Source organism: Lactuca virosa, chromosome 4 (genome assembly GCF_052849685.1).
Source record: "Lactuca virosa cultivar CGN04683 chromosome 4, Lactuca_virosa_CGN04683_v6, whole genome shotgun sequence".
Lineage (NCBI taxonomy): Eukaryota > Viridiplantae > Streptophyta > Magnoliopsida > Asterales > Asteraceae > Lactuca > Lactuca virosa.
In genome coordinates, this window is record NC_136429.1 from 229,491,102 (window position 1) to 229,563,190 (window position 72,089).

Consider the following 72,089-nt stretch of genomic DNA (forward strand, 5'->3'; position numbering starts at 1 on the left):
ATATATTGGTTTATACTTTGCTTTTCTAGGAAAATGTATTTTTATGTCTAGGACCGTAAACAGATTGGTGTTTACGGCTATATATGTGTTTATGGTTGTGTGTACGGCCAACTATCTCATATATATAGGGTGAGGAGTGTGAGTGAGGCTAGAGAAGGTGAGAGCATATTGTAGAGAGAGAAAGTTAGAGAGAAGAGAGGAGCTTAAGTGTGTGTAAGTTGTGTGAGAATCTTGTATTTTGGATCTTCATTCTAATCAAATCATACAAGATTCATCATCTTCCTCTTCTCCTTCTTCTTCATTAGATCTGGCATCATCCGTTTGATTGGGATTCCGCACCATCAAACGGATCCGATTGATACTCAAGCATATTGGGGACTTACAATAATGTATGGAAATACTTATATAATTAAATCTAGTAAAATCATATCATATAGGTTATCCAACATGCATTGCAAGAAATAAACACATATAGCATGTAATTATCTAAATACTTCACATATATATGTAAAATCAAAGTAACTATGAATTCACTTGTTGAAAGTGGATGGCTGGTTTATTTTGGCAGAGTTTCGCCTAACACGTTCGCTTTTCCCTTGATGTGAGCTAAGTACACATCCCTAAGTCTTAGTCTTATATTCCTAGCGACTAATGATAGTATAGATTCCTCACGAATCCCAATGTCTACATCAAGATCTGTCAAGTAACGAATAACCAGGTAGGATCATATCGGAGATAGGGTCCATTTGGTATACAATGTATACTATTTGGAAATCCGACTTTAAACACCTCACTAAATCCAGCGTAGATATCATCCCCGTAAGTACATCAATCAGTAATGAGTTGGAATTACTGATAAATCTTATTTATAGTTTCATAATAACAACTTTGAACATAAATATAAGTTACCGTAAAAGCAATATAGGTGTAGCTTAACTTATAGAGATTTTCCCGATAGATGTTCCAGAAGTTATACTGGCAGAACTCCAACTCGATAACATCTAATTACCGGGATTTTAGGGACCTCACAGCTACGCCAAAATATCCTAAGCACTAAGATTTCAATGGCTAATTGCAGATAATTATATATATATATATATATATATATATATATATATATATATATATATATATAGAGAGAGAGAGAGAGAGATGAAGTTGTATAGGGAAATGAATGGGAGCTGCAAGGTAATTATAGGTTGAGAAATCGAGATGTGCAACAAGCGGAGACCAAGTGTGTGCCGCACACTGCCTTGGTTGGCATGGGTTACTCTCAGAACGTGACAAGTGTCAGGCATTGGTTGGTCCGACGTGACATGTTCTAGAATGTGCGCTCCTAACACTCTCAAACGCGCATAAAGTTTTTTGGGTTTTCAAAAATTCGTATCTTTTTCATACGAACTCCTTTTCGATGTTCTTTATATTCACACGTAGTTATCGACGAGATCTACAACCTTCGTTTGGACTCCGTCAGCTAACTCTCTCATCCTATCTCCATCCTCTACTATCTATATATTGACGGATTCCTATTAATGAGTTCTTCAATTATCATTTATATTGTTCGGCTAAAAATCAATTGATCTAATATTCAATTTTTGTGTTAATATATTTGCATTGTACCTTTGAAAAATCATAACTTTCTCAAATTTTGGCAGATTATAGAGTTCTTTGTATTTACAGAATCCTTGTAACGTACACTATAACTTTTGTTAAGGTTATTTATCCTAAATAACCTTCTATAAAAATGTCGTTTTTATCACTTATTATATGTTAAAAGTTTTGCCAGAATCTGCGAGCGTTACATTGTCCTCTTTGTAGTTGTATATGATCCATGATTTGCAAAAATAACAAGAAAAACATAACAAAAGTATTCCATGTTTCAGTTGAAACAAATTCAAAATAGATCAGGTCCGTTTGAACACTACACCCTGCTTAGAGAGCTACGCCCCACGTAGTTGGCATAAAAGCATTTCGTTCAGTTTTCTACTTCAGATCCAGTTTATCACATATTTATAAGTTAAACATTGTATTTATCAGTAGAAACCTTGTCCAAAGAGTGATTCAATATTGTTTGTCGAATAACAGAACAGATACAAAATATACGAAAAATAAAATGAAATCTCGTCGTTATAAATGATTAAAAGGTTTAATCGGGTCGTAATCACAATCATCTCGGTGCGAATATGTGCCTAAAGATACTTTTTGCAAGTTTACGATTTTCAGACCACAACAACTTTCAAAACCAAATGTATCATCAAATGTGGAAAACAAAGAACGAGTTGTTAAGAACACTATTACTCAAAAAATTTCAAATGATTCAAAGCAAAAATTTGAGTCGAAAGTAAAGAGTGTTGTCACTTTGAAACTAGAATTTCAACTGACAATGTCATTCCTACAACTCCAAAAATTGTTGGTCTGAGAAAAGTTGTTCCCAAACAACATGTTGTTGAATATGATTTCTGGATGAATGAAAAAACCATGACATTTTGATTCTTTCCAAAAGTATCTCGGAACAAACCCTCCGAGACATCCGTTGCTTAAAAGTCAAAACCCAAGTCCAAAGGCCGTGCCAATGTCCCAAAACCTAGCTCGGAGCCTAAAAACTGCAAAATTCAATGATTTTGCAGGCACTCTGTTCTTCGGAACAAGATACAATATGGTATATTGATAGTGCTTGTTCCATGCACATGACGGGGCAGAAAGTCTTTCTACGTGATCTCAAACTCGCTCCCAACGTTGGCTATGTGATGTATGGTAACAACTCCAATTCTTAGATCCGAGGTTATGGCATCCTCATCAATGGAAACTTCTATGTCTCAAACGTTGCGAATGTAGCTGACCTGAAGCACAAACTAATCAGTATAGCTCGGCTCACTGACTCCAACCGAAGATTTGAGTTCTGCAAAAAGCATAGCTACATCATGACAGAAGATCGGAAAGAATGTCTAATCAATTCAAATTGCAACAAAAACGTGTACCCGTTAGTTGGTTATGGCATCGAAGGCTTGCTCATCTAAACTCTTGATATATGAATGATCTTGTTTCCGGTGAAATGGTCAGAGGTCTGCCACTCTTTAAGTTCGAAAATAATCACTTATGTTCTGCATGTGAATGTGGGAAGCAATCCAAGAAAGGTCATCTTGTTATAATTGTAAAATCATTTTTGGAACCATTAGAAATTCTACATATTAATCTTTGTGGACCCTCCACTATAGAAAGTATGCATCAGAAAAATTACATTCTTGTGATTGTTGATGATTTTACAAGGTTCACATGGGTCTTCTTCCTCAGGCTGAAACTTGAGACAGCCTCGGAACTCATCAACTTTATCAAAGGAATTGAAGTTCTCGTCAAACTACCTGTAAGACAGATCTGAAGTGATAATGGCTCGGAATTCACCAATGTCGCCATTGAAAAATTCATCTACGATAAAGGCATCGACCATAATTTCTCTGCTCTCTACACTTTTCAACAAAATGTTGTGGTTGAAAGAAGAAACAGAACTCTCGTTGAAGCTAGTCGATCGATGCTCAACTTTTCAAATCTTTCACTTTATCTCTGGGCTGAAGTTGTGTCCACCGCCTGCTTCACTCAAAATAGAATCATCATCAATCGACGCCTCAACATGACACCGTATGAAGACATGAATGGTCTCAAGTCGATTATATCATTCCTACATGTCTTTGGTTGCATGTGCTTTATTAAAAGGAACCATGATCAACTCATGAAGTTTCAACCCAAATCCCATGAAGCGATCTTCTTGGGATACTCAACACAATCCAAAGCCTACCGAGTTCTCAATCGTCAGACTCGTGTTCTAGAAGAAAGCTTTGATATTACCTTCGATGACAAGTATGTTCGGAATTTTGGCCCAACCCATGTCACAACCCACATTATGGAGTCCGATGCTCCATCTCCAGGATGTCCGAATTTTCAAATTATCTATGAAGTTGGCTTTGAAACCCTGCTCGGTCTGTTAGAAACAACTTTTGATTCGGAATCTCGATCAAGACCGTCTTTATCAACTGCACCCAAAATGTTTCTGGTCCGAATCCCAATTTTCCTCCATTTGATTCCGATACATTTTAACCTTCTCAGTTTGAGGGGGAGAATGGTCATCCCTCTCTTGAATCAAATGTTAAAGGACTCCAAAATACAGTAGATCAATTTGCTGAATTTGATCCCACTCTGATCAACAACGAAGACGATGCCCACTACTTTGACTTTCCGAAGAACATCGATGTAGACATATCTGGTTAAGAAGTACAGGGGGAGCATCATCCTCAAATTCAAACTATTCAGGTGGAGCAGCACAACCCCATTGTTGATGTCGTATCATCCGCTGGACAAGAGCTTCCGAGATTACATATTGGATCAAGGATCATTATTTAAATCAGGTCATCGGAAATCTCAATGTTGGTGTTCAAACTCATTCTACTACTAACATCAAAAACGAATGTCATTTCTCGACATTAATATCAATGGTTGAACCAAAATCCATCAAGGAAGCATTAGAAAATGTTGATTGGATTACAGCCATGCAAGAAGAGTTGACCGAATTTGATAGAAATGAAGTGTGGACTCTCGTCCCTTGTCCTCAGGATCACCCTATTGTTGGTACGAGATGGGTCTTCCAAAACAATCTAGACGATGCTAGAGTTATTATCCGAAACAAAGCAAGATTGGTGGCTAAAGGATTCACTCAGATTGAAGGGCTTGATTATGACGAGACCTTTGCTCCTGTTGCTCGTCTTGAAGCCATTAGAATCATTCTTGCTTATGTTGCTCACAAAGGCTTTATGGTTTACCAAATGGACGTTCAAATTTCCTTTCTTAATGGTGAACTAGATACCGAAGTGTATCTCCAACAACCCTTAGTTTTGTCAATCATTCTTATCCGAACTATTGCTACAAACTCCGAAAAGTTGTTTATGGCCTCAAGGAAGCTCCTTGCACCTGGTACGAGACTCTCACCGATTTTCTCAAGCGTTCCGGTTTTCAAAGAGGAATTCTCGATCCTACCCTATTCCAAAGATCAAATGGAAACAACCTCATGTTAGTCCAAATCTACGTTGATGATATCATTTTTGGATCCACAGATTCATCAATGGTTGCTGATTTTGCCAAGTTAATGGTTAGTCGATTCCAAATGAGCATGAATCGTGAATTAAGTTTCTTCCTCGAACTCCAAGTCAACCAAACCAACAGAAGAATAGTTATCACCAAGAAAAATACATTTCCGACCTTCTCAAGAAATATTCAATGGTTACCTATGCCTCTGCAAAGGTTCCTATGGTTTTCAGACACAAGATCTTCTCGGACCCATCAGCTGTTACTGTTGATCAAAAGAAGTACAGAGGAATGATTGGATCGCTACTCTACCTAACAACAAGTCGTTCGGACATAATGTTCTCCACATGCCTGTATGCCAGATTTTAGGTCAATCCAAATATGTCTCATCTTTTGGCCGTTAAACAAATATTCTGATACCTCAAAGTTACAAAGAGCCTCGGAATTTGGTATGCAACAAATGAGAGTTTCCTCCTTCAAGCACACTCCGATTCAAACTATCGTGGTCTTCAATTGGACATGAAAATCACCTTAGGAGGTTGTCAATTTTTGGGTGGGAGATTGGTTAGTTGGTCATCTAAGAAACATAATTGCATTGGTCTTTCGACAGCCGAAGCGGAATACATTGTTGTTGCTAACTGTACTTCTCCAGTTCTTTGGATGAAATCTCAGCTTTTGGACTATGGCTATCAATTTCAACAAATTCTTATCTATTGTGATTCTCAAAATTCCATTGCGATTTCTCACAATCCAATTCAGCGCTCAATGACGAAGCACATCGGTATTCGGTACCATTTTATTAAAGATCATGTTTCAAAAGGAAATATTGAACTTATTTTTGTTCTATCTGACGATGAAATTGCTGATGTCTTTACTAAGGCCTTAGAAGAACCCAAATTCAACGGGTTTCTGAACAAAATGGGTATGATGTTGCCTGATCCTCAAGTCTTCCAAGAGGCTTTTAATCTCTGAAGGAAACATCACAAAGTGAAATAATTCTGAAGTCGAATCAATTTCATCTCAAAATCATTTCCTCTCGGAATAAATAGGATCATTTTACATGTCTTTTTGTCTAACCTCTTCTTCTAGTTTTAAGTTGTACAACTTTCCTCATCTTTTGAAGTTCATGACCAATATAGTCACATTGGTATTTTGATTTTATCTCGCCTCAGAATCTATCTCAAAAGTGTGTTATGAAGTTCACCTCAAAATTCAAGTCCGAATTGGTAATGTGTATTCACCTCTTACCATAGTCCGAGATCTGACTCTTCGTGTCTCGGAATCTCAAATCTGTTAAAAAAAAGACCTCTAAGATCTTTATATATTTTACCTCTTATATTCAGTCTAAGACTGTGGAATCTCGAACTCTATATCTTGTACAAGTGTTGTGTTCATTCTTGTCACATCCCAAACCAGAATGGCGGAAACATTCGGGGGCGGATGACTTCACGTAGTATCATAACAGTTGAATATTTGTAAATAAAGTAAACCCAACCATCATAAATACAATAAAAAGTTACATTGTTGCATGTAATACATGTTTCAAAAGAATATTACAAATATGATGATTTAAAATGTTTTGATAACAGACGCCTTAGCGTTCCTTCTAACAGTTGATGTTTACCTGTATTACTGATTCCCCGAGAAATAAAAGTAGTTTCGAAAAGTGTCAACAATTAAGTTGGTGAGTTCATAAGCGTTTTTGTACTGAATTTTGTATGTCTTTTGGTAAAAATAATTGAACGTGTTTTCTAGAAAATCCAATATTTTCTATGTATGTGTGATAGTTTGAAAACATTCCAAAGGCTAGAATGCAATAGTATCTTTCATGCTAAAACGGTGAAAGTGGATTTATACATATATAATGTAATTACTGAATGCATTTAAGAATCTCGTAAATCAAAATATTTCGATACTCTATTTGAGTTTTATAACCATGCTATTGACCCAGATTGCCTGTAACAACGTTCTTCAGGCGTTGCAGTGTTATGACGTTTGTCACCCCAGACCTGCCGGTCTAACTATAGCTAACAGTTTAGCTGCGGGATTGTCAATCCCGTAGAGATCTATACACAAGTATCACACACTCCCTACAAGAGATTATGGTTTATAATACATGACTTGAAATGCGTACTTGAGAGTACGTTGAAGTGGAATGTCTCACAAAACTCAGTATCAATAGATTTACGGAATGAAAAGTCTACATTTCTTGTAAATGAAAGTGCTTCCTTTTTACAGTGTTTTTGTAAAGATGTCATGAATAACTTGTAAACTATACCCATTATAGTTTTTCAAAAATGTTCCATTTGGTGATAAAAATTTGGTGTAATACCAACTTTTCATGTAAGATGTAACGTTGGTAGTAATGTTGTTTAACATTTATAAACAAAACGTAGGTAAAGTATTTGAAACGATGCGTATTTAAAACATAAGTTTTTCTCGTGTTTCACTTGTATTTCCCCCCCTTAAAACATGAGAAGACATGAGAATGTAGGGGTTATGAACTCACCTGAAAAGTGTGGTGATTTGAAGAAAACGAGATTTTCTCGGGCAGCACCTCGACCGGGAAGTGGTATATTCCTCGGGAATCTCGGAGCTTCGGACCTTCGTCCGGACTCGGGTACGTAACCGGGGCGCCGGGATAGTTTCGGGAGGCTTGAGGGGAGAGAATATGCGAGAAAAGGTGTGAAATGGCAAAAGAAAATGGAACCCTCGCATCCTATTTATAGGGGTGGAAGCTGGCCTCGTACGTTCGACGTACTCCGAAGTACGCGGGGCGTACCTCGTACGCTGGGCGTTCCCTCGTACGCGGGGCGTACGTCGGCGATGACGTCACCGGTCGCTGGTCTTCGGATGGGACGGAAGTACAGGGTGTAGGGGCGACGTGGTCGATCCGAGGCCGTGCATTGGGTATGCTGGGCATACTCTGAAGTATGCGGGGCGTAACCCTTCGGATAAGCCTCAAAGTGTGTGCCCAAAACTTTGAAAATTCGTAACTTTCGCACACGAGCTCCGTTTTCGACGTTATTTATATCCACGCGTAGGTGAGAATATACTCTACAACTTTTGTTTAGACTCCGTCGGCTAATTTTGAATTAAATTTTTAATATTATATTTTAAATAGGCTGGGACAGGATAAATCCGTTAAAAATTCATAACTTCTTCATCCGATGTCCGTTTTCGTCTGTATTTTTACCGTTATACTAAAAATTGCTCGATCTCTATTTCGAGTTTTTTAGCTGTCTACTACTATATCCGAAACATAGAAAAATCATAACTTCCTCATACGAAGTCAGATTTGGGCGTTCTTTTTATACACGCTCACGGTTTAACATAATCTACTACTTTCATTTAGATACCTAAGGCTAAAAAGAATTTTATTGAAATTTCACTTTTTACGCTTAACAGTGTTTTACCGGTTGTGTCGCAGATTTTCGATTGGTCATAACTTCTTTGTTATAATTCGGATTTGAGTGTTCTTTATATTTCTGAAAACCTTGACACAATATCTAAAATTTTATATATCCCAATTGAGACTTTAGAACACTTCATTTTTGATGCTATTTTATTATATCAAAAATAGGTTACAATGCTTGACTTTAGAACATTACATTGACTTGGAATATCGGGTTGTTACATCATCCCCCTGTTAGAGGGAATTTCGTCCCGGAATTAATCCTAAATTAAGTATTTTATGGACTAGGGAAAAGATGTGGATATTTTTGTTGCTTTTGATCTTTGCGCTCCCAAGTGTATTCAGGTCCTCGCTTGGCATTCCAACGGACCTTCACAATGGGTATGCGACTTTGTTTAGTTCTTTTAATTTCCCAATCCATGATTTCTACAGGCTCTTCTACGAAGTGGAGACTCTCGTTGATTTCAATTTCGTCCAGAGGGATGACGAGGGTCTCATCGGATAAGCACTTCTTTAGGTTCGACACGTGAAAGGTAGGGTGTACGTTATTGAGTTCCTGCGGTAATCGAAGTTTGTATGCCACCGGGCCGATCCTGGCAAGGATCTTGAAGGGTCCGATATACCTTGGGTTTAGTTTCCCACGCTTTCCGAAACGTATTAATCCCTTCCAGGGTGAGACTTTCAATAGCACCCGGTCCCCAACCTGGAATTCCAAGGGTTTTCGTCTTTTATCCGCATAACTCTTTTGTCTGTCTCTTGAAGCCTTTAGTCGTTCTCGAATTTGGATAATCTTCTCGGTAGTTTCCCTTATGATTTCCGGGCCAGTTAGATGCTGTCAGGTACTTGACCTCTAGCAAGTTGCGTGTCACCCACTTTAGCCCACCACAGAGGTGATCTGTACTTGCGGCCATAGAGGGCTTCGAATGGGGCAACCTTGATGCTAGTGTGGTAGCTATTGTTTTACGAGAACTCGACCAATGGTAAATGGGTATCCCAAGCTTTACCAAAATCGATCACACAAGCTCTTAGCATATCTTCCAAGGTTCGAATGGGACAACATCTGTGAATCCGCCAAACTTCGGCGTCCAGATCTGATTCATGAACTAACGAACTCCGTTATCCTTGACTTCAAGATTCTTATCCATTCCACTTAAGGCTTCACTCGCCACATTTTCGGATTTCAAGGATTCTATTTGAGCTTCCTTGATTTGTGTGGACAGGTGTGAATGGATCGTCATGGTTAAGGATTTCACTCGGCGGCCCGAGTATTCCTTTCGGCTGAGGGCATCAGCTACTACATTTTCTTTTCCGGGATGATAACGAATTTTGCATTCATAATCGTTTAGTAGTTCTACCCACTGCCTTTGTCTCATGTTGAGTTCCTTTTGATTGAGGATGTGTTGAAGACTCTTATGATCGGTGAAGATTGTACATTTCGTGTCGTAGAGATAGTGCCTCCAGATCTTTAGAGCGAAAACGACTGCTCCTAGTTCGAGATCGTGCGTGGTATAGTTGACCTTGTGCGTATTGAGTTGTCTCGAGGCGTATGCGATGACCTTCCCTCGTTGCATTAGGACACATCCAAGTCCCTGGTTTGACGCATCACAGTAGACCACAAAGTCTTCTATTCCTTCTGGCAAAGATAATATAGGTGCGCTGCATAGAGCTCGCTTCAGTGTTTGGAAGGTCGCGTCTTGTTTTTCTCCCCAGCTGAAGGTTACACGCTTCTGAGTCAGGGTGGTAAGTGGCTTAGCAATCTTCAAGAAGTTTTGTATGAACCTTCGGTAATACCCAGCGAGGCCCAAGAATTGTCGGATTTCCGTTGGAGTCCTTGGAGTTGACCAGTTCTCGATTGCCTTGATTTTGGAAGGGTCCACGTGTATCCCCTCCCTAATAACCACGTGACCTAGGAAATCTAATTTCCGAATACAAAATTCGCACTTTGAGAATTTCAAATATAGCTTCTCTGTCCTTAATGTTTCAAAGACCTGTCGGAGGTGTTGGCTATGCTCCTCTTTACTCCTTGAATAGATGAGTATGTCATCAATGAACACGATCACAAATTTGTCCAGGAAAGGATGACATACTCGGTTCATCAAGTCCACGAACACCGCCGGTGCATTTGTCAATCCAAAGGGCATCACTACAAACTCGTAGTGACCATAGCGAGTTCGGAATGCCGTTTTGGGAACGTCTCCTTCCAGGACTCGCAGCTGGTGATACCCAGATCTTAAACCGATCTTTGAGAAGTAGCTCGCTCCTTGCAGTTGGTCGAACAGATCGTCTATACGCGGTAAGGGATATCGGTTCTTGATTGTGAGTTTGTTCAATTCCCGGTAATCGATGCACATGCGAAAAGATCCGTCCTTCTTCTTTACGAATAGAACCGGTTCTCCCCAAGGTGAGAAGCACGGTCTGATGAATCCTTTGCTTAGAAGCTCGTTCAGATGGCTGGATAATTCCTGCATTTCTGTCGGTGCTAGACGGTATGGCGATTTTGCTACTGGGGTAGCCCCGGGAATCAAGTCGATTCTGAACTCGACTTAACGTTCTGGTGGAACTCCTGGAAGATCTTCAGGGAAAATGTCGGGGAAATTGCAGACTTCCGGAATGTCTTTAATGTCTTTCACTTCTCGTTTCTTGTCTACCACGTGGGCTAGGAAGGCATGATATTCTTTGCGCAGGTTTTTTCGGGCTTTGACGCAAGAGATGATTTGTAAATTGGTACCGGTTTGTAACCATAAATGACAAGAGTTTCGCCACTTGGGAGATTTAGGTGAACAACCCTTTCGTGACACAGAATATCGGCAGGGTGAAGGCTTAACCAGTCCATACCGATGATGACATCAAAGCTTCTTATGGTGATCGGCATTAGATCGATTTGGAAAAAGTGTTCATTTAGAGCTAGTGTGCAGCCTACATACAAATCCTTTGTGCTTTCTGTTTTACCGTTTGCCATTTCTACTGTAAATATCTTATTGAGTGCTTGGGGTTTTTGATTAAGTAAGTGTTTGAATTTATGACTCACAAAACTTCTCTCTGCACCACAGTCAAAGAGTATGCATGCATAAATGTTGTTGAGGAGAAACGTACCCGTAACTACTGTGGGATCAGCTATTGCCTCGTTCTGCCCTATTGTCAGCACTCTTCCTACGCCGCCAACATTATTTGCCTTAGGGCAATCCCTCTTGTAGTGCCCATTTTCCCCACACCCATAACATGCCTGGCTGACTCCACCACCAGGAACTTGGGTGATTGGTCGCGCCGGTGCCTTACAGAAACGGGCAGTGTGCCCTTTCCTGTCGCAGTTTTTACAGTACACCTCCCGGCAATTTCCGTTGTGATGGTAATTGTATTTGTTGCACTTTGGTAGGTTCCCAGCATATTGTTTTACCGGCGTAGGGGTAACAGGGACAGCAGTGGGGGCAGTAGCGGCATGGACTGCCATTATTTTTTCTTTGAAGGTTCTTGCGAAGTTTGACCTTTCCTCTTGTTCCAAAACTTCTTCTTGTTGTTGTTGTTGGCATTGCTGTTACTGTTGTTGCTTCCTTTGGTTGGTTCGGGGACAATGCTCGTGACATCTTGGCAGACCCCATGATCAACGAGGGACTATGCCAGTTGTTTGGCAATGTCGAATGTCGTGGGTTTTGAAGCTATCACACATCCTCGAAGCTAGGGCGACAGCCCCCAGATATACCTTTCCACCTTCTTGCTTTCTAGGGCCATTATCCCTGGGCAAAGTATTGTCAAATCACTGAACCTATTCCTATAGGTTGTGATGTCCGAGCCCACCATAGTCAATCCCCAAAGCTCCTGTTCAAGCTTCTGGATCTCGCCCCTTGGGCAGTACTCTCGCAGTAGCATTTGCTTCAGGTTCTCCTAACCCATGCAGTTTGCCACCACTCGAGTTAGTGACTTGACGTGGCCATTCCACCACGTTAGGGCTCGTTCGGAGAAAGTACAGGCGGCAAATTTTACTTTGCTCTCTTCGGGGCATGAGCATATCTCGAACACGGCTTCCATTTTCTCTATCCATTAGGATAGAGCCATTACTCCCCCAGTTCCATTAAAGGGGATGGGTTTGCTGTTGGAGAAGTCCTTGTAAGTACATTCCCCGGAACAACCCTGGTTTTGGCCATTAGTAGAGCTATTTATTCCACCTCCTGATCTGTGTTACTCATTTGTGCCATTGTTGCGGTTGCGGCAGCTGTTACCGCAGCCTGAAAGGTAGCAGCATCCATCGATGGAGGTGGTGGTGGAGGTGGTGTTGGTGCTCCTGTAGTATAGAAGCGTCAAGGATTCCTTCTTGGCGGCATGATTCTGCCATAAGTTAAGAGACGAATTCTTGATAAGTCTTTAGAAATGATTATGGAAAGTCTTAGTATTATATGTTTTGTGTTCCGAACATTACCGAGTTTAATGGAAACTTTCAATAATAAATGTATGATTTCCTTAGTATTTTAAGAGCTTAATGGAATACTCAAAGAAATAATAAATGCGTGTCAATCTCATGGATATTAATATTTGATACAATGATCAGGAAAATTTGACCTTACATGGGTCTAGGGTACATCAATGAAAATGGGAAAATTTGACAGCATTCCGACCCCCGAACTGTGTACTCACAATCCGTCGGGTTTACATTTGAAAAGAAAGAGTAACACCAACACTTAGTCGATAAGTATATATACATAGCGCCAGAAGTATGCGCTCTACTCCGAGCAGGTAGCACGCTGCGGACCATGGTATGTGGTTGTGGAAGTCTGAGCTCGGCCTACTTGACGTTCAGCCTCGATGATGCGCCTCTCCATTGTGGCTTGGCTTTTACGGAACTCCCTTACTTCGGCTCTAGCAGCAGTAATGTCCTTCTGAAGGGAAAAGGTGTGCTCTATTGTTCGCTCATGTTTTTCGTCCAGACGACGAAGACGTACCGCAGTGACAGCAGCGGTGGCCCCAATGTCCAAGAGTTGGCTGGCATTCACTCTTGCTTGCTCGCCTTGGTTGGCAATGCGACGAACCATGACAAGGAGTGCCCTATCAGCCGAACCCCCATTGCTGAGGTTATAAAACCCTCGTCCCATGCCGTAAGGTGGTCGTTGTCCTTGTTCCTTGCTCCATCGTTTCAGGTCCACAGCCCAGCGGGGCGTCGGGCCCTGAAAGTTCCTTCGGGGAATTCCTGCTTCTCGGGGAGGATTGTAGATCTCGGGTTCCGAGTCGGTGCTCCCACCATCTCCTTCCTCTTCTGAATCTCCGTGTGGGTCTTCCTGGGGATCCTCTTCGGAATCCTTTTCTGGCTCTTCCTTAGGAATCTCTTCGGGATCTTCCTCTGGGTCTTCCTCAATCCAGCCTCCATTACCCTGGTTAGGGTAATAGGGATCCCCGGGAATGTGAAATCCTGCCATTTCGTCTGACCGAGAATAGAGGTACGAGAATTATATATATAGACCTTGGGAGTAAAAAGGTAATTTTTTTATAAGTAAAATTTTTATTTATTTGACGATTCCTAATTTTTAGCTGAATATCGAGGTTCGCACGATTTTTATAGTTCTTATGGTTTTATAAAAATACTCCTATAGTATTTCAAATTTGTAAGTTTGATTCTAGTATTTTCTTTGGTAAGTTTTTGACTTGTTGCTCACTACAACCATTCATCGACATACGTTGGTCACATCCAGGATAAATATAGTTGATCAGGCTATATTTATTCTTGATTTGATTACATACTCCGAGGCCTAATCGTAGCGTCGCAACTTGCCTTAATACTTTTGTATAGTTTTGATCACGATACTAGACCGATGCATGCATGTACTTATACTTTTATAAATAAAATAAAAATATATATCATTTTAATTTATTAAAAGTATAGTTTGTGAAAACGTTTTGTCAGAGGGTTTTAGTCCCTTTACATTTATAGTTTGTATATCTTATGTGGTTCGGTATACTTAGTTCACTATAAACAATGCTCTGATACCAATCTGTCACACCCCCAAACCAGAATGGCGGAAACATTCGGGGGCGGATGACTTCACGTAGTATCATAACAGTTGAATATTTGTAAAGAAAGTAAATCCAACCATCATAAATATAATAAAAAGTTACATTGCTGCATGTAATACATGTTTTAGAAGAATATTACAAATATGATGATTTAAAATGTTTTGATAACAGACGCCTTAGCGTTCCTTCTCCAAAAGCTGATGTTTACCTGTATTACTGATTCCCTGAGAAATACAAGTAGTTTCGAAAAGTGTCAACAATTAAGTTGGTGAGTTCATAAGCGTTTTTGTACTAAAATTTGTATGTCTTTTGGTAAAAATAACTCAACGTGTTTTCCAGAAAATCCAATAATTTCTATGTATGTGTGATAGTTTGAAAACGTTCCAAAGGCTGGAATGCAATAGTATCTTTCATGCTACAATGGTGAAAGTGGATTTATACATATATAATGTAATTAATGAATGCATTTAAGAGTCTCGTAAATCAAAATATTTCGATACTCTATGTGAGTTTTATAACCATGCTATTGACCCAGACTGCCTGTAACAACGTTCTTCAGGCGTTGCAGTGTTATGACGTTCGTCACCCCAGACCTGCCGGTCTAACTGTAGCTAACAGTTTAGGTGCAGGATTGTCAATCCCGTATAGATCTATACACATGTATCATGCTCTCCCTACAAGAGATTATGGTTTATAATACAAGACTTGAAATGCGTACTTGAGAGTACGTTGAAGTCGAATGTCTCACAAAACTCAGTATCAATAGATTTACGGAATGAAAAGTCTACATTTCATGTAAATGAAAGTGCTTCCTTTTTATAGTGTTTATGTAAAGATGTCATGAATAACTTGTAAACTATACCCATTATAGTTTTTCAAAAGTGTGTTCGATTTGGTGATAAAAAATTGGTGTAATACCAACTTTGCATGTAAGATGTAACGTTGGTAGTAATGTTGTTTAACATTTATAAACAAAACGTAGGTAAAGTATTTGAAACGATGTGTATTTAAATTGTATTTCCTCCCCTTAAAACATGAAAATACATGAAAATGTAGGGGTATGAACTCACCTGGAAAGTGTGGTGATTTGAAGAAAACGAGATTTTCTCGGGCAGCACCTCGACCGGGAAGTGGTATATTCCTTGGGAATCTCGGAGCTTCGGACCTTCGTCGGGACTCGGGTACGTAACCGGGGCATCAGGATAGTTTCGGGAGGCTCGAGAGGGAGAGAATATGGGAGAAAAGGTGTGAAATGGCAAAAGAAACCGGAATCCTCGCATCCTATTTATAGGGGTGGAAGCTGGCCTCGTACGCTGGGCGTACTCCGAAGTACGCGGGGCGTACCTCGTACGCTGGGCGTACCCTCGTACGTAGGGCATACATCAGCGATGACGTCACCGGTCGCTGGTCTTCGGATGGGATGGAAGTAGAGGGTGTAGGGGCGATGTGGCCGATCTGAGGCTGTGCATTGGGTACGATGGGCATACTCCGAAGTACGCGGGGCGTAACCCTTCGGATAAGCCTCGAAGTGTGTGCCCAAAACATTGAAAATTCGTAACTTTCGCATACGAGCTCCGTTTTCGATGTTCTTTATATCCACGCGTAGGTGAGAATATACTCTACAACTTTCGTTTAGACTCCGTCGGCTAATTTTGATTTAACGTTTTAATATTATATTTTAAATAAGCCGGGACAGGATAATTCCGTTAAAAATTCATAACTTCTTCATCTGATGTCCGTTTCGTCTCTCTTTTTACCGTTGTACTACTATTGTCGAGATCTTCAATTCTTGTTTAGGTTGCATCGGCTAAAAATCGCTCGTTGTACTACTATTGTCGAGATCTTCAAGAAGAAGTTTTGGGCGTTCTTTTTATACACGCTCACGGTTTAACATAATCTACGACTTTCGTTTAGATACCTAAGGCTAAAAAGCATTTTATTGAAATTTCACTTTTTACGCTTAATAATGTTTTACCGGTTGTGTCGCGGGTTTTCGATTGGTCATAACTTCTTTGTTATAACTCGGATTTGAGTGTTCTTTATATTTCTGAAAAACCTTGACACAATATCTAACATTTTATGTATCCCAATTGAGACTTTAGACCACTTCATTTTTGACGCTATTTTATTATATCAAAAATAGGTTACAATTCTTGACTTTAGAACATTACATTGACTTGGAATATCGGGTTGTTACAATTCTCTCCTCGAAGCATCTTATGACACTCAATCTTCGAGTTTCTTTATTCAGAGATCATTTGTTTCAAGTGAGGTTCAAAGGTTTTTCATTAATTTTTTTTCCGAAACATTTTTCTTAATTGAATTAATGGTTATTTTTTTTAATGATTATCCTTAAATCTTAAATAATCGCGCTTTTGCACACGTCTCGATAAAGTGCACATCAACTCATCTGAAAAATCAGTTTTCATTTTTGCATGTATTGCCATCGCATCTTTCGTCCTTGCAGTTTAATCGCATGCCAATTTTGGCAACACATTTAACGCAACCCATTTACCAATCGGGTGTAATCATTATGCTTTTTCCTAACCCGACCCAAATATCCAAACTATATAAAGATTTCAAACTCCAACTGTTTCCTTTTACGCTCTATACGCCTTCTCCAATATTGTCTGTACAACCAGTTCTTCAAGCTTCATACGTGCAACAATGGTTTCTTCACAAAATGCCCTAGAAATCCCAAAAACAGTCTCAAAGAATAAATCCTCGAAAGGTCCCGCTTCATCTTCATCAACAGAACCAATCCTTCCCGAAACCACTCCAATTTTCTCACTCGATCCTATGGATTATGAAGAATACATTCGAGTGATGATCGAGTTCATATTACATCATCCCATCTCCATTGTCCTCACTAAAACCCCGAACCCCCAAATACCTCTACGAATCCTTCACACTGCCTTCGACAGTATCAAGATTGAAGACGGGGTTTTAGAAACAAAAATGGCTAGTGATCTTATTCTTCCTGTCTCGAAGCAAACCTTCCTCAATGCCATTGGAATTCCAAAAAACCCCAAGGGTTTTAAAGTGCAAGAACCTACGACTAAAGAGTTCCAGACGTTGCTCAATGATATTGGGTATACTGAAGAGTTTAAGGATAAAAAGTTCAGGAAATCAGCATTTTATGGGCTATGGACTGTACTCATGCACCTCATTCTTCGAGGCCTTTCTGGCAAGTATGGCGATATTGATACAATGAGCAAAGATTGGCTTTATGTGGTTTACAATATCTACTCAGGGAGGACCAATGTCGTTGACCTAACCGAGCTCCTACAGAAAGACTTTCAGAAGTTCGCCATTAAGAGAAAGCCACATGAAATTTCAAGTTCAAGGTTCGAGGATCTTACACTTCAACAACTCTACCGAGAGAAAAAAGATTCAATTTCGATCAACATAGAACCGAAGAGGTATTTCTCTCTTTTAAAGCTATTAAGACGTATAGACTTCCGAACCAATCGTCTTTCGGACCCAATCGTAGACCGCCACAACCCATGTTGGCCACTATTCCATCCGATTCTCGTTTCATGAAATATCACTTAGAGACTTCGAGTGCGTATGACCCAACACAGTCTTACCCTGTCGCTGTTGCACAGCCCCCAGATGTGGTCAAACCAGTTTCGACTGGTGGAAAAAAGAAGAAGACAGCCAAACGCAAAACATCTCCCACCAAACCTAAAATCAAAAATAGGGCCAAAGTCAATGCTTCCTCTCAACAGGAATCACACGATGACATTCTGACTGGCTCTGGTCATCCGATTACCCCTCCAGGCCACTCTTCCGAAGTACCTTCGGGGCTTCATAAACCACTTGCACACTCATACGGGGAGTCACCACATGATCCACCCTCACCTTCCCAAAGAGGTGATGTCGGTGTTGAACAAATTTTCTTGCACCCTCCTAGAACAAACCGACGTATCATCTCGGAAATCCCCTTTTCTTCAACACAAGCACGATCAAGGGCCCCTGCCTCGCTTTCTAAGCTCTCTGAAGTTAGAGTTGTCCCTCCAACTTCTAGGGCCTTAACTGGTCTGATACCTGGCTCAGGTAAAGGACGGCCATGTTCTAACGATGCATATAGGATTGATTTTGTCAACAGGGCCACCACAAGATATCCTGAGCTCAATCGTTCTCAAGTTGAATCAACTCTCATTTCCATAAGAAAGAATGCAATCCATAGCAACCTGCCATTTATTGCTCCCACAGACGATGTCACTGATCAAGAATTCACATTTGGAGAAACTCATCAAACCATAATCATCTTGGATGATCCTCGGGAGTCTCCTCATCATGATGTCTTTCAACCTCAACCAAACGAAGAACACTCAACAGATTTTATCTTCAATGATGACAGTGCTTCTGTTGGCGCTCCACTACTACTCTCTTCATTATATTCACTACAAAAGCCTTCCTCATCAAGGCATGTTTACCATTTCGGACCGACGTCATCTTCATTGGAGGAGGTTGATGAAAAATCCAAATAGATAACCAAGTCCAGGAAACTCTTGGAGGTGAAATTGAATCAAATCCTCCCAAAGAAAATCAAACATCAGACAATCCAACTCCTTTCGAACCTCAGGTCAACAAAAGTGTTGATAAAGACAAGTCTGAGAGTTCCACCTCGGACACTGTATCATCAGATGAAAACATAACTGATCCAAGGTCGACACACTTGAAAAATCTATGGCGAAGTTAGACTCAACAATTGATGAAAGGGTCTCCAGCCTCGATTCAAAGATCGAAGTCATTCTAAAGTCTCTCCGAGATGAATCAAATTGGGCCCTCTGAAGTAGAAAGGGCAGATCAAGTCGATCAGCTTACGTCCCTACGTTTCAAGAACAACTTGGAAGAAGTTGAGAAGAAATACAACTTCAGCATTGATCACCACATCGACACCACCTCTACCATGCTCAAAATTCATGAAGATATGATCAGTGCCACCAACGAAATGATCAAGCAAACACATGTACGCCATGAGAAGCAGATCTAGAGGTTGGAGAGAGAAATAAAAAAAAAGATGAACTTAATATCATCATGCAGCAGGTCCTGATCAAATTAATCTGAGCTTGTTGGAACATCGTCGACGTTCCGAACAACAAGTTCGACGAAATTCTCTCCATTCTTGCCTCCTTGTTTGATCATCTAAAAGCACAAGCTGCCACAGCTGAAGCCTATGATGCCCTTATCATGAAAATTAACATGAGCTTCCAGAAGGTATTCGAAAGGTTGTCCGAAGTCCAAGATACAACTTTACTTCCCCCGGAAGCAGGGCTACCCGAAGAAAGAGGGGGAGAAGGACCTAGCGGGAAGGGTCGAACTATTCAATGGAAAGCTACCTCAGAGTTCAGCCTCCGAGATAAATCTGATGGCGATGACATATAGGTTTTATCCATGGATCCTCCATCCAAAGATGATGATGAAGAGAATGAAAAAGAAGTTGAGTATATCACCAATGTTGTTGTAGGAATTCAAGCTTCTCGGAAATTACTAGCTAAAGTTATTTTAGAGGAAGAGAAAAGGATATAGTCCACTGGTACTTGCCCATCATCCTTGGCAGAAGTTCTACAAAGAAGCCGTGAAATAGCTAAAGTCAAGACTAAGCTCACCATTGATCCATTCCGAGCTACCAATTCTATGATGCCTCCTATTCCCTCTCCAATAATTGATCATATTGATGAATGTTCTCCTCTTTGAAAACCTGACGACATTCTGAAAGAGTCTCTGATTCCTCCTCCTCCAGAGTTCACCATCACTGAAAAAATTCAAAAAGTCATCTCTGACTTAAGCAAGACACATCATGACAAAGGAAAGAACATTGCCTCGGAACCTCACAGTCCTCCTAGAACCTTTAGAAAGTACGAAGCATGGTCACAAGCTTAAATCGATCAAGTACTTGAAGAGAGCTTTCGGATCCAAGATTTAAAAGACAACCCCAATCTAATGTTGGGCATATCCATACTCTTCTGAGAAGGGATAATTCACGACCTAGACATTGTGCCCTTCATGTACTTTGATCCACCCACACAAGATTCAAACCAAATCGATCTCCCAATCTCTCCCTTTGGAAAGTATTACATCCACTTTGCTCCACTCCATCCAGATGATAATCATCAAATAATCATCAGAACTGAGCGAGAGAGATTCAATACATTCTACTCCGTCAACACACGTCCTCAAAAGGAAGTGTGACCTCGGAAGAGGATTACCAAAATTGTTGGGTTGCGAAGAAAGTTTCAAATAAAGTTCGACATGAACTGCATGTTGTACAGGTAGTACATCCATCAGAACAAACAAACCACCATCACCATCACGGATGCAAATTTCCCTTCCATCAATCCGAATGATATTCTCACGATTGTCGCTCACTTTCGAAGTCGCCAAAATGATCAAATGAGCATCCCAGCGTACAGTTCTGCAATGAACTTCCTGAAAGATTATGTAGCTGAGTTTTGCATATTTGATTTTGAAATTGCGCATATGTTCGGAATTGAAAAAGCTTTGGCAAAGATCAACTATGAACTGCCTGAATCTTAAAGTATGGCAGAGGGACCGATTGAGGAACCAAAGCTCGGATATGTCTACTTGCAAAAGGAGACCAACGGTAAAGATTTCTTTCGAGCTCTTGAAAAACAACTCGTTCCTTCAGAGATCCTCTAAAAATTCATTGCCAATTCAGCAAAGCCTGATGCTCCGAAGCACGTGAAAAACAAATTCATTAACCATCTCAAGTGGTACCTGGAAGTCCGAAATTGGCTTTACGGAGCTTACATGTTTATGAACGAAGTAGCCAATTAAGATGACAAGATTGCTAAGTTCACTTAGGGGAGATTGTTGAAACATTAAAAGTGATCCTCTAACAATCTCAAGCAATCAAGTTCCGATGTTAGCAGAATCTGAGATATGGTGAAGTTTCGAGATTGTAATCAAGTCCGAGATTAATATGTTCTGAGATCCGAAGTCTGTTCTGTAACACTCGGTTTCAGATTTGCCTTGTTACTTGTGGCGGCTGCCCAATCATCAGTTGTCATGGAGTTTAGGGCTTCGGGAAAGGAAGGATTTAGCCCATTTAGGATTTACTTGTCATGGTTTAAGTGATCCATGTATTCGATTGTGTCTTCGGAAGGCAAGGGTATAACTGTAAATTGATATCTCGGTCTTTTATGAATTTTAATTTTAGTTCTAATGGTTTTCAAGCTAAATAAAGTGGATAAAAGTGCATGGCTTCTCGTCACCTTTTCGTGGATATAAAGAACGTCAAAATAGGAGTTATAACAAAGAAGTTATAGCCATTTGAAGTTACAAGGGTTTTGGTCGAACCGGGTACGCAGGGCGTACGAGATATGAGCGCATGACGTACTTGGGTGTTATGGATGCGGGTGCATATGGGAACGCCTTGCCTTCCCCAAGCGAATGCGCTGCGTTTGTCTGAGCAGACTAAACACTAATTTTCGGGTCTTGAAGCCTATTTATACACCTTAGCTCACCTACAACCCTCATTTCCTTCAGCCTCCATCCTATCTAACCCTAAGAACGAAACCCTAAGCCTCTTGCATGCATTTTGAGCTTACCTTGAGCATTTTGGTGTTATTTGGTTGGTTTTGAAGAAGAGGGTATTTAGAGAAGAAGCAAGGGATTGAAGATAACTTGTAGATCCAGAGGTTTTACATCATTTCCAGCCTATTGAAGGTATAAAGTTCTCATCTTACTACTTCTACACCATAGAACTAGGTTCTCATGGATATTGTCCCTTTTTGGTCCTATAGTTGAGACCTTGTAGTTATGATCATTACTGAGGTTTTGAGTTTCTCCTCTTGGCATTTTTTAGGGTGTAGATTCATAAAGTTTGCATCTTTAGAATTGTGTAAGCCCCATGCATGAGATTAAGCCCTCTTATGAGAGTGGAATGCTATATTGTGAAGTTGGAACCTTTTGGGGCATGCAAAGTCACAAGTCAGTGACTTTATGGTCCTACATGCTCTTTAGAACGCGGATCCATGTTTGTTCGAGTGGCTTTAAGCATTAAGTGCTTAATAAGCCTTTTTTGGAATCAGCATACGAACGCGACGCGTGGGGTCGAGGAACGCCCTGCGTTCCGATTTGGGTCCGCGATCTGAGTCGGTGGCGAACGCCCAACGCTCCACCAGGGAACGCCGTACGTTCGGGGCATTAGTGGGACTTCTGACCTTTTTGCCTTGGACTTGGTTTTGGGGTTTGGGCTTTCTGGTTTGGGCCATTTTCTTGGACTTTGCTACTATGGGCCTTAGTGGATCATCATTTTGGGCTTTATTGGACTATATATTATTTTGGGTTTAGAGTAAGTCCCATTAGAGGGGTGGGGCCAATTTAGAAAATTGGGCCAATGGTGGGCCATTAATGGGATTTTATGGATTTTAAAGTTTTAGGCTTGATTGGTTTTGGACTTGGGCCTTAGTTATGAAGCTTTTTGGGCCAGGGGTAAATTAGTAATTTTACCCCAAGTATGGATTATGGATCATGGTTTGGAACCCAATTACTAATTGGGTGAGATTTTGGTATTGATAGCTCGAGGAGTTTCCAGGACAATAGCTAAGGATTTCTTACAATGGACTTCAGCAGTGTGAGGTGAGTTACCTTCCTGTAGAAATGGCTCGAAGGCACCAATGTCGGCCCACTAGTAGTCATTTATAGTAGAGATGATTGTCTTTGTGATAAATGTCTTGTATTCCCCTATCTGTAGAGATTTATGTTCTTGTATGCTATGTTATTATGTGGTAGTGGTAGGAGGGTGGGATAAACGCTGTAACCAGTTGAGATAAACCGGAGGGTAGGTCGGGCACCTAGATATGCCTGACAGTATGTTTATGAAATATTATTATGTGGTAGTGGTATGGGTGAAATAGTCCCCGTAACCGTTTGAAATACACCGGAGGGTGGGTTGGGCACCCAGATATACCTGGCAGGGTAGGTCGGGCACCCATATATGCTTGACAGGGTAGGTCGGGCACCCAGATATGCCTGACAAGGTAGGTCGGGCACCCAGATGCCTAGCAGTATGTGTTTATGTAGTGTGACGGGGGAACTCACTAAGCTTCGTGCTTACGGTTTTTCAGTTTTGGTTTCAGGTACTTCTTCTTCAAAAGGAAAAGAGTCGACATGATCGCAGCACATCACACTATGATTTCCGCACTATGAGATCTTTGGTAGTTGTACTATGATATTAGTTTTCTATGACATGTTTTGGTTATTTGAAATACTGGTTTTTGATTATGAAATGAGTTGACACTATTGATGTTTCAGACTATTGGTTTTTATAATTACTTATTTAAAAATGAAATTTTTGGCTCTAAATTTTGGGATGTTACATGTTCATGAATTTAATGCATTTTGTCTTATCTTTGATGTAACAGATCATAGGACTTATTTGTGTGTATCTTTTAGATGTCAGTTTGTCAAACACTGATTATTATCCAGTTCTTAAGATGTTTTCAGGTTTGTACGATATTCATCCTTCACTATATAAGGAGTGAATGTTTCACCAATTTAATAGATGTGAACGATTCAAAGTGTTGATCCAACAATAGCAAATATTCTCTTCACATCACTTTCACTTTTCTTCAAGTCAAAGTTCTTTCATTACAGTCTTCTGGTTCTTTAAATATCTTTGCATTGGTTATACTCAAGTTTACTTCAATTATTACTTGAATACTTTGTTGAATATTTATCAAGTCCTAACTCGTTTACCAGATTCGACTGGAACCTTATATTAAGAGCACACTTTGATCTTAAAGATTATCTCAAGGTTTGATTTTTCAAACCATGTCCTTGCGCATTGATTATTATTCTCACAAGATCTTGCATCTCTATACCTTTTGGATCTTGGAGAGGTATAAATTTCATATCTTTATTACTTATTGGTTGTTTATTCATGCTTTAAAGACCATGTTTGGGCATTTGAGGAAGGTTCTTAGAGTTTAAGGAACCCTAAAACCAATGTCTAATTTCTAAGGGATTTCTGGACCTTTTGGGCATGTATAGTTGCTAGTTTGTCACTCTTTTCTAGCAACACATGAATCTTTGTTCATTTTGGACATTTAGAGTGTTAGAGTTTTAGCTATCATAAAACTAGACTTTGGAAATGGATAAAGTTGGAAACTTTATCCATGCATAGCTTTGGAAGAATCAAATCTGATCTTTTAAGCTCTGGACATTAAGGAATAAAACATACCCGTTTCAATTGAAACAGACATGATGGGTTGAAACATACCTGTTTTGGTTGAAACATATCTATTTGGTAGAAACATGCACGTTTGGTTGAAACATGCCTATTCGGTTAAAACATACCTGGTATTGTTATTTGTGGTTATATGTGTTCTATGTGATATTTTAGGGAACTCATTAAGCATTGTGCTTATAGTTGTAGATTAAAATTTTTTAGGTACTTTTTAGATCGTGGGAAAGCGAAAGTGTGACTATACATACACACACACACATCAGTTGTTTTATGATTTGCGATTCCTCAATGTTTTATTTATAAATCTAATTTTGGATTTTACTTTATAAACAAATAGTTTTATCTTGATTACAATTTTATGAAATTAAGTATTTATCTTTTTGTTTAAAAATAAAAAATTTATTGTCAAAATTGGGTTGTTACAACAAGTCCCTGTAAAAATAATGCACATGTCTCTGGAATCCATGACCTTGACACTCTTAACTTCACATACAAACTCCGAAAAGCTGTTTACGGCCTCAAGAAACCTCCTCGCGCCTGGTACGAGACTCTCACCTATTTTCTCAAGCGTTCTGGTTTTCAAAGAGGAATTCTCGATCCTACCCTATTCCAAAGATCAAATGGAAACAACCTCATGTTAGTCCAAATCTACGTTGATGATATCATTTTTTGGATCCACGGATTCATCAATGGTTACTGATTTTGCTAAGTTAATGGCTAGTCGATTCTAAGTGAGCATCAATCATGAATTGGGTATAGTGAAGAGTTTAAGCCAAAAAAGTTCATGAAATCAGTAGTTCCTGAGCTATGGTTGTACTCATGCACCTCATTATTCGAGGTCTTTCAGGCAAGCATGGCGGTACTAATACAATGAGAAATGACTGGTTCTATGTGGTTTAGATTATCTACTCAGGGAGGACCAATGTCGTTGACCTAACCGAGGTCCTATGGAAAGACTTTCGGAAGTTCGCCATTAAAAGAAAGCCACATGAAATTTCAAGTTCAAGGTTCTGGGATCTTACACTTCAACAACTCTACCGAGCGATAGAATAGCCAATTCCGATCAACACAGAACTGAAAGAGGTATTTCTCTCTTTTAAAGATATTAATACATATAGACTTCCGAACCAATTGTCTTTCAGAACCAATCGTAGACTACCACAACACATGTTGGCCACTATTCCATCCAATTCTCGTTTCTTGAAATATCATTTAGAGACTTTGACTGTGTATGACCCCACACAGTCTGCCCCAGTCTCTGTTGCACAGCCCCAAGATGTGGTCAAACCAGTTTCAACTAGTGGAAAGAAGAAGAAAGCAGCCAAACGAAAAACATCTCCCACTTAACCTAAAACCAAAAAGAGGGCCAAAGTCAATGCTTCCTCTCAACAGGAATCACACGATGAAATTCTGACTGACTCTGGTCATCCGATTACCCCTTCAGGTGACTCTTTCAAAGTACCCTTCAGAGCTTCATAAACCACTTGCACACATACACGGGGAGTCACCACATGATCCACCCTCACCTTCCCAAATAGGTGATGCCGATGTTGAACAAAGTTCATTGCACCCTCCTGGAACAAACCCACGTGTAATCTCGGAAATCCCCTTTTCTTCAACACAAGCATGATCAGAGGCCCCTGCCTTGGTTCCTAAGCACTCAGAAGCTGAAGTTGTCCCTCCGACTTCTAGGGCCTTAACGATTCTGATACCTGGCTCAGGTAAAGGATGATCAGGTTCTAACGATACAGATTGGATTGATTTTGTCAACAGGGATCACACAAGACATCATGAGCTCAATCGTTCTCAAGTTGACTCAACTCTCATTTCCATGAGAAAGCATGAAATATAGAGCAACATGCCATTTGTTGCTCCCACAGACGATGTCACTGATCAAGAATTCGCATTAGGAGAAACTCATCAAACCATAATCATCTTGGATGATCCTCCAAAGTCTCCTCATCATGATGTCTTTCAACCTTACCCAGATGAAGAACCTTCAACAGAGTTCATCTTCAATATGGCAGCGCTTCTGTTGGCGCTCCTCTACTACTCTCTTCATTCTATTCATTGCAAAAGCCTTCCTAATCAAGGCATGTTTACGATTTCAGACAAACATCATCTTCATCGGAGCAGGTTGACGAAGAAATCCAAATAAATGACCAAGTTCAGGAAACTCTTGGAGGTGAAACTGAATCAAATCCTCCCAAAGAAAATCAAACAGCAGACAATCCAAATCCTTCAGAACCTCAAGTCAACAAAAGTGTTGATAAAGACAAGTCTGAGAGTTCCACATCGGACACTGGATCATCAGATGAAAACATAGCTGATACATTTGCCTTGTTGGAACTCCGAGGCAACGTTGCTGCAGCTGTCTCCAAGGTCGACTCACTTGAAAAATCTATGTCGAAGTTAGACTCAACGATTGATGATAAGGTCTCCAGCCTCGAGTCCAAGTTTGACGTCATTCTCAAGTCTCTCTCTGAGATGAAGCAAACTGGGCCCTCGGAAGCAGAAAGGGCAGATCAACATGATCAGCTTATCTCCCTGCGTTTGATGCACACCATGGGAGAAGTTATGATTAGTGCCACCAACAAACTGATCAAGCAAACACATGTACGACATGAGAAGCAAATCCAGGGCATGGATAAGGAAATCAAAAATAAAGATGAACTTAATCCCATCATGCAGCAGGTCCTCATCAAATTAATCTGAGCTTGTTGGAACATCATCAATGTACCGAACAACAAGTTCGACAAAATGCTCTCTATCCTTTCCTCCTTGTTTGATCATCTAAAAGCACAAGCTCCCACAGTTGAAGCCTATGATGCCCTTACCAAGCAAATTAACATGAGCTTCAAAAATGTATTCGAAAGGCTATCCGAAGTCCAACATACAGCTCGACTTGCCTCGGAAGCAGGGTCATCCGAAGCAAGAGGGGGAGAAGGACCTAGCCGGAAGGGTCGAACTATTTAATGGAAACCTACCTCGGAGTTCAGCCTCCGAGATGAATCTGATGACGATGACATACAAGTTTTGTGCATGGACCCTCCATCCAAAGATGATGATGAAGAAGAAGTTGAGTATATCATCAATGTTGTTGTAGGAATTCAAGCTTCTTGGAAATTTCCAGCTAAATTTCGTTTAGAAGAAGAGAAAAAGATATAGTCCGTTATTACTTGGCCATCATCCTTAACAGACGTTCTACAAAGAAGCCGTGAAATGGCCAAAGTCAAGACTAAGCTCACCATTGATGCATTCTGAGCTATCCATTTTATGTTGCTTCCTATTCCCTCTCCAAGAATTGCTCCTATTGATGAAGGTTCTCCTCTTTGAAAACGTGACGACATTCCGAAAGAGCCTCTGAGTCCTCCTCCTCCAGAGTTTACCATCACTTAAAACATTCAAAAAGTCATATCTGGCTTAAGCAAGACACATCAAGACAAAGGAAAGAACATTGCCTCAGAACCTCACAACCCTCCTACCTTCAGAAAGTACGAAGGATGGTCACAAGCTTAAATCGATCAAGCACTTGAAGAGAGCATTTAGATCCATGATTTAAAAGACAACCCCAATCTGATGCTGGGCATATCCCCACTCTTCCGAAAAGGGATAATTCACGACCTAGACATTGTGCCCTTCATGTACTTTGATCTACCCACGCAAGATTCAGACCAAATCGATCTCCCAATCTCTCCCTTCGGAAAGTATTACATTAAGTTCGCTCCTCCCCATCCAGATGATAATCTACAATAATCAGAACTGAGCGTAAGAGATTGAATACATTCTATTCCGTCAACGCACATCCTCAAAAGGAAGTGTGGTCTCGGAAGAGGATAACCAAAATTGTTGGTTTGGGAAGAAAGTTTCAAAGCAAGTTCAACATGAACTGCATGCTATAAAGTTATTACATCCATCGGAACAAAAAAAACCACCATCACCATCATGGATGCAGATTTCCCTTCCATCAATCCGAATGATATTCTCACGATTGCCGCTCACTTCCAAAGTTGCCAAATGATCAAATGAGCGTTGCAGCATACAGTGTCGCAATGAACTTCCTCAAAGATTATTTAGTTGATTTTTGCAGGTCTGATTTTGAATTTGCGCATCTGTTCGGAACTGAAATTTTTTTGGCAAAGATCAACTATTAACTACATGAAGCTCAAATTATGGAGGAGGGACCTATTGAGGAACCAGAGCTCATATATGTCTACTTGCAAAAGAAGACCAACGGTAAAGATTTCTTTCGAGCTCTTGAAAAACACCTCGTTCCTTCCAAGATCCTCCAAAAATTCATTGCCAATGTAGCAAAGTCTGATGCTCCGAAGCACGTGAAGAACAAATTGATTAACCATCTCAACTGGTACCTGGAAGTCACAAATTGAATTTACAGAGCTTACATGTTCATTAACGAAGAAGCCAATTAAGTTGACAAGATGGCAAAGTTCACTTAGGGGAGATTGTTGAAACATGAAAAGTGAACCTCTAGCAATCACAAGAAATCAAGTTTCGATGTCAGCAGAATCCTAGATATGGTGAAGTTATGAGATTGTAATCAAGTCTGAGATCAAGATGTTCTGAGATCCAAAGTATGTTCATGCAATTAATGCATTTTGTCTTAGCTTTGATGTAAGAGTTCATATGACGTATTTGTGTGTATCTTTTAGATGTCAGTTTGTCAAACACTAATTATTATCCAGTCCTTACAATGTTTTCAGGTTTGTACTCTATTCATCCTTCACTATATAAGGAGTGAATGTTTCACCAATTTAATAGATGTGAATGATTCAAAGTTTTAATCCAAGAATAGCAAATCTTCTCTTCACATCACTTTCACTTTTCTTTAAGTCAAAGTTCTTTCATTACATTCTTCTTGTTCTTTAAATATCTTTGCATTGGTTATACTCAAGTTTACTTCATTTATTACTTGAATACTTTGTTCAATATTTATCTTCAAGTCCTAACTCGTTTACCAGATTCGACTGGAGCCTTATATTAAAAGCAGACTTTGATCTTAAAGATTATCTCAAGGTTTGAGTTTTCAGACCTTGTCCTTGCACATTGATTATTCTTCTCACAAGATCTTGCATCTCTATACCTTTTGGACCTTGGAGAGGTATAAATTTCATACCTTTATTACTTATTGGTTGTTTATTCATGCTTTAAAGCCCATGTTTGGGCATCTGAGGAAGGTTCTTGGAGTTTAAGCAACCCTAAAACCAATGTCTAAGTTCCGAGGGATTTCTGCACCTTTTGTGCATGTAAAGTTGACAGATTGTCACTCTTTTCAGGAAACGCATGAATCTTTGTTCATTTTGGTCATTTATAGAGTTGGAGTTTTAGATATAAGAAAATTAGACTTTGGAAATGGATAAAGTTGGAAACTTTATCTATGCTTAGCTTTGGAAGAATCAAATTTGATCTTTTAAGCTTCAGACATTAAGGAATAAAACATAGCCATTTTAGTTGAAACAGACATGATGGGTTGAAACATACCCGTTTTGGTTAAAACATATCTATTTGGGAGAAACATGCATGTTTGGTTGAAATAGGCCTATTCGGTTAAAACAGACATGTTATTGTTATTTCTGGTTATATATCTTCTATGTGATATTTTTAGGAAACTCATTAAACGTTGTGCTTATAGTTGTAGATTAAAAATTTTTAGGTACTTTTTTAGATTGTGGGAAAGCGAAAGTGTGACTGTACACACACACACACACATCAGTTGTTTTTTGATTTGCGATTCCGCAATGTTTTATTTATAACTCTAATTTTGGATTTTGTTTTATAAACAAATAGTTTTATCTTTATTACAATTTTATGAAATTGAGTATTTATCCTTTTGTTTAAAAATTAAAAATTTATTGTGAAAATTGGGATGTTACAACAAGTACCCATAAAAATGATGCACATGTCTCTTGAATCCATGACATTGACTCATTTAACTTCACATACAGGGTATCTAAACTAACTACGAGATAGAAAAATTAAGAAATAAAAAGGTTGATTTAATGGTTAGTTCCAGCTTTTTTAACTTTTACCTTTTCCCGTCAATAATAATTGTTCTAATACTTGTTGTTGTAAATAATGAAATCGTAGTAGGATGATGAGAATGCATTGTTGTAATAGGTTGTTGCTATGTCAATGGATGATCCTAGTGCTACTATGACAACAAGAGATACTGACACGTTAGATGTAGGTTCTGATGATCAAGATTTCGCACTTGGTAACTTACTATGAATATTAAGATTGATATTTTTACAATTTTGGTAAAGGGTTTTATAGTTGTAAGTTTAAGAAGGTGCAAAAGATGGATCAAGGCAGGCATATGTAGGGAAGCTCTTAGCTGATCAGTCATTTGTCTCATATTTTCTTGCTTCAATGTCTTTTTTCATCATCATTACACTTTATTTTGTCATTAGAAAAAACTAATACCAAAAAAAGAAAGAATTGGTTTTTTTTTGTTGGTTTTGAACCTGCCAAGACTTGACCTGAATGATCCTTCAGTTAAGAATTTTCTTTCTTCAATTCAAAATTAGTCTATAGTTAGTTAGTTCAAATATTGTTGTTCAACCAAAATGGGTTTTTCGATTTTCTACGTGATGACAGCTCTAGTAGCGACATAAATGTTGAATACAACTGTACAGGCTTTTATGATTCTAATCTTCATGACATGGTGTTAATTACTTATATTATTTATACTATAGTCAGTGAGACATTTGTAGTGTTCCAAAAATCATAAGGAAAAACTTTCATTTTTAAATTATTAATTCATATAAAATTCCGTTTCCAAATCATTCATTGTGAAAAATAGTAATTAAACATCATAGTAAAATCTCAATTGATCAAATGCGGAATAAACTCTAGGGGATGTTATGCAGTCACGTCGGGCCCTTCCCTTCCGAACTGGTAGTACCTGAAACCATAATCATAAACTATATACACAAAGCTTAGTGAGTTCCCCAAAATACTACATACCATACGTATCATTAGGACTAGCCCGCACATTGGGACCATGTAGTGACCCGATTATGATGACTTATGCGGAATTGTAAAGAACAAGTGAATCAATCAATCATGAAGAACACAAACGAGCTCCAAGCGATCAAGACCGACTTCAATTTCCAAACGAGCTCCAAGCAATAAAGACCAACTCCCCCTAGAAGTAACACTGGTCTTCAAATACGCTTTGAAATGATAATCTTCGAATACCCATTTCAATATTCTCCCCCTTTTTTATAATTAACAAATGATTATAAAACCCACAAGGGTATGAGAAACACTCGAGGAATAAACCAAACAAAACTCCCCATGGATGAGTGACAAAAATAAAAACACGAATATCATGCACGAAAAACAATGACGAAAAGTCGAGGAAAAAATCTTCAAAAGTTGTGAAGATTTCGACTTTTGGGTGAGAGTTGCAATAAATTCGAAAATTTCGTATAAACTATCAATTTTGCAAATTCTGCAAGGTCCCGTAGCGACAAATCAGCTTCAAATGCAAAACTGGACATAGTGTGTCATTTCTCATAACTTCAGGGACTAGTTTGAAACTTCTTCCCACTTCACTTAAATTGCGAATATACACCCCAATATCGAAATTTGGTATATTCAATCAAAATGATGAAAGATAGAGACCAGATGTGGAATGTTGTTTTCTTCCCCAAATCGTTTCCAGTACGCGAACAAGGAAGAACATCACTCGAATTCGAGTTTGACTCCGACAACTCCAATACAACACCAATCGAAATATGTTCCAAACAAGTGTTTCGACTCTAATTTCTTGCAATATCGACTCGAATTCTATCTTTCCTGTAGACTCGAACGAACACACATACACCGTCAAAATCAAAAGTTAACACTCGCTTCGAACCAGGTACATCCACAACATTCGAATTGCATTCGACTATTAACCTCAAAAATATGTTCCTGATGTGAACAAGTATCATCCCAAGTGAGACATCAAATCATTTTCTTCCTCACTTGGTTCAGGATTTGAAACTAACCCAATATCATTCGAATTCGACTTCAATTACAAGTAAGGGACTTTCACTTTCGATTCATCTATGAACCACAATCGAACGAACAATTTCAACTTTAACCTCAAAAACACGTCGAAATCGACTCCAAATGAGCACATGTTCGAGTCGACATCGAAATTGACTCCTTAAGTTTTTCGATGTACCAGTCAAATTCGTCTTTAAACACCTTGAATCAAAATTGATTTCTATGCACAACTCGAAATCGCGATGCACAACTCGAAAGAACAACCAGTATAGTCAAAATTGATTTCGACTACAATTAACACCAATCGAACACTCATTCAATTGCAATCAAGTGATTTCGATCACGAACTCAAAACTCATTCAATTCCTAGTTTGAATGAACACCTACAAGTCTTTGATTGCAACTCCAAACTCCAATCTTCACAACAATCAAATTTAACAATCATTACACTTTCGAGTTAGAATTGAAATATTTCCCAAATGCTTGACTAGACTTGAAATCATGAACTAACCACAAATTTCTTTCGACTTCATATGCGTTCGATCATTAACCACAATTCCAAAAAAATTTCCTAATACAATAGACAACAGATAAAAAAAATCTTTCCCAAACGCTTGACTTTTAACCTCACGAAAAATTATACTCAAGCAAATTATAAGGAAAAACAAGACTGCAAACTCTTTTGATCGAAAATACAAATCAAAATCAAATCGAAAGTGCGATATCAGCCAACTGCGAACGTGAAAGTCATGATTTTGGCTTTTAACTGCGAATGTGAAATCACTTCTTGTATCGACCTTTAATTCGATTAGAGAATAGGAATATTAATTTTTACTTTTTGGTTTGTAATGCCCAGTTCGCGGTACGTATCTTGATTTAAGTTTTTTCATTTTTACTCTGGGACTCGATGAGTTGGAGGCCCAACTCGTCGAGTAGATGTGAATTTTGGGATGCGAGTGGAAGAGTCTACTCGCCGAGTCGGAAGCCCCGACTCGACGAGTAGAACTGTCTGAATGAAACCCTAAATTTGAGGGTTTGGACCCTATTTAAACACATTTAGTGGCCTCCACTCCACCCTCCATCGCCCTCAGACCACATTCTCGAAACCCTAATCAGTTGTGAGTGTTCTTGAGCTATTTTGGTGCCATTTTTGTGATTTGAAGCTTGGAGAGGAAGGAAAGGCTTGGAGGTTCAAGAAGAAGGCGGTAGATCCAGAGTCTTGGTTGCATTTTCAGCTTGTTTGAGGTAAAAAGCTTCAAATTTGACTTCCCATTTGTTAGATCTTCTTTAGGGCTTGAATCTTGTCATTTTTGGGGCATTTCTATGTCGCTTTCGGGTGTAGAGTGTATAGTAGAGTGATGACTTAAAATCTTGAACCTTGGAGGGTTCTCATGGCATAAAGGTGCCAACTTTATGGCCATGAGAGCCCCATGCATCTTGTAGACTTCATTTTTTGGCCTTTTGAGCTGGAAGACCCATGCATGGACGTAAAGTTCGTGACTTTACGTGTTATTTCGACCGTAGGACGTCATATCTACACTTTGGATGTAATGAGCTCAACTGAAATCAACTGTATAGACATGGACTTTGGGGGAATCGTCGAGTTATTCATAGAACTCGGCAAGTCGAGTAATGGTTCCCCAACCTTTTCTATTTCGGAGGAATCTGGTTGAGTCTAGAAGTGGACTCAACAAGATGAACGTGAATATGGACTTGAAGATCAAAGGACTCGACGAGTTGAAGGATGAACTCGATGAGTTCAAGGCAAGGTCCCGATTGATATGAATGTTGGATTAATGTCTAAGTCCATAACTATAATTGGTAATACTTGACCCGACCCGGCATGGTCCATTTGGGTTGCATGGCATCATGCATTTGGATAGACTATAATGAGAGAAATAACACTTAAGGTTGGTTAATATATTATAAGTTCTAATATATTAATAAGGTTATTTAATTAGTATTGATCAAGAATTAATTTGGAATTAATTAAGTGATCAAAAGGAGACTAATTAAATATATGCGTTGATTGTGTAAATCATTCATTCTTATATATGTGGGCTTGTGATCCAAGATTCCTTATGTTGGACTAAGTCCATGGGGTGACCCATGGATACTCCATGGAGGTTAAAATCCATGGAGCATAAGGAATGGGTAAAGTTATGAGTTACATGGTGTAACCCTAATAGCCACCATATAAAAGAATCCCATGGCTCAAGAAATCGTGCACTAATGTGTGAATATGAGGGCTAGACGATTTCAAGGAGTGTTCCATTTCTCTCAAGTCATTCCATGTGCATTTGGTGTTGTGTGAACCATTTGAGGTGTCACACTTGGGGCACTAGGCACTCAAGTTTCATGGAGACAAGCTACATCAAACAAAGGTATGTATTCTATCCATTTGATTACCCAAGTATCAAGTATTGTATGCTAGATAGGGTAATACCTTGGAAAGTTCATAATTGCATGTATAATAGAGAAAACATAGATCCAAGGTATTTAGGGTTGCATGTACACTTAGGAGTGTTAGAATGTGCAAAACCCATCAGTGGTATCAGAGCCAAGGCTTGTTTTCTTGTTATACTTGCAAAATTAGCTGAAAAATCGAATTGTATTAGTTTAAAAGTTATGCTAATTACTTGAAAAAAAAATTAATGTGAATTATCTTTGTTCATATGAGTTTATTAGATTAATAGAAAAGTTAATTGATTATGTGTTTTCAATCCATTTTAATCTAAGAGTTGATTCTAAAATGTGTTTTTGTAACTTGTCCTCAAGTTATATGAAAAGTCACATTTAAGTTTCATAAAACTCATAAAAAGTTGGCAATTGTTACAAAAATGAAGAGTCTTGTCCTCATTAAATGGTTTTATGACTCCATAACTTGTCCTCAAGTTATGGAGGTTCAAGAGTCACTTCATTAAATGATAAAATGTGTAACCTTAATTAGTTCCATAAGTTTCAAAAATAAAGAAAAGTTACATTCTTTTATTAGTTTAAAGTCTTCCATAACTTGTCCTCAAGTTATGGAACTTGAAGAGTTTTTTTTTTTAATTAAAACTACTTTAAACACATAAGTTATGGAATTAATTAGTTTTGAATATTTTCAAAACTTGCCCTCAAGTTTTGGAATTTGTAAAGTTTTCCCCATGAATACTTTAATTCCAAGTTAGCCCTTAGAATTTTAAAAGTTAAAATTCAACCCTTATACTTTATAGTATTATAAGTTAATAATAAATATATGTATAAGAGCAAGTCAGTCTTACCGTTAGTAGGCCTCATTCACGAAGCCGGTCTATAAGGGGGGTATAAGGTTACTGCCTATAAAATGGCAGTTTAATGGGTGTCCACTCTCACCCACCGCTTCCTTGACTGGTGGAGGGTCGTTAGCCGAACGGGTAGGACAAGGACTATAATTCTCCCTTCATTAAAAGTATTAATGATAAATACTAAGTAACTAAACACTTATAAATTCCCAATCTTAGTTACTTAGGAAAATGTGAATAAGGTGCTAATCCATGAAAGTACACTTTGCACTTTGTTTAAGTCGGTTAGTGGAGCGTGTGTGGTTAACCGGCACACTAACTCGTATTTAACAAGGTAGGCAAAGGGTAACTTAATGTTTATCATAGTATCGATGGAGCGTGTGTGGTTAACCGGCACATCGATTGAGGGGTAAACACTTAAGGGTACCAAGTAATTTGCATGGTTACTTCACACCTTGTTTTGTGATCCTCGACATCCCAGTTACAAAACCTGAAGGGCACACTCGAGATTGAAACATGCCTTTGAAAATTTCAATGAATCTCAAAAGAATCTAGGAGTTTCAAAACCAATTAAAACCTAATAATACATTTCGTTTATCTTGGTGGAAATTGTTGAATCGTCATTCACCTATCTTCAAATATTCTATAGCTTGGATTACGGCATCCCTCTTCCAAGTTATAAAATATTGTGTTAGGTCCTAGCCTTAATATTTCATATTGGGTGTTATATTAAGGACTTTAAATCAACTATCTTGAATTTCTCCCAAAAGATGTCTAGTTCAGACATCTATGATCATCCCAAATCTCTTGGAACTTCACTTCCTCCACCTCCTCCAATTATTCTCCCTAACCCACACGTTCTTGAAAAGTTTAAGGTCACTCAAGCCCTATTGGCAAGCAAAGGTCTATGTGTGATCACATCTTGGAGATGTAGTCACATATTGAAAGGGATTGGCCATAGTCAACCCGGTTGACTAAATGGTAAAGAGAAAGGTTAAGTCTGAGATAGTCCCATTACCAAAGGGTCCATATGTTTAGTTTGCCAAAGGAAGGGGCATTGATTGCAAAGCTGCCAAATTTACCTAAGGATGTTAAAGTCAATAAGTTTGACTCTACATCAGGTAGAGCCCATTATCTAACTCTGTTAAGTTCTATTCTGAGATCCTCATTACATGATGTGATTGGGTCACATGTTGATGTTTTAAGAATCAAAAAATAGAGAGAAATCTTAAAGGAAGTATATGCTGATTCAGATCGCGAAGGTGGATTTCGATCGCATCAGAATTTTGAGCGGTTGCTTAAGAAGTTATGATATATTGCTAAGGAATAGATAACAACAATTTTCCATGTGGATTGTAAGGATAAGTTTTTCCGCAAAGTTTTAAAATAAAAGAAAATTGTTTAATTTGATTTATTTGAAGTATCCTTACAATGGCATTTGTGGAAAATTGTTCCTTATATGATTCCACTGACAGCAATATTGGAAAATGGATTTGATTCTTTCATTTGTGGTAGTGTCTAAATTTACCAAATCAGGAAAGTTCCTCATCACCCAAGTTTCAATTGGACCGAAACTTGGAATCATGCAAGTTGAATAGTATGATGAATGAGAACTTTCAAGCATTGGAAAATCAAGACTAATTACCTGTTCACATGGATGTGTGAGTCAAGTGAAGGACTAAAGGGATCGAGTACACATTCTTGTGCACTGGTCATGTCCACCACAAAGCTCGTTAAGACTATTTGATTTACTAAAGTTTAGTAAATATGGTTATACTTACAAGTTTAAGTATAATTCTAAAACATTGGAAAAGTCTCAATGTATGGCAGAACGAATGGGAAGAATCAAATTAGGCAGAAAGATAAAAGTTTCTCAAATATGAAAAGATGGGAGAGTACTTTAGTATCATGTTTGTGATCATCTTAATGATTTAGAAATCATATCACAATTAGTCCTCTAAAGGTCATCTTAGTGCATTCTTATAACTAAGAAGAGGAGTCATGAATTGTTGAAATGGTTAAATCAAGAAGATGATTCATACTTCGTTTCAAAATAAGGCTTAGAGTCATACTCCAAGACTATAACTTGAGTGACATATCTTAAAGAAAGGTTTATAACACTTGTCAAATGTAAGAGTAAAAGTGTCCTACTCTTGTACATTTGAAGTTGGTAAGTTGTGATGTTTTGGATTAAACAAAGACCAACTAAGGCCACTTGTGTGAAGTGTTTGTCTTGATAAAGAATCCGTACAATCTCTTGAATATTTGGCAAGATAGTCTTATATGTCAAGAGGACAGTGGGAGTCTTAAAGATCCTAAAAAGAATTTCAAGAACTAATCAAGAATAAAACCTGAGGTTCTTCACTAGCACACGACTTGAGGTTTATAACATATCATGTTGACATATTCTGTGTCCATTCCAGTTAAATTTGGCTTTGCATAGGAGTTCTGAAAGTTCTCAATTGGTTGCATAACAACTTGGAAGCAATGGCAGGCCCTGTACTGCCAGGTGGCAAGAAGTTAAGATTCCATAAGTTCAGTCCATATGAGTTTGGATTTGTCATTATCCTTGTCTTGTGACTATGGTTTTGACGATTCACATGGATAAGAACACATACACCATAAAATATAAGGGTCATAAGGTTTCTCTCCGATTCATGAAAATGATGGTGAGGAAACACTTCCACCAAGTAGATTTGAAGCAGATGGAAAAAGGTCTAAACAATTGAGACTATGATTACGACATCCCTTTTCATAGTTCTGAAATTGTTTAGACACACATGCATGCTATCTAAGGCAAGGTGTATGATTTTGATAAAGTTTTATCAAAGCATCTCGTATCAGAAATCTGAACTTTGGTAAGGAAGTTAATAAAGTATTGATTTCTAGAAGTCCAGCTGATTTCTGAGTACATGTCAAAGCTAGTGGGAGCATAAGTGTTATGCTAATAATCATCATGTTAGTGTGAGCATGATAATTATTGTTAGTGTTGAAAGTTAGCAATGTTAATTATAGAAAACAAAAGTTTCAATTTGTGAGGCTGCAGGGATTGAAAAAGTTGTTTTGCTATAATTAAGGGAGAGGATATACTTCATTTCAGTTCTAAAGGCTTAGATTGAGACCTTAATCATCTTTAGTCAAGAATATATATATGAATTTCATGTTGGATTGGTTCAACTTAAGGAAATTCTATATATTGCCTTCTCAAAATTCGATTATGATTACGGCATCCCTCTTCATAGTCAAATTTTGAAAACATGGCAAATAAAAAATATTGTAGCAAAAGACTGGTCTAGAATCATGTCTTTATGTGAGACATCATGAATCGTGTACCATTTGCTTTGGGTACAGGATCGATTGCATGTGCTATAATATTTTTCATTTCTAAATTTTTCCAAATGCCCAGAGGCATTAAGAAGGGAAAAGGTCTAGAATTGGATATGACTAAAATGATTAAGCAATTGTCGAGGACAATCTGAGGTTTACCAAAGATTGGTTGCTCAGGGACAGTTGGAAGTATAGTGCTAATTTTGGAAGGACCATATTGACATATTCTGAAAAGAGGCATCTCTTATTCAGAAGTGATAGTCAAAATGAGAATATGGAGTTGTCTCCATAGGTGGAAGTTATCTGTGTAAGATTAGAAAACTTAATGCAAGAAGCATGTCCAAAGCAATGTACTTTGAATATGAGACTTAGTTTCCATGGAGTTGATCTCCATTGGAATACCTTATAATGACTGTTGACAAGTCTTTGTGACTTTGTACATATTCATTACAGGAGGGTCAGTGCGTATAAGTTTAAAATCTAAACAGATTTCGATAAATGATAGGAATTTGAAATTCTCACATTTTTCGATAAGGATTTGGGAGTGTGAAATTAGAATCATTGAAATTATGTTCAATTGGTTTATTTCACAAAGTAAGGATCATAGACAAACATAGAGTGCATACTTGGTGTATGGCAAAGCTATTGTTTAAGAAAAACATAGTGTACATGCTTGGAGCATGGGACAACTAGTGTTTTTAATTCAAGTATAAAGTTGATAAAACCGAAACAATGAATAATGAGTAATCAGTATGGTGATAAATAAAAGTGTTTATTTATATTCATAGGGTTTGATACCATATTTGATTCATTTATTCTTGTGTTTCACTTTGCATGTTTTGACTTCCAGAATAACTAATTCGCTCTTCCTGAATGATTAAGTTATTCAAACCATCCACAGTCGGTCATATGTTGGAAGTAGATATGAATCAAGACTGTCATGGGTTGGTTTGTAGAGGTCCAAGTTGGTGGACAAAGTGGTGCTACAACACTCATGAGTGCTCATAAGTTCTGAGTATTGGATTCAACCCGCGCTCATTTGAATCACTTCATGGATTTTATCACGAGTGTTCATGAGACGATAATATCTTATATTCTTCAAACCTAGAGATATGAGTTGTTACTATGAGTTGGTTGTACATTGATTGCACGAAAACGCATTCGGTAACTCGATGTTATAAAACGTGCCTTTGTGTATGATTCAACAAGTAGTAGAACAAGCCATATGAGTCGAAGTTTATCCATTCCTTTTACCTTCGGGATAAAAGCGATATCTGTGGGCCCCTCGATGATTTAAAGATGATACATGTGAGTGCTTGGCCAAGCCAGGACTGATTTGATTTGTTCAATCAGTCAGTCATCATGAATCGGAAATCGGGAAACAACAAATGGACAGAGAGAATGATTGATAATCCATGTCTCAGTCCATATGATATCTAGAATGGAGGAATATATGATCCCTTATCTAATGGACAAGTCATTGACAAAGGTCAGAGTTCATCGACAAGGTCAGAGTTCGACAGAAGCTTTTGAGAGCTACGATTGCTGATCGGTTTCTGAAGTCATACGCAATAATAGTTTTAGACTTATCCAAGTGGGAGACTGTTGGATTAATGTCTAAGTTCATAACTATAATTGGTAAGACTTGACCCGACCCGGCATGGTCCATTTGGGTTGCATGGCATCATGCATTTGGATAGACTATAATGAGAGAAATAACACTTAAGGTTAGTTAATATATTATAAGTTCTAATATATTAATAAGGTTATTTAATTAGTATTGATCAAGAATTAATTTGGAATTAATTAAGTGATCAAAAGGAGACTAATTAAATATATGGGTTGATTGAGTAAATCATTCATTCTTATATATGTGGGCTTGTGATCCAAGATTCCTTATGTTGGACTAAGTCCATGGGGTGACCCATGGATACCCCATGGAGGTTAAAATCCATGGAGCATAAGGAATGGGTAAAGTTATGAGTTACATGGTGTAACCCTAATAGCCACCATATAAAAGAATCCCATGGCTCAAGAAATCGTGCACTAATGTGTGAATATGAGGGCTAGACGATTTCAAGGAGTGTTCCATTTCTCTCAAGTCATTCCATGTGCATTTGGTGTTGTGTGAACCATTTGAGGTGTCACACTTGGGGCACTAGGCACTCAATCTTCATGGAGACAAGCTACATCAAACAAAGGTATGTATTCTATCTATTTGATTACCCAAGTATCAAGTATTGTATGCTAGATAGGGTAATACCTTGGAAAGTTCATAATTGCATGTATAATAGAGAAAACATAGATCCAATGTATTTAGGGTTGCATGTACACTTAGGAGTGTTAGAATACGCAAAACCCATCAATGAAGATGAATTCGACGAGTCCAAGGAAGGACTCAACGAGTTCAAATGGAAAGTCTCGATTCTGTCATAAGGAGAAACTCGGCGAGTTGGAGGGAAACTCGACGAGTTAGATCGCGAAGTTGAGATTCTCTGAGTTATGGAACTCGACGAGTTGGTGGACCAACTCGGCGAGTTGAGTTAACCAGAAGTTCACTTTTACCATGATGTTGACCTTGAGCTTGTTAGGAGTATGTAATGGTAATTAAGGAAGGTTGTTATGTGTAGGAGTTGAGGAGTTGAGTGGAGTTGATCCAGGAGTCGAGGGCAGTTCTGACACTTCACAGCATTGAGGTGAGTTTTCTTCCAGTAGCGGTGGGTCTACGGCCACAATGCCAGCCAACTTGTATGGGTTGTATGCTAGATGATTGTCTTTGTGATAATTATCTTGTTGCTACTACCTGATATGTTTTATGTGCTAGCATGATATGATGATATGTAATAGTAGAAATAGGGGGAATAGTCCTCGTGACACGGTCGTAAGGACCTGAGGGTAGGTTGGGCACCCCAGAATTTCTTGACAGGGTAGGTCAAGCACCCCAGAGCTGCTTGACATGGGTAGGTCGGGCACCCCAGAAATGCCTGGCAGGGTAGGTCGGGCACCTCAGAATTGCCCGACAGTATGTATGTTGTATGGTATGTGGTATGATAGGGGAACACACTAAGCTTCGTGTTTACAGTTTTCAGTTTTGTTTCAGGTACCTCTTCATCGAAGGGGAAAGAGCCGGCACGGTAGCGGCGCATCGCACACATATGATTTCCACATTTTGAGATCCATAGGATTGTACTCTGACATTATTACTATTCTGATGATATGGTTGAGACATGTGACTATGTTTTATGAAAGGATATGAATCTAAGATGTTTTTCAGTAAACTGTTTTCTAAGTTACTTAATTAATAACAAAATTTTTGGTCTTGAAAATTGGGATGTTACAAGTTGGTATCATAGCCTTGGTTTGAGGGATTCGGACGCACCTTCGGGGGTGTCTGGACTCAAATCGAGGGTTTAAAAGATTTTTACAAGAAAATAATTTTTCTAAAATTTAAAATAAAAAGGTTTTGAGAGAGAACAAGGTGTGTGATGTGTGGAACCGGCCAAGCTCAAGTAAGTTTTCCCCACGATACCCATACATGTTATGTTACGATATGATATGATTATGAAAACTGGATGCTAGATTAGGGCTAAGGATTTAGGAAGGATGCCTTATATGCCTACTATATGTGTATGAGAACTGCATGCTAGATTAGGGCTAAGGATCTAGGAAGATGCCCTACGTGCCTGCTATGTGTGCTTATTGAGTTATATGCTAGAACTGATTAGTCGGTAATATGATGGCCTGAATAGGATATGATTGATATGGTTGCCCGAATGCTGCTTGCTTCGTGCTTTTGGGAGTTCTATTTATCTTTAACTAGCCAGCAAACGAATACGATAAGTTACATATTGCGAGGCCTAAATATTTTCAGAAGGTTAGGTCTAGCCCTATGGCACAGCTCTTGTTTGAGTCCAACTGTTATAGGATAAGACCTCTCATTCAAAGAATTGTATGGTCTTAGTGATATGTAATGATATTCGCAAGCTAGTTAGGTAAAGGAAGCAAGGATTCCTTATGCAGCTGATGACGGAAAGTATGTTGGAGGGTTACCCTAGGGTAAGCCTAGGACGAGATTGGTGCAGCGAGCAGTAGTAGTGAAAGGGACTTGGTGAAGTCAAGGAAATCCTTGAGGAAAGTACGGATAGATGTGGAAGGTAGTATGGGCCCGTACTACTAAAAGAATAGGATCCATACTCGATTCAAGGAGGGATGAGATAGAACCAGGGAACTTGTAGTATGTGAGACCTCCCGAGGTTATGTATGACCCTGAAGATTATGTGTTTTGTTTCATAATGGTGATGATTACGCGACACAGAGGAGGTTCAGGGTCAGGATCAGGTTCGGGTTCTAGATCCGAGCCAGTGGATGAGGGACAATGCGAGTCCATCGCGTCTGAGATCACGAGAGTCATCCGTGATTCGACCCCGGTGATTTTCAGGTCGATCAAGGAAGGGATTATCGAGTTGATGGAGGATCACCTCAAGGCGTTTAGGAGTGACTGGGCGTCTAACCAGTTAGGGGTGCACACATTGTCCTTTAAGGACTTCAGGGGATGTGGTGCGCCAGACTTCCACAGGGTGAAGGACCCTATTGTAGCCAGGAGATGGATTGCAGACATGGATTCTACGCAGTTTACGAGCTTCTGCCCTGAGGGGTCAAAGGTTCGGTACACTGCAGGATGTTTGAGGGACAGGGCTAGAGATTGGTGGGAGTCAGTTGGTGATTCTTTGGGAGCCTCGGCCATTGAGGCTATGACCTGGTCTGACTTTGTGACCATGTTTAGGGCTGAGTTTGCGCCGGCTGTGGAGCTTTAGCAGCTAGCTAGGGATTTTCTTGACATGAGACAGACTACTGAGACGGTGACGGAGATTACCGCCAAGTTTCGGGAGAGGGCCTTATTGGTGACTCAGTATGCAAGAGTTGAGGAGATGCAGAAGACCCGCTATCATGACATGTTGAGAGCTGATATTCAGGAGCATGTCAGCTACTTAGCATGCCCGACCCTGGATTCCATGATTTCCAGGGCGAGGGAGAGGGAGATTGATTTAAAGCACCTCAGGAAGAGGAAGGCAGAGACGGAGCAGGTTAATGAGGTTTCGGAGAAGAAACCCAAGGGATCCGACGCTAGGTCGAAGGGCCATTCGGGCCAAATGCCACTGCAGGAAATGCGGCAGGCCGCATGAGGGAGCTTGTAGATTGGGATCATCGGGCTGCTACAAGTGCGGCAATATAGGCACTTCAGCAGGGATTATACTGCCCCTACCCCCACATTCCAGACATCAGCCCTTTTTTGCTTCCATTGCAATCAAAAGGGCCACAAAAAGGCCAATTGCCCGAGATTGACAGCAGCAGCAGCGCCAGTGGTGGCTCCAGCTCCAGCGACCCTGCGGATTACTGATGGTCGACAGGGCAAGTCAGAGGCTCCAGTGGTGAGAAGCCAAGCCTTCCAGTTGACTACCGAGGAGGCATGCGCTGCACCCGATGTGGTGACGAGTATGATTTCTTCTCCCTAGCTCTTATTATATGTTTTTTATGATATTTATATGCCATGTTATGTGTTTTGTTTAGGATCGTTCCATGTGAACGGTATTCCAGTTCAGGTATTGTTCGATGTGGGTGCTACTCGATCATTTGTCTCTCTTGCACTTAGCAAGAGGTTCCCTGAGTCTTCGGGCATGTTATGTTTCCCTCTAGAGGTCGAGATTATTGACGACCGATCAGTTCGAGCATCAGAGGTTTTCAGAGATTGTGTTTTGAGGCTATTCGAGGAGCGCTACCTAGTAGACTTGGTTCCCATACCATTGCGTGGGAACAAGATTATCATCGGTATGGATTGGTTGAGCCCTAATGGGGCAGTAATAGACTACGCGCAGTAGTTGGTACGTGTCAGGACCCCAAGTGGGGGAGAGCTGGTGATTCAGGGCGAGAGGCTACAGCGTGGACCAGACTTATGCTTAGCAGCGAGGGCTAGGCACTACCTTCAGCGGGGTTGCGCCGGATATGTCGCCTATGTCATGGATACCCGGGATGTGGGCAAGGCGACTGTGAGCGATGTGCCAGTGTTGTGAGAGTACCCGGATGTATTCCTAGAAGAGTTGCCTGGGAAACCTCCGGAGAGGTAGGTGGAGTTTAGGATCGACCTGGTCCCTGGTACGGCTCCGATAGCCAAGGCACCATATCAGTTGGCTTCTCCCGAGATGCAGGAGTTGTCTATACAGTTGCAGGAGCTGTTAGACAAGGGGTTCATCAGACCGAGCATTTCACCCTGGGAAGCCTCAATTCTATTCGTGAAGAAGAAGGACGGGTCGCATCGGATGTGTATAGATTACCGGGAGCTGAATAAGGTAACGGTGAAGAACCCTTACCCACTCCCGAGGATTGATGATCTATTCGACCAGCTGCAGGGAGCATATTGGTTTTCCAAGATAGATTTGCATTTAGACTACCATTAAATGAGGGTCAAATATAAGGATATACAGAAGACTGCTTTTCGGACTCGCTATGGCCACTACGAGTTCGTGGTGATGCCCTTCGGGCTCACCAATGCCCCTGCCGTATTCATGGATCTCATGAACCGCATATGTAGACCGATGCTGGATCGGTGTGTGATAGTTTTCATTGACGACATCTTGGTTTACTCCAAGACACAGGAGCAGCGTGAGGAGCACTTGCGGGAGGTGTTAGATACCCTGAGGAGGGAGAACTTCTATGCCAAGTTCTCCAAGTGCAAGTTCTGGTTGCACGAGGTGCAGTTTCTGGGGCATCTTGTCAACCAGAACGGGATTTTGGTCGATCCCGCCAAAGTAGAGGCCATGATGAGATGGGAGGTTCTGAAGTATCCATCTGATATTTTGGAGTTTCCTTGGATTGGCAGGCTGTTACCGGAGATTCATTCAGGACTTCTCCAAGATAGCCGTATGTAACGACGTAAATTTTTCAAACAAATTTTTCATTTTAATTTCACATAAAACTCATTAACACATTTAAAAAAATCCCTAATTTTCACATTATCCAAAACACATGATCAAATTATTGAATAAAACCCAGGATCCTCAAAAAATAACTGCATCTCGTGTGTGTGTACAATCAAGCGGGCACTTTCCCGCGATCCTGAGAAGAACCTGAAACACATATCACATAACACGGTAAGCACGAAGCTTAGTGAGTTCCCCAAAATACCACACACATCACATTATCCACTCAAGGCTAACTCAATACGACCCTCCGATCAATGTGTTTCAGTGGGGACCCTCCAGTCCCACAACTCGGGTGGACCCTCCGGTCCTAACTTAATAAGCTCATAATAATAATAATAATACTCAACATAAATCGCAAAGACATAATGGAGGATATCACAATGAACAAGTAAGCACATAAGGCATCTCGGTCACACAAAGATACCACTCATGGTAAGTATAGTGAGAAGACTCACCTCGGATGATGAATAACTCCTATAGATGCTGACTCATGTATGCTAAGGCTTACCGTAATCTTACGATACTTTCTCTCTGACTCATATATGTTACGGCTCTCCGCAGTCACTCGATACTCTCTCCTTGACTTACGTATGCTACAGCTCTCCGCAGGTACACGATACCCTTTCTCTAACTCACGTATGATACGGCTCTCCGCAGTCACATGATACCCTTTCTCTGACTCACGTATGCTACTACTCTCCACAGTCACACGATACCCTTTCTCTGACTCATGGATGCTAAGGCTCCCCGTAGTCTTACAACACTCTCTCACTCACTAACTCACCATGGGCTCACTCCATGGTTTTCCCCTGATAATCCCAAGTGATTACTCCCACTCGGATCTGTTCACTCTCTTATCACCCCACATTCTCATCCTCAAGTCATCACCATACTGAGCCCACTAGCTCATGCTCCGTGGTCCACCCGTAGATAGGTACACACACCCACCCAGATTAAGCATCTCTACTCCTGACGACCATTGCCGCAACAAGACACTTTCTCCTGCTACAATTCACATTTGGATAGCCCCGTCCGATGACAATTAGCTGAAGGGTTCCCACTGGAACAATAACCACTCGGTACTCCACTTGCCATCTCACAAACTCAAGTCTCAAATAATCCCAAAAGTTTAGGGCGTCATACGCAGATACCCCGGTACACCATCATAAAACCTCACGACGTCTTGTCTCATCCACGGATCTTCCACTCACAGCATCATACTCGGATGCCGCAACACACCCTCTCATAATCTCATAATGTCTTATCTCGACCACTGATCTACCATGTTAGAACCTGAAAGTGAACCTCTAGCAATCCTAAGTACTAATTCTGAAATGTATGTTCCGAAGTGAAGAGTGGTCCGGAATCTGTTCGGACCAGGTAAGAAGATGTGAAGACTGAAGACATTCCGGAGCTGACTCTCATGTTCGGAATGATGCTGATCTGAAGTGAAACTGTTTTGTCTTTTGTGCATTTATTGTATTTGTCTTAGTATTGATGTAACGTTTCATAGGACTTAGTCTATAGTTGTATTTGGACAATCAGAATGTCAGAATCATGTCTTTTGTCCAGTCCTATGTAAGCACTTCAGTTAATTCGCTGTAATATTCACTCCTATTTATTGGAGTATTCAATACAAGTCAACAACGGATCTTTTCATTCACTTTTGGCATTTTCACTAAGTTCATTCAAACATTCTTCTTGTTCTTCATTTATTAGCTTTACCTTGATCAGTTATTCTCGTTGTTCAATAAATGACTTGATCATTTGCTGAATACATTATCTAAGACTTGACTGGTCTTTCCAGACTTGACTTGAACATTTATTAGTAAGCAGACATTGATCTTAAGCATTCACTCAAGGTTTGAGTTCTCAAACCTTATCCCTGCACATCAGAAAGACCTTGTTCTCACAATGGGTATCAGAGCTTGAGTGGTTGTCCTTTGAATCCATAAGATCAGATTATAGTTGGTTTGAAATTACATTGGTATTTCAACCATTTCTGTATCAAGGATAAAAGTTCTTCTATATACCACTTTAGCTTGAAGATATTTTAACTTCAATGACTGCTTCTAATCCTCAGCAAATGATTTCAATGCAAATCGCAAATAGTGTGGGTTGCCCTACTCGTGCCCCATTACTAATTGTGGAAGAATATGATCACTGGAAAGTTAGAATGGAAAGATTTTTAATTGCCAAAGATAAAGGTGAAGAAATCTGGAGATCCGTCACAAAAGGTCCACATGTTCCTGTAAGAACAATTGCAAGAGATGCAGTTGCGCAGCTCATGAGAGAAGATGAAACTCGCCCAGCTCCTCTTACTGCAGATGATATCGAGAAGCTTCATGCTGATCAAGTTGCTTTCTCAGAAATGGTGTTTGGTGTTCCTCCTTCACTCTTCGAGCACATCGAGTTGTGCAAATCAGCCAAAGAGATTTGGGACACTCTTCAGGACCTAATTGAAGGCTCGGAAAATATGAAAGACAAGCGCCTCACCTCTGTTGTCAACGACTTTGACGCTTTCATTACCACTCCCGGAGAATCAGTGGCCTCAGCCTCCAACCGTTACCAAATCGTTCTCAACAACATGACTGCTCATGGGATTGTCCGAAATCCTTTGGAGTACAATCTCAAGTTCATAAATAGTCTCGGCAAAGGATGGGGAAATGTGAAATCTTGTCTCCAAAGCAATGGTTCCTTGAAACAGTTAAAGCTCTATCAACTTTTTGATGAACTTCAAGGACATGAGTCCAATGTTGCTCAAACCATAAGGGAACTCTCCGGAGGTCCTCTTGCTCTTGTCAGTTCTTTCGAATCAACCATTACGAACTCATCTACTTCGGATCTCTTCAAACCCATTGTTCCATCTGTTCAAACATCCGCACCGATTTTACCCACACAAATCTATCCTGCTGATGATTCTGAAGTCATGGACTCTGAACTCCATTTCCAACAGGAGTTCGCCCTACTCTCAATGAAGTACAAACGTCCTTTCAATCCTTCTTACAAACCATACCAAAACCGATTCAATGCTCCTCACCAAAACAATCCTCAAACATATTCAGCTTCGGAACCTAAAACAACTTCCGAAAACCCTCCCGCATACAAACCTAACATCACCAAACCAAACTCTGCTCCGGAACCCTCTCAGAGTTCCAAATTGAACAAACCAAAAATTGTGTTTCGTAAATGTGGACATGCAAACCATTTTGCAAAAGATTGCCTGGATGATGCTCCGCAGAAACCAAAAATCAAGGATTTTGCTTACTACGTCCGAAGAGCACAAGAGATGGCTGAAAGAGAAAAAGCCTTTGTAACAACCGTTTCAAGAGATGTTGAAGGGTATTGGTCATCCAGAGATGATGATGACATGGTAACTGGAAGGAACATGTGTCTGATGGCAAGACAAACTGTTGAATGTGATGAAGGATATTGGTCTTCTGGGTCAAAAGATGAAGATGATGTTGCTGAACCTCACTACTTCTACATGGCCACCAATGATCCACCCGGTCGAAGCATCGTTCAGCAGGTAAAATCTATGATCTCTGATAATAATTTTGATTTGTCTCTTTGTGAACCTTATCTGACCCAAATCCAAACAGATATGAACACCATTTATAAAGCTTATTAGTCTGCCATAGAAGCCAGTGAGAAGAAGGATTGTCAACTAAATCGTCTTAGTTTACGTTTTGAGGATAAGAAATTGAAAATCGAGTCTTTAGAGCATGAACTTGTAATGTCAAACGATGAATGTATCATTTTGAAAAATAAATGTAAAATCACCTATTCTGAACGAAATCTTTTAATTGTTGATAACAAACGTATCAATGCAAAAATAGATGCTTTGCATAACTCTGTAGACATGCTTGAAGCAGATATTCGGATGACTCATAACTTTCGTCATCCATGATCTAAAGCACCTGGTCTCAGAAGCGAGTTTCTGAAACCAATTGTTAGTCCCTTGAAGGAATTGCAAAATTTGACATTCATGGGAGAGGTTCTGAATATCAAACATTCGGACACCCATGTTTCTCCCTTGTCTCCACTTCCTGAGACTACAGACCATTTTGAGTCCCTAATTCCTGAGTTCAAACCAATAGTTGTCAAGTGTCCCGATTCCACGCCTCTTCCGCCTCTGATAAACCTGGACCTGAATCGGACCATGAAATTTCATTATAGTCTTCCAAATTGTGTAGATTATGTTCCTAGAAGTAATCACGTGAACAATTGTGTGTTTGAGGAAATTATTCCAGAGACAACTGAAACCACTACCTCTGAGTTTGTATGGGCACCCCTATATGATAAAATTGAAGTCTCAAGCTGTGTGTCCTCTGATTCCTGTGAATCTGATTCCTTAGTAGTCTCAAAAGCTAAACTAGTTCCCATTACTCCTGAGTTTAAGAATCCATCCGTAGGACAAACCTCAAATCCTCGTCTCATCCTAAGAGAAAACCACTGCTAAATAAGAAGGATATTGTAGATACCAAAGTAGAAGCTCGAAATGCATATAAAAAGGAAGTTAAGACTAGAAAAAATTCCAGGTTCATTGCAAACTCCAAATCAAGTTTATCTCGGAATTCTCATGCATCAACTCATAGTCAAAACTCCTTTGTTCCCACTAAGATCCTCAAAAGACCTTCCAAACCTCTTGGTCATGTAGAACCTAAGAAAGTCATCAACTCTACTCAGTCTCAATCTTATGTAACTGCCAAGACCGTCCGAAATACTTCACCAAAACCTCGGACTGTTTCATCTGTTTTTATTGCAAAATCTGATGGCACAATTTTTAAACCAACTCTTTCAAAAACCAATGTGTCATCAAGAAAATCCTCGAATGAAAAGAAAACATCTTTTTCAAAATCTTCAATGAAAAATCTTGTGTGGAAAGTCAAAACTCCCATTGATGAAACAACAATTCTGGAGGTTACAAATGTTACCAACACTCCGAAAGTCAAAGGTCTGAAGCAAACCATTCCGAAATTCCAAGTCATTGAATATGACTACTGGATAGACGAAAAGACATTAGCATTATGTCTGTTTCCAAAGAATTCAAAGAATACCACCCAGAAACACAGAGTTGCTCCTAAGTCACAATCAAAGTCCAAAGCCCGTGCCTACGTCCCAAAATCTAATTCGGAGCCTAAAAACTCCATTACTCACTAATTTTGCAGGCACTTTGTGCTTCGGAGTAAGAAACAATATGGTATATTGATAGTGCTTGCTCCATGCACATGACGGGGCAGAAACATTTTCTGCGAGATTTAAAGCTTTCTCCAAATGCTAGTTACGTGACGTATGGCAACAACTCCAACTCTCAAATCCGTAGTTATGGGACTCTCACCAATGGAAACTTTTGTATTTCACATGTGGCTTATGTAGCTGATCTAAAACATAATTTGATAAGTGTTGCTCAGCTCACTGATTTAAATCGACGTGTGAAATTTTGCAAAAATTATACCTATGTAATGACTGAAGACCGGAAAGAGTGTTTAATCAAGTCGCTTCGCAACAAGAACATGTACCCGCTCGACATCAACATGATTATTGGCAAACCGCAACTCTGCCTTCTCTCCAAAGTTGTGCCTGACATCATTTGGTTATGGCACCGAAGGCTCGCTCATCTAAACTTTCGGTACATGAATGATCTGGTATCCAGCGAAATGGTGAGAGGTTTACCTCTTCTCAATTTCGAAAATGAACATTTGTGTGCTGCTTGTGAGTGTGGTAAGCAATCGAAGAAGGTTCATCCTGTTGTCATCGAAAAGTCCATTTCGGAACCATTGGAGCTTCTACACATTGATCTTTATGGACCATCCACTATAGAAAGTCTTCATCATAAGAAATACATTCTTGTGATTGTTGACGATTTTACAAGGTTCACTTGGGTCTTCTTCCTAAGACTGAAATCCGAAACAGCCTCAGAGCTCATAAATTTTATCAAAGGAATAGAAGTTCTTATCAAACTCCCAGTTAGGAGAATCCGAAGTGATAATGGATCGGAATTTACTAATTCCACCATTGAGAAATTCCTCACTGAAAAAGGAATCGACCATAAATTCTCAGCTCCATATACTCCACAACAGAACGGTGTAGTCGAAAGACGCAATAGAACTCTCGTTGAAGCTGCTCGATCCATGCTGAACTTCGCAAATCTACCACTCTATCTTTGGGCTGAAGCCATATCCACTGCTTGCTTCACTCAAAATCGGAGTATCATCAATCGACGCCTCAACATGACACCATACGAAGCAATAAACGGTCGGAAGCCAACAATATCGTTTCTACATTTCTTCGGATGCAGGTGCTTCATCAAGAACAACTGTGATCAGCTTACCAAGTTCCAACCTAAAGCTGATGAAGCCAACTTCCTTGGGTACTCCTTAAAATTGAAAGCTTATAGAGTTCTTAACCGGAGAACTCGTGTTCTGAAAGAAAGCTTTGACATTACTTTCGATGACAACTTCGTTCGGAATTCTGGCCCCACTCACATTACAACTCACATTATGGAGTCTGATGCTTCTCCGCCAGGATGTCCGAATCCCCAAACAATTCTTCAAGTTGATTTTGAAACTCTCTTTGGTCCTTCCGAAACTGCTCTTGATTCGGAATCTCGATCAAGAAAAACTCTCATTCCAATTCCTACTTCGGAAGCCCCAGTCTCAAAAAATGTTTCTGGTCCAATCCCAAGCCTCCCTCCATTTGATTCTGACCCATTTCAACCTTCTCAGATTGAGGGGGAGAATGCTAATCCCTCTCTTGAATCAAATGTTGATGGCTTCCAAGATGCAGCTGCTGATTTCGATGATTCCAATCCTCTCAACAATGATGAAAATGAAAACTTCTTTGAGTTCCCTTCTGATGATGATGTCAATCTCTCTGGTTCATAAGTTCAGGGGGAGCATCATCCCAACATTCAAATCATTCAGGGGGAGCAAATTAATTCCACTCTTGATATCGGATCGACGGCTGCACAAGAACTCCCACGATTACATGTTTGGACAAAGGATCATCCTCCGAACCAAGTAATCGGAAACCCCAATGCTGGTGTACAGACTCGTTCTGCTACAAGTATCCAAAATGAATGCCACTTTTCAACATTTATATCCATGGTTGAACCCAAATCCATTAAGGACGCATTGGAACATGCTGACTCGATTACAGCCATGTAAGAAGAACTGGCAGAATTTGACCGAAATGAAGTTTGGTCTCTTGTGCCTCCTCCTTAGAATCATCCCATTGTCGGTACGAGATGGGTATTTCGCAACAAGCTAGATGACGCAAGAGTTATTATTCGAAATAAAGCAAGGTTGGTGGCAAAAGGATTCACTCAGATCGAAGGGCTCGACAACGATGAGACCTTTTCTCCTGTTGCACGTCTTGAAGCTATCAGAATCTTTCTTGCTTATGCTGCTCATAAAGGCTTCAAAGTTTACCAAATGGATGTTAAGAGTGCATTTCTTAACGGTGAACTTGACACTGAAGTATACCTTCAACAGCCCCCGGATTTATTAATCTCTCCTTTCCGAACTAGTATTATAAACTTCAGAAGGCTATCTACGGACTCAAGCAGGCTCCTCGGGCAGGGTACGAGACCCTCACTGACTTTCTCAAGCGCTCTGGTTTTTAAATAGGTATCCTTGACCCCACTCTATTCCGAAGATCAAACGGTAAGCATCTCATGCTGGTACAAATTTATGTGGACGACATCATTTTTGGATCTACAGATCCATCTATGGTTGCTGACATTGCTAAACTTATGGTCAATCGATTCCAAATGAGCATGAATCGGGAGTTAAGCTTCTTTCTTGGCCTTCAAGTCAAACAGACTAACAGAGGAATTTTCATTCATCAAGAGAAGTACATTTCAGAACTCCTCAAGAAATACTCAATGGACACATGTGCCTCCGCCAAGGTACCAATGGGCTTCGGACACAAGATCTTTGCCGACCCTTCGGGTACTCTTGTTGATGAAAAGAAGTATCGTGGAGTAATTGGATCCCTACTCTATCTCACAGCAAGTCGTCCGGATATAATGTTTTCCACATGCCTATGTGCCAGATTTCAAGTTAACCCAAAGATGTCTCATCTTTTGGCTGTGAAACAAATTTTCCGATACCTTAAAGGTACTAAGAGTCTCGGAATCTTGTACCCAGCAAACGAGAGCTTCCTACTTCAAGCTTATTCAGATTCAAACTATGGTGGTCTTCAACTTGATAGAAAAAAGCACTTCGGGTGGGTGTCAATTCTTAGGTGGTCGGTTGGTCAGTTGGTCATCCAAGAAACAGAACCGCATTGCACTCTCTACAGCCGAAGCCAAATACATCGCTGCTGTCAGCTGTACTTCTCAGGTTCTGTGGATGAAATCTCAACTCTTGGATTATGGTTACCGCTTTCAACTCATTCCTATCTATTGTGACTCTCAAAGTGCCATTGCGATTTCTCACAATCCATTTCAGCACTCAATGACCAAGCACATCGATATAAGGTACCATTTCATAAAAGATCATGTACTTAACGGTACCATTGAACTCATTTTTGTTCCATCTGACGATGAGACTGCTGATGTCTTTACCAAGGCATTAGACGAAACCAAATTCAATGGTATTCTGAACAAGATGGGTATGATGATACCAGATCCTCAGCTCTTTCAAGAGACTTGTTCTCTTTGATAGATGTATTTGAAAGAAATCTAGTTCCGGTCTCAGAATCTTTTCATCTCGGAACTACTTTCTCTCAGAATACATAGGATCATTTTACTTGTCTTTATTTCTGACCTTCACTTGAGTTTTTAAGCTGTTGTTTGCTATTTTAAGTCCACTTTGTCATAGTTCTCGAATTGTTATCTCGGAATATACTTCATAACAGCATCCTGGAATTCCACTCCGGAAAAGGTATTACACTCCGGAATTTCAAAATTCACTCCGGAAGGTTTCTCAAATTTCAACCCGGAATGTTTTACAAATATTGCTCCGGAATTTTCTTAAACAAAATCTCACACCGAAATGTTTTCACAATCTTGTCCGGAAACTTTTTCAAATTCCCTCCGGAATCTCTTGAAAATCACCATTCCGGAATTTCCAAAAACAAACTGAATATGTGCTCCGGAATCAAAACTCACTCCGGATTATTTTCGCTTTTCGGACCTCTTTTCTAAACAAGTATGTTTCGGAACACAACTTTTTACCCTCCGGATCATATTCTGTCTGGAACAGCTCATCCGGAATACCAAAAGAGAATAAGGTGAAACGTTTTCTCAATGGTTACCCTTTAGGAAGATCCTTATCCTATCTTCCTCGATATGTGTGACACGTCTGCACGTCCCCATAAAAGTAGCCATCGAATCGCCGGTTGAGTTTTCCATTTTTAACCACAAAAACCCTCACCTTTCACCTCCCAAGTCAAATCAGCCTCTCTAAAACCTCTCTTTCATTAAATGCCACCCGTTTCGCCTTTGGATCCTCATCATTACATCCTCCGACCCGACCCACTACCTTACCTTTAAATACCCTTCAAACTCCCTTTTCATCACTTTACGCGCTCAATACCTCCAAACCCTTATTTCTCTCTGTGTTCTTGGTTTTCTTCGAGCATTAATCTTCCTTCAACAATTGAGTCTCCACAGAAACCCACTCAAACTGCCTCCATCCCAAAGAAATCGATTGCAAGGAAGAAATCATCCAAAGGATCCAAGGGTTCATCTTCATCTGCCGATCAAGAACCCTTTCTGAGAGACACTACCCAACTGTTTTCCCTAAATCCACTGGATTATGATGAATCAATCAGGGTAATGATCGAGTTTGTTGCAAATCACCCTATCTCCATTCCCCTTACCAAAATCCTTGAACCTCCACTACCACTTCATCACCTTCATCGAGTCTTCACCAGTATCAGACTCGATGATGGAACTTTAGAGACCACAATCATCGGTGATAGAACTGTTCCCATCTACAAATCGACCTTCCTCAAGGCGATTGGTGTAAAAGCAAACCCAAAGGGTTTCAAAGTCGTCGAACCAACGTCTGAAGAGTTTTAGACGTTTCTGAATTACATCGGGTACACTCAAGACTACAAGGCCAAAGATTTCAAGAAGTCTGCTGTCTCCGGACTCTGGACTGTGCTAATGTACCTCATCATCAGAGGGTTGTCCGGAAATCATGGAGGAACTGATACCTTAAGCAAGGACTGGCTTAACGTCGTCTTCAGCATCTACTTCGGACGCAAAAATGTTGTGGATCTTCCGGAAGTCCTATGGCAAGATTTTTGCAAGTTTGCCATCAAGAGGAAGGACAACGAGATTTCGAGCCATAGGTTCTGGGCACTGACTCTTCAACAAATCTTCAAGGAGCTTTCCGAACCCATTCCGGTTAACACCATTCCTCCGGAGGTATGTGTCTCTATCAAAGTAGTTAAGGCTTATAGAATTCCGGACCAATCCTCTTTTGGTCCGGTCAGACGTCTTCCGGACCACATCTTGGCCCTCATTCCTTCCGATTCCCTTTATTTAAAACAACACTTAGAGACTTCAGTTGTGTTCGACCCAACAAAACCTGCCCCGGTCTCTGTTGAGCCCATTTCGGAAGAGGCCAAAACTACTACGTCCGGACCTAAGATTAAGAAACTAGCCAAGCGAAAGGCTTCACCCACAAAGCCAAAGACTAAAAAGAAAGCCAAAGTCAGTGCCTCCTCTCAACAGGAAGGCACCCATGACATTTCGGCTGATTCAGGTCGTCCGCACACCCCAACTACCCACTCATCCGAGGTACCCCTCGATGTTTCAAAATCACACGCACACACTCATGGGGAGTCTCCACATAATCCACTGTCACCTTCCCAAAAAGGTGATGCCGGTGTTGATCATAGTTCCTTGCAGCCCCCTAGAACACACCCACGAGACACTTTTGATGATCCCATTATTTCTTCTACACGCACAACTGGTCTGATACCCGGAAGGCGTATAGGACGACCACGTGTTAACGATCCCCATGTTGGATATAGTGTCTAAGTCCATAACTTTATTTGGTATGTACTTGACCCGACCCGACATGGTCCATTTGGGTTGCATGGCATTGCAATACTTGGATAGACTAAATGAGAGAATAAGGCACTTATGATTATTAATATATTATAAGTTCTAATATATTAATAATAGTATTATTTAATTAGTATTGATCAAGTATTAATCTAGTATTAATCTATTGATCAAAGTGAGACTAATTAAATATATAGGGTTGATTATGACAATCATCAATTCTTTTATGGTGGATTAATGATCCATGGTTTATGGGTTTGGTTATAACCATATGGAGCTCCATGGATAGTCCATGGGAGTTACAAACCCATGGGTCATGAGAAATCAAGAGTCATGACAATTAAGGACATTCATGTGTAAACCCTAATTGTGACAACACTATAAAAGGAACCCTATGGCTAGCAAAATTGTGACCTAGGGTTACTAGAGAGGGCATAACCGATTTTGAGTGCTAGAAGTATTCTCTCATGTTATTCCAAGTCTTGTGGTGTTGTGTGAAGCATTTGAGGCACAACATTTGGAGTGCTAGGCTCACAAAGTCTTGTAGGAATCCAAGCAACAACAAGGTATGTATTTCTACTAGTTTTTATGTTTTATGTAATCCCCATGCCATGCTAGTTAGGAAATAACCTTAAAAAAGAAATTTGCATGTATATAGAGAAACCATAGATTCAAGGTTATTAGGGTTGCATTTACACTTAGGAAGTGTTAGAATGCTTAAAAACCCATCAGTGGTATCACAGCCAGGTTTGTTTTCTGTATACTTGATGCAAAACTGCTTAAAAATCGAAAATTCTGCACTCTGACGACTGGACTCGCCGAGTCCATGGGGAGGACTTGTCGAGTCCATGAACAAATTCATCCTACTCGACGAGTTGAATAATGCACTCGGCGAGTAGGAGCATGATGGGCAGTTTTTTCGAGTTTTGTTGTTGGAAATGGATTAAGATCATTATCCCAATCTGTTTTGGACTTGTAAAATCTGTTTTTCAAAATGATAATGATTATGTTAACCCATTTTACATGACTTTTATCAATTTTCAAGTATTGTATATGTTTATATGATTTCTTGGAATTGCTTGACATGAATTTGTGTTCTTATGAGTTTTAGAAGATCATAGGAATTATGTGTAACCTCCATGTGTGTTTAATTCATGATCTTAATGGCAATGATGGTGTCCATAGCTTGTCCTCAAGTTATGGATAACCAAAAGTCACTTCTTTAAATTGTGATTAAAGAACTAAAGAGGTTTCATAAAATGAAGAGTCTTCATTTTTATGAACCATTAAAACTCATAAGTTACAAATTGAAGAGACTTGGAATAGTTTCAAATCTTGCCCTCAAGTTTTGGAATTTGAAAAGTCTTACACTTTAATACTTTAATTCCAAATTAAACCTTAGATTTTTAAAAAGTTTAAAAATCAACACTTATACTATTATTATAATTTTATTATATAGATATGTATAAGATTATGTCATTCTTACCGTTAGTAGGCCTCATTCATGAAGCAGGTCTATAAGGGGGTATAAGGTTGTTGCCTATAAAATGGTGACTTAATGGGTGTCCACTCTCACCCACCGCTTCCTTGATCGGTGGAGGGTCGTTAGCCGAACGGGTAGGATACGACTTTAAATACTCGTTAAAAGTATAATGAATTATAAAGTAACTATACATTATAAATTCCCAATCTTAGTTACTTTAGGAAAATGTGAAATTGGTGCTAGCCCATAAAATTAAACTTTGTACCTTACCAAGTCGTTAGTGGAGCGTGTGTGGTTAACTGGCACACTAAGATGGACTAGTAAGAGTGTCAAAGGGTAACTTAACTTTATTATAGATCGGTGGAGCGTGTGTGGTTAACCGGCACATCGATTAGGTAATATTGTTGAGGGTACCAAGTCAATTTGTATGGTTATTCACACCTTGTTTGTGATCCTCGGCATCCCAGTCACAAACTTGAGAGGGCACAATCGAGATTCAAACATGTCATTGAAAAGTTCAATGTATCTCAAAAGATCTAGGAGTTTCAAAAACCAATAAAACCTAATAATAAAATATTTCGTTCTTATGGTGGAAATTGGTAAATCGTCATTTACCTACCTTCAAATATTTTATAGTATGGATTACGGCATCCCTCTTCCAACTATAAATACTTTGTTGGATCCTAGCCTTAATATTTCATTTGGGTGAATTATTAAGGATTCCTAATCTAATGAAACTTGTCTTTCTTTCCTTTCAGATGTCTTCCAACAATGTTTCTGGCTCAAACCCAACAGGCTCCTTTTCCCTTATGAACTTGTGTGGTAAGGTCATCTTTGATGGATCCAATTTCAATGAGTGGATCAGAAACATCAGAATTATTACCCGCTATGAGGACAAAGAATATGTCCTCGATAGGGAGCTTAAGGTTGTGAGTGAAGCCACTGCTACTCCTGAAGAGTTTGCGGAGTTTGTTGCACATGAAAAGGATGCTACTAAAGTAGCATGCATCATGATGGCCACCATGACTCCTGAACTTCAAAAATCCTATGAAGATTTCTACCCCTATGAGATGCACCTGGATCTGATGGAAAGGTACCATCAGAGCGCACGTCAGGAGAGGTATGAAATCATCTCCTCCATGATAACCGCAAGGATGAAGGATGGTGAACCCATCACCGGTCACTTACAGAAGATGCAAAGGTTCGTTGACCGGTTGCTGAAGCTAAATGTTGACTTTCCTGAGGAAATGGCGATTGACATCATTCTCCATTCCTTACCTCCAAGTTATGATCAGTTTCGTATGCCTTATCATATGAACAAGGAGGAAGTCACACTTAGCAAACTTCAAGGACTCTTAAGGACAGCTGAAAATGGCCTTAAGGGTAAAGCGGTTGCTACTTCTACTCCTTCAACAGCCCCTGTTCTGGCTATTGGGCAGGGAAAGGGTAAGAAGAGGAAAAGCCCTTCAAAGGGTACCAAGGGTAAGACTCTTGATGGTTCCTCTTCAAGTGGGACAAAGAAAGGTCCCATTACTCCTTCTTCAAACCCAAAGGAAGCACAGTGCTTCTATTGCCAGGATAAGGGACACTTCAAGCGAAGCTGCCCTAAATATCTGCAAGATGTAAAGGATGGGAAGGTTAAACCCACCCATGCAGGTATTTACACAATATTGTCTAATAACTCATCTAATGCTAATTCTTGGGTGCTTGATACAGGTTGTGGTATTCACATTTGTACTGATTTGCAGGCACTAAGAAGAAGTGAGCAAGTGGAGCACGGGAAGATAAACTTAGTCATGGGCAACAGGAAAGCATCACCTGTTACCAAGATAGGAGTTTATTCTTTATTGCTTAATAATGGGTTAATGTTAGATTTGAATAAGTGTTGTTACTAACCTGAAATGGCGAGAAATATTATTTCTTTTCATGGCTTGTACAAACAAGGTTTTCATTTTCATTTGATAATAAAAATGGTGCTATTAATGTTTATTACAATGATGTATTTTACTTTAAAGCATTACCTTGTGATGGTGTATATGAAGCTGTGAATGTTGTAGACAATCTAGGAAATAATGTGTTGTATATTGATTCTTCAGATAGCTTGGATAAAGCATCCTTGTGGCATTGTCGTCTTGGACATGTTAACAAGAAGCGCATAGGCCAACTCCAAAAGACTAGAGTCTTGGAATCATTTGACCTCAAGTCAGATGATAGTTGCGAGTCTTGTTTGCTTGGAAAAATGACAAAGTCACCCTTCACAGGTACTTGTGATAGGGGTGAAGGTTTGTTGGACCTTGTACACACGGATGTGTGTGGGCCCTTCAGAGTTGCTACAAGGGATGCTAATCGCTATTATGTGACTTTCACTGATGATTACAGTAGATATGGATATATTTACTTAATCAAGCATAAGTCAGAAACCTTTGAAAAGTTCAAAGAGTTTAAGCAGGAAGTGGAGAATCAATTGGGCAGGAACATCAAGATGCTCCGATCCGATCGGGGAGGAGAGTATCTTAGCATTGAGTTCCATGACTATCTTAAGGAATGTGGGATTGTCTCACAATTGACACCTCCCAGAACACCACAGTTGAATGGTGTAGCTGAGAGGCGCAATCGAACCTTGTTGGATATGGTTCGTTCCATGATGAGTCGGGCTTCGTTACCAATCTCTTTCTGGGGGTATGCCTTAGAGACTGCCGCCCATATCCTTAATCTAGTCCCTACTAAAAGGGTTGCCAAAACACCTCACGAGATGTGGACTGGGAAAGTTCCCAATTTGGACCACATCAAGATTTGGGGTTGTGAAGCTTTCCTGAGGCGTGAGACTCATGATAAGCTTGAACCTCGAAGTGAGAGGTGTATTTTCATTGGCTACCTACAGAGATCCTTTGGTTACCTCTTCTACAGACCCAGTGATAATGTGGTCTTTGTAGCAAGAAGAGGAGTCTTTCGTGAGAGAGAATTCATAAGCCAAGGGGACAGTGGGAGGCAAATTGACCTTGAAGAGCTTCAAGAGTCAAGTGGTGAAGGAACCTCAAATGCTATCGACCAACCTGAGGAGGAAACTCCTGTTGATCCGATAGATGAGTCTGTACCTCCAAGACGTTCCACTAGGGTGAGGAACACACCTGATTTTTATTATGGTTATCACATCACCACTGAAGGTGATACATTTATTAGTGATAGTACACTAATAGATTTGGATGAACCTAATAATTACAGGGAAGCCATGGCAAGCCCTGAGTCTGCTAAATGGAAGGAGGCTATGGACAGCGAGATTCAGTCCATGTATGACAATCAAGTTTGGAACTTGGTTGACAATGTACCAGGTCGTAAGACAGTTGGGTGCAAATGGATCTTCAAGAAGAAGACCGACATGGATGGGAAGGTACATACTTACAAAGCGCGACTGGTTGCGAAGGGCTTTACTCAAACTCCGGGAGTTGACTATGATGAGACCTTCTCACCAGTAGCTAAGATTAAGTCTATTAGAGTATTGTTAGCCATAGCTGCATTTCATGATTATGAAATATGGCAAATGGATGTCAAAACCGCTTTCTTTAATGGAAAGTTGGCTGAGGATGTTTACATGGCTCAACCAGAGGGTTTTGTCGATACAAGATACCCTAATAGAGTGTGTAAGCTTGATAAATCCATTTATGGATTGAAACAAGCATCTCGCAGATGGAATCTTTGCTTTGATGAGAAAGTCAAAGAGTTTGGCTTTTCTAGGAGTGAGGATGAGTCTTGTGTGTATCTCAGGGCTAGTGGGAGCATAGTTAGCTTCTTGGTGTTGTATGTGGATGACATACTTCTCATAGGAAACGACGTCCCAACCTTGCAGGAGGTTAAGTCCTGGCTTGGGAAGTGTTTCGCTATGAAGGACCTTGGGGAAGCTGCCTATATCCTAGGGATAAGGATATTGAGAGATAGGAGTAAGAGACTAATTGGACTTAGTCAAAGTACTTACTTGGATAAGGTACTGAAGAGGTTCAGTATGCAAGAATCCAAGAAAGGAGAATTACCAATCCAGAGTAATGCCAAGCTGGGTAAGACTCAGAGTCCGAGTACAGAGGCTGAGATAGCTGAAATGAGTCAAATACCATATGCTTCCACTGTGGGCTCGATCATGTATGCTATGACTTGTACTCGCCCTGATGTGGCCTTTGCTTTGAGCATGGGCAGTAGATATCAAGGGAACCCTGGCAAGGCACACTGCACAGCGGTAAAGAACATTCTCAAGTATCTGCGGAGGACTAAGGATTGGGTCCTTACCCTCGGAGGCAGTGATGACTTGAGAGTGGAAGGATATAGCGATGCTAGCTTCCAGACTGATAGGGATAATTTCCGCTCTCAGTCAGGCTGGGTCTTTATCCTAAATGGAGGGGCAATTACTTGGAAAAGTTCCAAGCAGGAGACAGTAGCTGATTCTACTTGTGAATCAGAGTACATAGCAGCAAGTGAAGCAGCTAAGGAGGCAATATGGCTAAAGAACTTCATCGGAGACCTTGGAGTTGTACCAGCTATAAAGGAGCCAATGGAAATTTTCTGTGACAGCGAAAGTGCGGTTGCTTTGGCTAAGGAACCAAGAGATCACGGGAGATCTAGGCACATTGACAGAAAATACCATTTCATCAGACATCGAATAGAAGAAGGACTCCTCGTGGCTAAGAGGGTATCATCAGATGAGAACCCGGCAGATCCCCTCACGAAGGGACTGAGCAGGGTTAAGCATTTACAGCATGCGAGGCGCATTGGGCTGAAGGATGATATTAGTTTAAATAATTAGATTCCTGAAACTTGTAAAATGTAATTGACATTTGATGATAAATAAAAGTTGTTATTTATTTATAAGTAAGGTGTTACTATCTTGTGTTGATTGTTTACTATGTTTCAATTTTGCATGTTTTTACTTCCAGAATAATTATGTTGTTATTCAAACCATCCACAGTCAGTCAAACTTTGGAAGTAAGTATTGATTTAAGACTGTCATGAATTTGGCTTGTATGATTTGTCTAAAAGTGCTTTAGACAATGCAATGGTTGCTACAACATTCATGAGTACTCATAAGGGCTGAGTATTGGATCCAACCCACGCTCACTTGCATCACTTCATGGAATTTATCTCGAGTGATCGTGAGACGGTAATATCATATAAATCTTCAAACCTAGAGATATGAGTTGTTGACTATGAGTTGGTTATTCATTGATTGTACGAAAACGCATTGGTAACTCGATGTTATAAAATGTGCCTTTGTGAATAATTCAACAAGTAGTTAGTACAAGCATATCAGTCGAAGTTTATCTGTTCCTTCTAGAAATAGAAGCGATATCTAGGCCCCTCGATGATTTGGTTTTGACCTATGTATCGGGCTCGGTCAGAACCTAATTGATGTGTTCAATTTAGTTCTATGTCGAAACAAATCAGAGATCGAGAAACAACTGCTGGACAATAAGTAAGACCATGTTCCATGTGTTTGTCCGGCTGATATCATGAGAACAGAGGATTATATGATCACTTATCTTGAATGGCGTATCATCATCATCTCAGTTCCGAGAGACTTTGAAAGAGCTACGATTGCTAGTCGGATTTTGAAGTCATATTGGCAAATATAGTTATTAGACTTATCCAAGTGGGAGACTGTTGGATATAGTGTCTAAGTCCATAACTTTATTTGGTATGTACTTGACCCGACCCGGCATGGTCCATTTGGGTTGCATGGCATTGCAATACTTGGATAGACTAAATGAGAGAATAAGGCACTTATGATTATTAATATATTATAAGTTCTAATATATTAATAATAGTATTATTTAATTAGTATTGATCAAGTATTAATCTAGTATTAATCTAGTGATCAAAGCGAGACTAATTAAATATATAGGGTTGATTATGACAATCATCAATTCTTTTATGGTGGATTAATGATCCATGGTTTATGGGTTTGGTTATAACCATATGGAGCTCCATGGATAGTCCATGGGAGTTACAAACCCATGGGTCATGAGAAATCAAGAGTCATGACAATTAAGGGCATTCATGTGTAAACCCTAATTGTGACAGCACTATAAAAGGAACCCTATGGCTAGCAAAATTGTGACCTAGGGTTACTAGAGAGGGCATAACCGATTTTGAGTGCTAGAAGTATTCTCTCAAGTTATTCCAAGTCTTGTGGTGTTGTGTGAAGCATTTGAGGCACAACATTTGGGGTGCTAGGCTCACAAAGTCTTGTAGGAATCCAAGCAACAACAAGGTATGTATTTCTACTAGTTTTTATGTTTTATGTAATCCCCATGCCATGCTAGTTAGGAAATAACCTTGAAAAAGAAATTTGCATGTATATAGAGAAAACATAGATTCAAGGTTATTAGGGTTGCATGTACACTTAGGAAGTGTTAGAATGCTTAAAAACCCATCACCCCAATGGGAAGATTTTGTCAACAGGGCCGCATCCAAATGTCCGGGTCTCACCAGAGCTCAAGTGGAGTCAACTCTTATCTTCATGAGGAACAGGGCCATCCAAATCAACTTGCCTTATGTTCCTCCCACTGATGATGATGATGTCAATGAGCTCACTTCCGAACTACCGCCCATTACAACTCACCAAAGCATCTTTGTAACTGATCCGAAAGAAGAAGTCTCAGAAGAAGTCATGTTGGATGATGAAGCAACAAAAGTTCCGGACACAAACTTCATGACCTCAATCCAGGTCATCTGTATCCAATTCTGCCTATAACTTCGGATCCTCCTCCTCAACAACTCCGGTTGATGGTTCAAACTCCAAACTGCAAGAGGATGATGTTGCAACCAAGCCAGGTCCATCCACAAATCCTTCCTCACGCCAAGTTCCTCCGCAACAATCAGATTCTGAGTCGGAATCCTCATATGGTGACTATATTCACCCTTTCGCTCTCCTCGAGATCCAAATCAATGTCTCGAACACTATCAAGAAAGTGACATCCATCGAAACTTTAGTTACTGAGCTCAACACGAAAATGGATCAAAAAGTCTCCGGACTTGACTCCAAACTTGATGTCATTCTTCAGTCAATATCCCAGCAGTTCGGACCTTCCGTTGCGGAACGAGAAGCCTAACTGGACCAGTTAATTTCTCTTTGGCTCAAGCACTCCATGGATGAAGTGGAAACCAAGTATGACATTTTGGTTGACCACTATCTCAACACCATTATTTCCATGCTAAAATTCCATGACGACTTGGTGGCTGCTACCAATGACCTGATTAAGCAGACACACGTTCGTCATGAAAAGCAGATTCAAAGGTTGGAGAAGGAGATCCGGAAGAAGGATGAAATGAACATGATCATTCAACAAGTCCTCATCAAACTTCTTCGCTAAACTTGGAATATTGTTGATGTTCTTTACCAAAATTTTGATGAGATGATTGCAATTCTATGCGATATGTTCAAGCACCTTGCGGCTCAAGCCCCCACATTCAAAGCCTATGATACCCTCACTCTTCAACTTACCACAGGCCTTCAGAAAGTCTTCTCCAAATTCGATGATCTCAAGGAGACTTTGTTGCTTGCACCGGTTCCTAGATCCACCATTGCAAGAAGGGGAGAAGGCCTAAGCCAACCTTGGAAATCCGCCTCGGAATTTACTCTCCGAGATGAAGACCTAGATTCTGAAGAAGAAGAAGTTCAAATCGTCTCCGGAATGTTAGGGATCACTGAAAAAGAAGGAAGTGAAGATGAAGATAAATATATTCTGGATGAAGCTCCTAAGGGAATTCTTGGTCCTGAAGCTCCAAAGAAAATAACTCCAAAGGTGCTGACTGAGGAAGAGAATAGGATATGGTCTGCAGTCTCTTGGTCATCCTCATTCTCGGATGCTTTTCAAATGGCCGTTCAAATGGCTAAGGAAAATCCATTTCTAACCGCTCAAGCCTTCCGAGCCACTCCTTCCATGCAGCCTCCTATTCCGGAACCAAAAATCGCTCCAATCGACCAGGGCTCTCCCCTCCGGATCCCTGATGAAATTCCGGAAGAACCACTTCCAATTCTCACTCCGGAATTCGCGATTGATGAAAATATGAAGATGGTTAAATTTGCACTTCAAAGAGACAAAGGGAAGAAACCAATGACTTCCGAACAACAAGCCTTTCACTCCGTACCTCCTCTCAAACAAAAACATGGATGGTCTCAGGAGGAACTCAATCAGGCATTAGAGGACAGCATCCGGATCCAAGATCTAAAAGATAATCCTGATCTGATGCGTGACATCTCTCCTCTTTTCCGTGAAGGAATTCTTCAGGCACAAGAAATCATTATGTGCCTCTACTACGACCTTCCCACCAATGACTCTGATCAGCTGGATCTTCCTCTCTCTCCGTACAGCAAATTTTATACCAAATTTACCCCTCTTCATCCATCAGACAAGCCGGAAGTGATCATCTGGACTGAGCGAGAAAGGCTCAAAACCTTCTACTCCAAGCACGCTCAACCTTTAAAGGAAGTATGGACGAGGAAGAGGATTACCAAAGTTTAGGGCTTCGAAAGAAAATTTTGGTGAAATTTGAACTAAACTGTCCTCTATTCCGTTTGCACCTCCTCCGGAACAAGCCAACACCCCGTACCGTTACTGATGCTGATTTTCCTTCTATGAATCCTAATGACATCCTCACTCTAGTTGCTTACTTCAGAGAAAATCAAAAGGATGACATCAGTATGGGAGCTTACCACGCAACTCTAAGCTTTCTAAAAGATTATGTTGCTGAGTTCTGCCGATGTGATTATGAGCTTGCACACCTATACAGAACGGAACAATTCGTTGCCAAAATCGATTTCGTTCTTCCGGAAGGTGAAATTCTTGCAGATGGTCCCATTGAAAAATCAGTTCTAGGGTTTGTCTACACAACCAGAAGGACAAACAAGAAGGTCTGCTTCCGAGTCCTTGACAAACACCTAGTTCTAATCAAAGCTCTGAGGAAGTTCATATCATGGGCGTCCAAGTCTGATGCTCCGGAACAGGTCAAGGCAAACTTTGTCCGGACCAGGTAAGAAGATGTGAAGACTGAAGACATTCCGGAGCTGACTCTCATGTCCGGAATGATGCTGATCCGGACTGTTTTGTCTTTTGTGCATTTATTGTATTTAACGTTTCACAGGACTTAGTCTATAGTTGTATTTGGATAATCAGAAAGTCAGAATCATGTCTTTTGTCCAGTCCTATGTAAACACTTCAGTTAATTCGTTGTAATATTCACTCCTATTTATAAGAGTATTCAATACAAGTCAACAACGGATGTTTTCACTCACTTTTGGCATTTTCACTAAGTTCATTCAAACATTCTTCTTGTTCTTCATTTATTAGCTTTACCTTGATCAGTTATTCTCGTTGTTCATTAAATTACTTGATCATTTGTTGAATACAATATCTAAGACTTGACTGGTCTTTCCAGCCTTGACTTGAACCTTTATTAGTAAGCAGACATTTATCTTAAGCATTCACTCAAGGTTTGAGTTCTCAAACCTTGTCCCTACGCATCAGAAAGATCTTGTTCTTACATTCCACTCGCACAACTCGCAATCCTCGAAATAATCCAACTCACAACTTGAACACAGAGGAATCGTCAATGTCAAGAACACGTTGACGGCAATCCGAAACCCCATCCTCTACGGCTCAAAACCCATGCGATAATACTCATACCGACTCTGAAGTTGATTGCCAAACAACTTTTTCCCTTCCTGGAGTGCATATAATAACCCATACATTGAACTAGAAATTCTCAACAGTCAAAACCGGACCTCAACGAGCCAACTGCCTCAAATCTCAACCACTGCGACTTGAAGAGCTGCTAACCACAATAAGGTCCATAGCCAATGGCTACTTACTGTGGTTGCATTATCTCACTCTGCACCCTGTCTCATCCACCAATGACCCAAGTATTATATTTCCGTACCGCAGATCTCCATAATCAGTTCTCTAACCGCACCTGAACAAATCTCTGATCCTCTTGATAAAATACTCATTTCTCCCCCACTCAGGGTTCGAGCCATCACCAATTAGCATACCAACATTCTACTCCACAGACTGTTTCACCAGATACATCACACTTGACTCTTGGAACGTACCACGTAATCACTCAATGATCTTCCCGATGGAAACCAAGAAACTCCAAATATTTTGTAACTTAGACAATAATCTCGGAATCATCCCGACGTGACTGCCTCTAGTCATCTTGAAGCCTTAGACCAACACACCGCTGGATACCCTAACTGTTCCGAATTAGTCCTGACTCTCAATCTGGAAATAATGCACTAGCACGCACCTCGTCTCTGATTCCTCGACCATCCTCCCATCACGGGAATCATCATAAAAGCAAGAGACGTCACTCTCACAGTCGATACACAACGTAGACAACGAGGGCCACCGCCCCGATATACTCCTCTTAATCACCTAGAACTGCTGCTAAAAGTATGCATCCCTTAAAAAGGCACCTCCTTGTTCTCTTCCATCTTAGTCCCACTAATGACTCTCTCATGGTATAAGAAATATCTCGCAGCAAACATACTGCCCAAATACTCTTGTGAAAAGGTTGCAACCCGATGCTGCCCCACGGGGTTTACCTCCAAACTCTGAAACCGGAAGCTCGTTATCTCTTTTGCTTCTCCCTGGAAACGGGGACAGCACAACTCTTGTCACAGAAGGTGACATCTCATCTATCAGTCGATTGATCACTTAGACCGCGATCCTCCAATAAGCCTTATCCCTAATAATCCCTGAGTCTTGCGACTCCAAGTGGCATCTCACCAATAAAATCTCTCGGAAACTAACTCGATTTCCCTCTCAAGGTATGCTCCATTGAAACTCGTTTGACATGGCCCTCTGGCCCCACACTCTATCATATATTTTCTCAGTCTAATCAATCACAATGGGATAACTGGTAAACTCTGAAGCACTAACCGCCCCGAATCATGGTACTCGAACCATGTTATCACCTCTCAATCAGCCACGAATCATGGTACTCGAACCATGTTATCACCTCTCAATATGCTACGAATCATGGTACTCGAACCATGTTATCACCTCTCAATCTGCTACTTAGAACCTCTGGAATTCTCCCTGTTTCGAGTACGGGTCCTCTTCTTTCAGTAGTACGGGCCCATACTACCTGCCACATCTACCCATACTTTCCACACGGATCGTCCCAGATTTCCAAAGTAGCAGCTCAACCTCCTCGATTACCAATCCCGATATACCTGGTCTCTATCCAACGAATACTCTCCTCTATCAGCGTACTCTTCTGACTAAAGTCACTCCCCAGGATCTTCCTAGGTTCTCACACTTCTCTGCCATCAGCTACTGAAGAACTCCTCATGATGCCAGCCATCTACCTCCTGAATATCGTCATATTCACTCGGTAGCTGACTCCCATCATCAAGAGTTCCAGAAAGCACAAAGCAAGCAGCATTCAGGCATTAAATAATCTCCACCAAAACGTAAATCCACTTTAGGCTACAACTCCACTTGCTCTACTCACACTCAAAAGGTATCAACGAACTCAAACAACCCTACCTCTCGCAGGTATCTAACTACTCCCTCAGTAGACTCCTCAAATGCGCTTCTAAGTATCTCTTCTAGATTACTCCTCTACTCAAAGTTCTCTCTAAAAAATTCCTGCTGGATACTCTTACTCTGCACATACTCAACACACATCACATATAGCAACAATTACTAGGCTAAGGCATCACAAATCAGGCAACTCTAGCCCTAAAATATGAAATACCTAGCCTATCTTCTAGCATGCATCACTATAATCTCAATAATAACTCATACCGCAAATAAGTAGGGGTATTTTGGGAAATCACCGTTCGGGCTCTAGCTGATTGTACATACTGCTCCTTCTCGTTTTTCTCTTAGAAACTCTTGCTGTTTTTAGAAAAATCATTTCTTTTGAAATTTTTTCTCAAATCCTCAGTTTGAGTCCAGACATACCCGAAGGTGCATCCGAATCCCTCAAACCAAGGCTCTGATACCAACTTGTAACGACATAAAACTTTCAAACAAATTTTTCATTTTAATTTCACATAAAACTCATTAACACATTTAACAAAAATCCCCAATTTTCACATTATCCAAAACACATGATCAAATTATTGAATAAAACCCAGGATCCTCAAAAAAATAACTCCATCTCATGTGTGTGTACAATCAAGCCGACGCCTTCCTACGATCCTGAGAAGAACCTGAAACACATATCACATAACACAGTAAGCACGAAGCTTAGTGAGTTACCCAAAATACCACACACATCACATTAGCCACTCAAGGCTAACTCAATACGACCCTCCGGTTAATGTGTCTCAGTGGGGACCCTCCGGTCCCACAACTCGGGTGGACCCTCCGGTCCTACAACTCGGGTGGACCCTCCGGTCCTAACTCAGTAAGCTCATAATAATAATAATAATACTCAGCATAAATCACAAAGACATAATGGAGGATATCACAATACACAAGTAAGCACATAAGGCATCTCGGTCACACAAAGATACCACTCATGGTAAGTATAGTGAGAGACTCACCTCGAATGATGAATAAGTACTATAGATGCTGCTGTTGCACCGGCCTCTAACACTGGACCAAAATCCACAATTACCCAATTAAGATCTAAGTCCAAATCCTCACTCTTTAGGTATAAAGGTAGTCCACTAACTAGCCCATCAATAATCCCAAAACTCATGTGGCCCACCAAGGCCCAATAATGAATGGGCTCTCCCAAGGCCCAACTCTCAAGGCCAAGTGACAAGCCCAACACAAGGGCCCAAGGCATATATATATAATATTTCTCTGCTTAAAATCTCTAGTACACAAGCCCAAAGATCTAGGCCCAACCCTTAAGGCCCATTGAAAGATTTAGCCCAAAAAGCCCACAACGAGGTTACGTGGGGTATACCTCCCTTGGTACGCTCAGTGTATATAAGCATCCACGAAATCTGATCGGGGACACCTACCCAGTACGTGTGGCGTACTAGGATTACGCTCGGCGTACGTCCAGTATGGCTTCTCACTTTCTTGGTCTTAACCCGTTAAGACGTTAGCTCATATCACAGATCTGGACTCCCTAGAGGCTCTTACTCCATAAAGTTTATGATTTTAAGCCTTTGCATGGCTGGTAAAGTCAGAAACACCCAAAACTCTCATATTCTCATCTCAAAATGCACATATCTCATGCATGGGTTGATTCAAACGTCCAAGTCTCGATTTTTATAACTCCACGCCACTAAAGACACTCAAAGAAGCTAATAATGATCTTTGGAGCTCAATA